The sequence below is a fragment of the Vigna angularis genome, chromosome 9, assembly GCF_016808095.1.
Source record: "Vigna angularis cultivar LongXiaoDou No.4 chromosome 9, ASM1680809v1, whole genome shotgun sequence".
In the NCBI taxonomy this organism is placed as follows: Eukaryota; Viridiplantae; Streptophyta; class Magnoliopsida; order Fabales; family Fabaceae; genus Vigna; species Vigna angularis.
In genome coordinates this window covers 22310785-22382873 of record NC_068978.1, presented here as the reverse complement: position 1 = coordinate 22382873, position 72089 = coordinate 22310785, and the positions used below count along the sequence as shown (strand labels likewise).

The window sequence follows — 72089 nt, the reverse complement described above, 5'->3', positions numbered from 1 at the left end:
AAACTTCATTAAACTTATTTTGTCTTGATCCGAAAAATTTATAAAAAAACTATGTAAACAACCCAAATCTTTTTCAAAATCGATAAAGCAAACTGGTGAAATAAAACAACTTTAATATGTATTTCAAGAAATCATTGATTTATTGGAAACTTCAAATAAATTCTCTTGAGAAATAAAAATGAACATTTCTTATAACATAGAATATATGTATATATATATATATATATACATATATATATATATATATATATATACTAGTGCAGAATTGGCTTTTAACGTCCCTCGTCCGTCCACAGAAGCCCCAACGTATATAATTGACCGGTGGCATATTCGTAAATAAGTGAAACTCGAGACGTTCGTCCTTGGTCGAGCCAGACGTTTATAATATTATAGACGTCCGTGGGAGAGGGATGGACGTCTAATAGGCTGAACAAACTGAACGTTTCAAGTTCCATGTCAGCCCTTAAACGTTCGTCCATGGTCGAGATGGACGTCTATAATATTATGAATGTCTGTGTGAGGGGACGGACGTCTACTAGGCTGAACAACTGAACGTTTCAAATCCCCATGTCAGCCCTTAAACGTTCGTCCTTGGACGAGACAGACGTTTATAATATTATGAACGTCCGTGTGAGGGGGACGAACGTCTACTAGGCTGAACAACTGAACGTTTCAAGTCCCATGTCAGCCCTTAAACGTCCGTCCTTTGTCGAGACGGACGTTTATAATATTATGAACGTCCGTGTGAGGGGGACGGACGTCTAGTAGGCTGAACAACTGAACGTTTCAAGTCCCATGTCAGCCCTTAAACGTCCGTCCTTTGTCGAGATGGACGTTTATAATATTATGAACGTCCGTGTGAGGGGGACGGACGTCTAGTAGGCTGAACAACTGAACGTTTCAAGTCCCATGTCAACCCTTAAACGTCTGTCCATGGTCAAGACGAACGTCTATAATATTATGAACGTCTGTGTGAGGGGGACAAACGTCTAATAGGCTGAACAACTGAACGCTCCCCATGTCAGCCCTTAAACGTCCGTCCTAGGGCGAGACAGACGCTTATAATATTATGAACGTCTGTGTGAGGGGGACAGACGTCTACTAGGCTGAACTACTGAACGTTTAGTCCCCATGTCAGCCCTTAAATGTCCATCCTGGGATGAGACGGACGTTTATAATATTATGAACGTCCGTGTGAGGGGAACGAACGTCTAATAGGCTGAACAACTGAACGCTCCTCATGTCAGCCCTTAAACGTCCGTCTTGGGGCGAGAAGAACGTTTATAATATTATGAACGTCTGTGTGAGGGGGACGGACGTCTACTAGGCTGAACTATTGAACGTTTCAAGTCCCCATGTCAGCCTTAAACGTCCGTCCTGGGAGGGCTCGGACGTCTATAATATTATAAACGTCCAGTCCCCCATATCGGACGTTTTAAGGTGCTGATAGGGTGGTTGGAGATTTAATTGTCTTCAGCCCCTTAAACGTCTAATATGGGGGGACGGACGTTTATAATATTATAGATGTCCGAGCCCTCCCCAGGACAGACGTTTAAGGGCTGACATGGGGAATTGAAACGTTCAGTTGTTCAGCCTAGTAGACGTCCGTCCCCCTAACACGGACGTTTATAATGTTATTAGACGTCCGGCTCGACTTAGGACGGACGTCTAAAACCACCCGCGAATATCATTTTTAAATCCCCAAAGATGTCTTATTAGTGATGAACTGGACGTCTATAATATTATAGACGTCCGTGCCCCAGAGTACCGGACGTCTAACTGTATTAATATTGCATACGCGAATCCGTGACCAGTTAAAATTGGAAACGCGAAACATTGTTCATCGTCTTCTCGCGAACGCTGCTGCGCCATTGATTTTGCATGTGCGTTTTCTCTCTTTTGGACCGTTTAAATTGACTTTCAATCCGATTACATTGCTTTGTGATGAAATACCTTTGATTTGAATCGATTAAAAATCGTTTTCGGTACGTTTTTTTGCAGTCTCTTGCGTGTTCTTGGGCGGCTTCTTCGACTATTTTTGGGCTGCATTTTAGGCCGTTCCCTCCTCGATTTCCCTCCCTATTGTTCGGTTTTCACCTCGACTTCGACTAAGTTCTCTTCCTCCAAATATTGCTCTTCCAACGCCTCTTCCAATAACGCGTCTCCTTCTGCTCACATCCACACGGATGATCATTGCAAAGACAAGGACGAACGTACAAACGAGGCAACATAAGGAAAAACACAGGGTAAGCTTATGTAATTTAATTCAAGTAATAACATACATTTTCATATGCAAGCACATTCAAATATATCCAAGAAACAATGCAATCAAACCCTGATACTAGACCGACTGTCCGGACTGTATGAAATCTGTGTAGCTACGACGTTCGTGCACCCAGGTGATGTAGTAACTGGAATTCTCATCAGCTGCCACCCAAGGTTAGTCCTATCTGTCCAAAGTACCCCTAGGACTAGGACCTCCTGCCGTTCCCACACATTACGTACCCCCTCTACGTGAGGACGAGTACTCACGGAACATCAGGATGAATCGTCAGCCTAGCATTGCCACAGTCATACTTTACGATATCAATATTCATCCAAGAGTCATTCCTCCATGGAACGCTCGTTCAACTTCACATCATTTCATTCATATCACATTCTCTTATTATTTCATTCATAATCATTCTCAATTCCATCTTTCATTATCACTATTCTCAAATTCATCTTTATTACCAATAAGTTAAATTTCATCTTTGTTCAAAAGTTTATGACGACACCAAATACCGAACGTTCAATCCTTACTCAAAACGAGGACGAACGCTTGGAACGAGACAGGAAGGTCTCCAGTTCCAAAATAGAGTAAGACCGATTACACTAATATACCCTATATGACGAACGTTATTTACCACGTGAATCAGTTGAATGAACTGACTCTCGTGAGTTCAAACCCACACTAAAAGAATAGAGTAAGTACGTAGGCTCTAGGCCGGATCCAATTGAATATAGATACATCAAGACGTTAAAGAATCATATTTATAATAATTCAATTACAGAAACCTAATGCCCGTCAATGACCGAAAACGGTAAAAGGATTTACTGAATTTGCACGAACGCTATTTTTCATCAATATAGATTATATAAGAATCGAATAGGAGCGCTTGGTGTAAGACCGAGCACTACTCAGTACGAGCACTTGGTATAAGACCGAGCACTACTTAGTACGAGCGCTTGGTATAAGACCGAGCACTACTCAATACGAGCGCTAGGTGTAAGACCGAGCACTACTAATCTTAAAGTACAAGATTTGATATATTACTTTATCAAGGGATATACATATACAACTATGCTTGGCCGAACGCTCGAACATAGTATTACCACACGAGGATGCTCGTTCTCAACTAGAGTTCTCTCCAAATGAAAGAATCCCATTTTTACTGTTTACCAAGAAAACTGAACGGTCAATGATCGTTCAGTAACGAACGTATTTTTTTTCATATAAGACTTTCATACCAGTATTATTTCTTTCCAACAATCATTTCTTAATATATATACTTTCATAACTTTATACATTCCTATCAGATTCAACTTTCATACTTCATACAATTCATATCACATAAATCTCATATAACTCATACATCATACATAACTCAACCATCATGTCAGTATTCATACTTGATACATACATTCACTCATTCAGCAACATGCATTCATTTTCAACAAGCGTACAACAACATACAATTAAATTAGATAAGGTTCCCTTACCTGGATACGTGATTGAACGGTCTAAAAGTGGGTTTTTGGTTCATCCAACTACAACTTCTACTCTTAACGATCAACAATTCTCCAAAATAAATCGAACAACATAAAGAACCAAAAATAACTTAGACTATATCCCTGCATGTAACCAGAACTTGGTTTGCATGTAACAAAAGAACGAACGACTAAAGGGAGAAAACTTACCAGCTCAAACTTGAAGCTTGTTCGGTTCAAGATGAAGCTTGGGTCGCCGGGAACACTTCTACGGTTTCTGAATGATGATTAGAGAAGAGAAGAGTAAGTTACAGTAGAGAGAAGGGAGGGTTTTCTAGAGAGATGAAGGAGGAAAATAAAAGATCAGATTTTGGAAAGAGGGTGCATGCAGAGGAGAGTGAGTAGGATTTCCAGGAAAATCATTTTTGTTTACCCTACGCCCAAACGGTCATACACTCTCCTGTCAACACCTGCCATCCACTAACTGATTTTCGAAACTTCCATTCTTGACACCTGGCGTTAGCGCATCAGAGTTTGAGTGCGTTTTTAATGAGTCTGAGCAGGGGTTTTGGGTTCGTTTTCCGAGGTCTGACATAAGGGTTTTGGGTGCATATTTATGAGGTCTGACAGGAGGTGAAGGTCTGCTCTCTTTAAATTGGCTGCAGATCAGGAGTGTCGGTAGCTGTGGTTGGAGGATGAGGAATGTCGGTAGCTATGGTTGGAGGATGAGGAATGTCGGCAGCTTTGATTGGAGGATGCAGAAATCATTGGGTTGGTGGAAGATTGTGGGAATAATTTGTTAAGGTAGGGAATAATTAAGACTTAGTGGTAGGCCCCTTTTAAAAAAAACTCAATATCTGTTTGGACGAACGCCATCAAGACCAAACACGCCTAGCCAGCACCGAACATGACGAACGACCGTTTTAAAACAAATTAAAATTTGGACGAGCGGTAGATGAGGAAGAGTGTCCTTAGACCATTTTAAAACAGAGCACTGCCTATGACGAACAACCGTAATCACAACTTACTGTTTGGACGAGCGCCTCAATACGCCTAGGAACATCATCTAGAACGGCCGTTCACTTTGAACGATAACATATCGAGACCGAACATTCAATTTGAGAATAAACATCCGAACGTTCAACTGAGAAATCACATAACCAAGACCGCACGTTAACATAATATGACTGAACGCTATTTGCTGAACACGGTTTGTTGATCAAACCATACTAGGCCGAACGCTTAAAATCGAACGCTGGACGAATTTAAGCACAATTAGTACGAACGAACGTTCAAATGAAATAACGTCACCAAGACCGAACGTTCAAATGAAGACCGAACGTTCATTAAAACAATATGACTGAACGCTAACAATTTATAAAGAACGAACGGTAAACCTGCGAGGCCGAACGGTCGAACGCATGAACACTTGGGCCAAGGATGACCAAACGGTGAGGTCGAATGACCGAACGGTTGAGCACGAGCGGCCGAGCAGATAAAAGAAGCGAATGATCTGCGACATTGCAATAGAGGACGAACGGTTTCATCCAGGGGAATGAGCCGAACGCGCTCGGTGGAGGACTAACGTTTTTTTTTTCGTTTTATTACTTTTTTTATTTTTTTTTATCTTTTATTTTACACTCATGATGAAAATAAAACAAATCTATTAGTCAATCCGGACGAAATTGGGTGTTGACAGCTGCCCCTCTTTACTTAGATATTACTAGATAATACGAAAATTTGAGATTTTTGTATTATTGGAGTAAAAGCTAAGGAAAGAAAGAAACACCAATTTCGTTTGGATTTCAAAATAAACAAGGAAGAAACGGAGAATAAAAAAAATACAAAACTTTAAAAAACATGTAATGATGTAAATATCGGTATGGGTACTTGTGCGATCGTACGCATCAGCCTAGTACTTATTACCCAAAATATAAAATAAACAAAAAGAACCGTATGAGTACTTGTGCGATCGTATGCATCAGCCTAGTGCTCATTACGCAAAAAATAAAAAAATAAGAAAAAAGCCGTGTGAGTGCTCGTGCGATCGTACGCATCAGCCTAGTGCTCATTTCGCAAAATCTAAATATTACATCAAAATACCAAAAAAATATAAAATATTAACAAAAAACTAAAAATATAAATTTCTCTTTCAAACAACAAACAATTTATCAGCCAGAACTACGTGATCCTTGATTCTCCATCAAAAGTGGAGATACGTAGGAGCAAGGCTAGTCCTTGTTAGGTTCATTTCCCCAAAAATCCAAATTTATCCATAACAAATTTCTCGAACAATTCTTCAAACAAATTTTTCAAGCAGTTCTAAAAGAACTACGTACCCCTGATTTCTCACATGAGAATACGTGGGAGTAAGGTCAATCCTTGTCGGGCTTCTTAAAAAAGAAAAAAATATATCTTTTTCTTTGCATTGTCTTGTAATCTTATTTTCGGGGAATAATAATCATTTTGAAAAGGTACTGCCTTCAGGCAGGCGTTGTAGGGTGCTGATACCTTCCCTACGCGTAACCGACTCCCGAACCAAGAATCTCATTTTCGCAGACCATACCTTATCATTTTATGGTTTTTCCGTAGTTTTCCAGAATAAACTATGGTGGCGACTCCAAATCTCTTTTTTCGACTCGCGTTTTTTTTGGATCGTCGTCCCGTTGTGATTCCGGTTGCGACAATAGTGTTAAAGGTCATTTTGCATGTCCCATATATGAAGAAAACACTAGTTACCTTCAGTTGAAGCATGGTCAGAAGACGATATATACAAGACATCGAAAATTTCTTCCTCGTAATCATCCTTATCGTAGATTAAAAAAAGCATTTAATGGAAGTGCTGAGGATGATGTTGTGTGTAGACCCCGGAATGGTGAAGAGGTGTACAACGAAGTCAAAAACATTGACATTGTGTTTGGAAAACATCATAAAAGTACCTTGCAAAGAACATTTGGAAGAAACGATCGATATTTTTTAAGCTTCCATATTGGTGTGAACTTAATGTTAGGCATTGTATTGATGTGATGCACGTTGAAAAAAATGTTTGTGACAGTGTCATCGGAACTTTATTAAATGTCAAAGGGAAGAGCAAAGACGGAATAAAAGCAAGACAAGATTTGGTTGACATGGGAATCCGATCTGAGTTACATCCACAGATAATAGGAAGACGCACCTATCTGCCCCTAGCCTGTCACACACTTTCCAAAAAAGAAAAACAAAGTTTTTATAACTGTTTAAGAAGTGTGAAGGTTCCGCAAAGTTATTCTTCAAATATCAGTAACCTTGTGTCTATGCAAGACTTAAAGCTAGTTGGTTTAAAGTCTCACGATTGTCTTGTATTGATGCAACAATTGTTACTTGTTGTTATTCGAGGCATATTACCTCATTCTGTTAGGGGTATTCTGACACATCTGAGTTTTTTCTTTAATGTCATTTGCAAGAAAGTTGTTGACCCTCGAGGTTTAGATGAATTGGAAAATGAGGGAATAAGACTACTATGTCAATTGGAGATGTATTTTCCACCTTCCTTTTTTGACATCATGGTACATTTGATTGTTCATCTAGTTAGAGAAATTCGAATATGTGGCCCGGTCTTCTTAAGGTGGATGTACCCAGTTGAAAGATACATGAAGATCTTAAAGGGATATGTTAAGAATTAGTATAGACCAGAAGCTTCAATCATAGAGCGATACGTTGCAGAAGAAGCCATTGAATTTTGTTCAAGTTATATGCCATCTTGTGAACCCGTCGGTCTTCCCAAGAGCAGACATGAAGGAAAATGTGAAGGTAAGGGTGTTCGAGGTGTGAGAATTCAAAGTGTTAGCAGAAAAGAAATTGACCAAGCTCATTTGTACGTCTTAAACAACACTGTTGATGTCATTCCTTACATTTCTGACCACGTTAATGAAATAAAGGCAACAAACCCAAAAATGAGTGAAAAAAGGCATCTTAATGAACATGTGAAAACCTTCTTGCAATGGTTTAAGAAAAAAATTTATGCGACTCCACATGTTTCTGAAACTTTATTGAGGTTATCTCGTGGCCCGAACACAGATGTCATTACATATGGTGGGTACTATATAAACAATATTTCTTTTCAGACAAAGGTAGAAGATGACAAAAGTAGAGTTCAAAATAGTGGTGTCACACTACAAGCTGAGGCTGTGTACGGATTTAACGGAAGGAATTTCATTGATGCAAATTTTATTAAGTGAGGACGTAATTGACGCATTTTTTAAAGGATGGACTAATTTGACATTTGCGAGCGAAACTGGAGACAAAATAGGGTATTAAGCCTTTGGAATAATAAAAGAAATATGGGAAGTTGATTACGTCACTTTTAGAGTCCCAGTTTTCAAGTGTAAATGGGTTGATATAAATTCTGGTGTCATGATGGATAACCTTGGTTTCACATTGGTTGACTTGAACAAGATGAATTACACTGATGAACCATTTATCATGGCTAGTCAAGCAAGACAAATATTCTATGTAAATGATCCAGCGAATAACAAATGGTCAGTGGTTTTAGAAGGAAAAAACATGCATGGACATGATGATGACGATTCTCTTGATATACTTGAGACAACATCTGTTGCATGTAGACCCACTGAGGACTCAGTTGATGACGTTGCCGATGTCATGAAGGCAATTCGTAGTGATCACAACGAAGGCATTTGGGAAAAAATAATTAATTAATAGGTTGATATTTTCACTTTTATTGACTTTATATGTATGTTCATCATAATTGAATTATTACTAACGTTGTTTAATTTTTCAGGTATGTCGGCCTCAGACTTAGGATCGGGAAAGAGCAGACGTGGACGAGGCGTCACCCGAGTGGCAGATGTGACCTATGGACGTGTGGATGGTCAGAGGAGGCATGTTGACATCGACCCCAGATCAGGTCATCCATCAGGGCCAAATGCTGATAGGTTTAGGAGTTATCTGGGTAAGTTAGCAAAAAGTCATGTCTATATCCTTCATGCATGTTGGGATGACGTCCCAGAGGTCGACAAGAACCTCTTATGGCAAGATATTCAGGTATGTTTATACTTCATGCAATTTGTGATACACTTATCTTTTATGTTTTCTTATGGAATAACAAGTTTTTTGTTTTAAACAACAACATTTTGATATTCCAAACACAATGCAAATTAGAAAGAAAGTGTTATCGCATAGAGCGATAAGATGGAGGGATTTCAAGACAAGACTGACACGACTATATGTCTTTGGAGACAGGTGATGAGTCAATATTTTCTCAATTTCACTTAGCTTATTGTACTGAATTTAATCAGGGAATTATGCTAAAATGTCCGATATTTTCCCATTTTTACTAATTGCGCTTAAATTGACAAGTAATTCTAATTTTAATTAATTTGAATTGTTTGAGACTAATTATTTGCATTAGTAATTGCAGAGAAAATTTTGGAAATACAATTTGGGACATTTGAAGATTAAATGACAAATGACAATTGAGCCCGATGCATCTCAGCCATTTCAATTTTCGCACAGTGCTGCGTGAATTTTGTGTCAACTTGAATTGATAATTGAATGGTGCTAAGACCTCCCAACACTCTTAAGCAAGGCATCCAGCAGCTTGGGAGGCACTCACGGCCTAGGGGAAATTGAATTTGGAAGGCTACTGCCACACGTTTAACGGCTTGGCTGGAAGGATCACACAATGTTACACCAATTGGCAGCAAGCACATCTTATTTTTCTATCTTTGAAAGCATGCTCCACTAAGGACTGCTGCCACACACATGGAAAGGAAACTACACGGCACATGGATGAGATTCACGTTGCATTCTTAATGAAATAAAGAACATGAAAGTGGCTGCCACATTTTGGAAGCAACTGGAAATAATTTGCATTTTGCATTTTGTAGAGTAAATGGCTCATGGACCGTCCATTCATGCCACATCCACATAGAAAAGACTTTTAAAACATTTTGGTTGGAAGCAAAACAGCAGCACGGTGCAGCCCATGATGACACAAGTTTTATTTTAGTTCACAATTTGCATTAAGGTGCTTATCATAGCTGGAAGCATGAAGGATATTATTGTTTTTTGGTTCAATTGGTGACCCACGGCCTGCACACATTGACGTTCAAGCACATCCAGCATTGAGGAAGGAAGGCCTTTTTAAGTCTAGCTGCAGTTGTTGAAGAGTTTTGTTCGTCCAGGAAGCAGCACACGGACGCAGAGGTGGAGAGATGGATCACGGCTGAATGGAGAGCTTACATCCAGCTGCCAAGTCTGTACACGTTGACACTCAACTACATCCAGCGTTTGGTAGAGGAGAAAACCGGGAAGTCTAGCCGCCACACTCTTTTGCTTGATTTTTTTTTTAACATTTCGAGATATGGGATGAATGAGAGGAAGACACGTTCTGCTGGAAGAGAGCTCCAAGAGGTTCCTTTTCATTGTTTTCTTACTTGAACCGATAAAACGTTTATATTTTCTTCATATTGGGATGCACACAGTTACTCATTAATTTATTTTCACCGTTCATCGCTCGTTCATCTTGTTCACTGTTCATCGTCACCTTCCTGCATTTCTGGTTTGCGATTCTACTGTTCACGTTGCATTTCCAATGCTGTTTGATTCTCAGTTTGCGTTGGATGGTGCCTTTACTGTTGCAAAATATTTTAATCCCATTCGGTATATTTTCATTAATGTTTAGAATAGTTTTCGGCTTATCTGTGCATTTCGAAGTTAAAGTTTAGTTTCTGTTGCGCAGCGTTCAAAGTTTGATGAATTTTGCTGCATTTCATACTGATAGGTAACCTCTTCAGACCGTTCGGTTATGTAAGTGTTTGTCCATTTACTACCGTTCGGTTGATTCTTTATTTTGTGGTTTAGTTTTGGTCTTGGTTCCTTTAGCTTGATGATTGAATATTCTTGTACCGTTCGGTCGAAGTTCTTATTCTAGACCATTCGGTTTGTTCTGGTCATTGTTGATGCATGCGTTCAGCTGCCTTCTTTGTTGCTTAGTTTCAATTGGTTGCTTATTTCCCGTTCGGTTATTCTTGAAGTTTTAACTTGTTTCCATTTTACTGCTTAATTACCGTTTAGCTGTTTTCTGTATGCGTTCGTTTCTTTTGTTAATAGTATCGTTCGGCTTATGCGTGTTGGTTTTCCCACTTCATTTTATTAGTTTGCTTTGAACCATTCGGTGCTCACCCTTTATTCTTATTACGGCTCGGTCAAGAACGTTTGGTTTACAATTTTCCTATGCTTTTCCGCTGTTGCACTGTTCAGCTTTAAATACTGCATGTCGCTCGGTTTTACCTTTACACTGTTCGGTCTCTAACATGCTTCATTGTTAGAGACCGTTCGATTTTTTTGGGTTTAGTTTTCAATATCATTTTCCATTGCCTGTTGTCTTCATACTGTTCGGTCACCTAATACCGTTCGTCCTTTTCTTATCTGTTTAAGTTGCTTTTACCGTTCGGTTTCCAAATTTCCTGCATTTCCATTTCCTTTCTTTAGGGACCGTTCGGTCTCAACTTTACAACCGTTTGATCTCACTAAAAGAACCGTTCGGCCTTTCTGTTTTCCACAATTTCATCTGCTATTTTCTTAACGTTCGGCCTAGGTGCACAACCGTTCGGTCTCTAACTTCACTGTTAGAGATCGTTCATTTCTTTGTTGTGCTTTTTATTATCGTTGCTCTGTGACGTTCGGCTTGGCTTGTTCCTTGTTAGGACGCTCAGTCTTTAGCGACCGTTCGTTCATTTCCTTTTTCGGAGACCGTTCGGTCTCAATGTTAATACCGTATGGTTTTTACTTCTGTGCAATTTATAGTGCACCGTTCGGTCAGTGCTTTAGACCGTTCGGTCTTTTATATCACCGTTCGGTTTTAACACTTATTGTTATTACCTTTCGGTTTTCTGCTTTCAAGCTTTTAATTTTGTTAGTTGTCTTTAACTTTCATTTTTTTATTTAATTTAATTTTCCTTGCAAAAACTTTCACAAAACCCCCCCACTATGTGTGTGATCTGAGACTGAACCCCAATATTGGTCCTTCTGAGACGACCTAGGAGTCACTTCCTACTCTATACTGCATTCTTTTATGCTCAACTTTTATGGGAGGTGCGACTCGCTCAACAACAGGCAACATGAAAATTCCTGTCAGCAATATACATTCACAGAGGAGGATTGGATGCAGTTTCGTGCATCTAGAGAGTCTGATGAATGGAAGGTATGTTTCTTAACATCGTCTTTCATTGAGTTTTTATGATTTTACACTTATTTATATAAATGGTTTCACAGGATAAAAGGTTAGCCGCCCAAGAAAGACAAAGGCTAAACGACGCACCCCACTTGTTATCACGAGGTGGATATGCAAAACTAGAGAAGAAACTGAGAAAGTCTAGAGCGGATGCCTTGGGACTTGAGTCGCCGGACCTAGCACCTGCACCTGTGAAAGGCTGCTCGGACTAAATCTGATGGGAACATGACATCTTCCTCAGCTGCCTTGATCTCACAAAGAATTGTAAGTTCAAATTATAAGCAGTTCTTTGATTGTGTATCTATCACAGCATGTCTTCTAAGTAACTTGGTTTTCTTATGTGCAGGATGAGTTGGTTGAGCAGCAGACTCAGGGCACATTTGCTGGCCAAGGTAGGGACGACATTCTAACAACGGCCATTGGAAGGCCCGAGCACCCAGGACGTGTACGTGGAGTTCCTGGGGCGATTGGATCTTCGTGACTACTTTGGCCCTACATAGAAAACCCCCCAATCAATGAGTCAGGAGACACTGAGGCAGATGGATCTTCAATGGGATGAAAGACTCAACCAAAGCATGAGATCAATGGAGCAACGATTCATGGAGCAGCTACAAGAACAAAAACAAATACAAAGAGCGCTTGAAGAAAAGCTGCATTCCATGACGCAAGGCAACATGGGGGCCGATGACACTCTCACACCACCTTGTGTCAGCACTAAAGGATCATGCTCTGCTATAGACCCCACTCAGTATAGCGGTCAATATGAGCTGTTGGTTGATGGGGATCCCCCACGCATTGTGGCTGTCGGACGAGTGCTTGAGGGAGGGGAGACCATTCATGGTGTTGCCATATTACCCCAACACGTGTGTGTGACCATTGACGAGGTTCGAGATCCCCAGGCTCATGTGCCTGTACCCACTCCAGAAATTAACTTTGTGGGGGAGGCCATAGGATCATTTATTGTCTGGCCTAGAGCATTGATCATGTCCCACATCGCTACTCCACAGGTATAATTAACTTAGTATTTCTATGTTTATTCTACAAATAATTGTTGATAACGCTTTCACATAAATTCTTATCTTCAGTTCACACGTCCTCAAAAGCAGCCAATTCATGATACAGTCATACATGAAGATGATGACATGGCTGAAGCAGAGGATGATCCTCTATCAAAGCTAATGACAAAATTACCGAGGTTGAAGAAAGCCCCATTAGAACTATACTGGGATTTGAGAGTATTTGGTCTTCCCCCACATGTGCCAGTTTATATCACATTATCTGATGCATTGGAGATGATTGAGGGAGACCAGATGTTGAATATTTCCATCATTCAGCTGTGGTGCATGTAAGATAGTCAATTTGGTCTTTCATATTACTTTTATTTACATTGTTATAGTTTCTAACAACTTAACTTTGTTGTTTTAGGTACATGGACACAATCGTTGTAGACCAAGGTCGGTCTTCCATGTACGGATTTGTTGAACCTCAGACCATTCAACCGTCTGGTAACACACTTCAAAACAAACAACATTATTTGCAAACATGGATGGATGAGTCAAAAAGAGACGTATACCTTGTGCCATACATTGAGGGGTAGGTGTTGTTATATGTGGTCAGTTTATTATTATAGTTTCCTTAATTAGTTGAATAACTATTTGTCCTTCGTGATAGGTCGCACTGGCAGCTGATGGTCATCATTCCCAAACAATGTAAAATTATATGGTTTTGTTCGTTGCACAGGAGGATGACAAATGACTTGAGAACCATGCTTCAAGGGTAAGTGTTTCTCCAAAAATGACTTTGAATTTGATGTTCACCTTCAACTTTTATGATAAATATAGTCATATTAATTATACTTTGTGTTTTCAATCTGTACAGAGTTATTGGTAAATCTCGTGGTCAACTGGTTCAAATTTTGTATCCAAAGGTTGTAAGTCATTTATAGTTTCTAATTCATTTTTTATGTTATTGAATGATCTAAATTCTTAACTATTTAGTTTGTGATTTTAGTGTAACCAGCAGCTAGATTCATGGGAATGTGGCTTCTATGTGATGTGTTGGATTAAGACCAACATTCGAGCTGTCATTATAGATGACTGGAATGAGGTAATGATGTATACCTTCAATACATTACAAATCAAATTCATCTTCAACATATATGAAACCATAATGAATCTTTCTTGAATTTTGCAGCGCTTCAAGAGTACATCGCCTATTCCAGAGGACACAATTAAACAGATAAGGCAGGAGTGGACCGCTTATATTCTGCAAAGATGGAGTTAGGAATAGTTTTATTTCTTGTTGAACATTGTTTAGTTTTAGTTTAAGTTTTATGTTGATAGTTTTGGTAGTGGATTGAACTCCACATTAAGTAGAACTTTATTTATATGAAACGCATATTTATATTATTGCAAAATTGTTCTGGGACATTTTTCTGCTTTTCAGGTGTGGTTTTATTGAAAAAATAAATCAATTTTTAAATAAAAAACACCCAGTAAATGTCCGTTAGTGCACAGTCGGACGTCTATAGACGTCCGGCAGTGCACAAACGGACGTCCAACCCCCCCAACTCCTACCGCTAACAATTCAGCCAAGTAGACGTCCGGGGCGAGGCGTTGGACGTCTATATGGACGTCCGAGGGTTCACAGCGGACGTCTATATAGACGTCCGGCCTGACATAGCGGACGTTTATATAGACGTCCGGCCTGACATAGCGGACGTCTATATAGACGTCCGACCAGACACAACGGACGTCTATATAAACGTCCGGCCAGACACAACGGACGTCTACAAAGACGTCACCCGCAAAGACGTTGGGGGAACGTCGGACGTCAAAAGGCACAAAGAACGGACGTCTAAAGCCCTTTCTGCACTAGTGATATAATCATAACATTATTACTTTTTTCGATTAATTTTTATAATGTTATAATTATATAATAGAAGTAGTTCTAATTTGTTATAATTACATTAATATAATATATGTATATATTTTTGTAAACCATTTTAATTTTTATCAATTATTCCAATTAAATAATAAATATACTTTTAACTTTAAGCACCACATATTTCAAAGACTGACAGAAAGAAAAGTTAGTTAAAAAAGGAAATACATAGGATAACAAATTATTTACACCATAAAAAAAAAACAATTGTCAAATCCAATTTTGATATGGTTATAGATTATAGATTAAAGGCTTAATAGCATTGATGATCTCAATTTTTGTCAGGTTTATTTGAAATGGTCCTAATTTTTTTAAACTGTTCAATATAGTTCTAAAGATTACAATTTGTATTCAATTTAGTCTTTTTTGCAAACATCATTTAAATTGTTAATGGCCAACTGTCCACCTATGCAATCAGTGAATGAGATGTGATTTATTAGCTGACGTGGACACTTTAAGGCAGAGTGAGGTGAATTTATGGTATTTGAAAATGTATTTTTATATTTAATGAAACTCATCACTCTCCCTCTCTTCCCTATACTCACCAAACCCCAATCCTCCGATCTCTTCCACACTCTAAAACTTGCCGCTTCAGCTTCTCTAACTCGGGCCCCCTACCCTAAACCTCCCTCTTCGTTCTCGACACAAGAAGTAGCCTCGTCTGGATCCTGTTACCAATGAGGAGCATTGGTGTCTTGAAGATAATAATTTTGAAGATGTTACAAAGTGAAGAATATGAAGACCCTTGTTGCATTAAGTTTAAAAGCATTTCTGTATAATAGAAGATACCAGGACCGAGCAGTTAGGACCGAGCGATCAAGACCGAGCAGTCGTAGGCAATGACCGAGACCAAGTGAGGTATGACCAAGACCGAGCAGTGGAAGGCATGACCGAGACCAAGCGAGACATAAATATGACCGAGCGGTTGGACGGTGAAGCAATGGTAGGAAGGATTGAGTCTTGGCAACTGAGTAGAGGCATGACCGAGACCGAACGATGGAAAGCTGTAAGGAGTCGAGGCCGAACGGTGAAAGCTGCAAGGGCTAAAGCCGAACACAGAAGAAGATGAGGGCTCGAACTGAACGGTGGAAGGAGGTGAAGAACTGGACCCGACCGTTTGAAGAGTTAATTCCCTAACCGTTCCAAGTCTCGTAGATAATCGATTATCACTTACAATAATCGATTATCACTGGTAGTTGTAATATGGCTTTTCATTTTCTAACACTTCACGAACCTGGGCTTATAAATAGAGGTATTCACAGCTCTTAGAATTTAACTTTTCATTTTGAGAGTATTAGAGTTGTGTGCCTAAGGGAAGCTCTCTGAGAGTGAAAAAGGATCTATGTCATTTGAGAATACAGTGCGTCTGAGGAAGTTGTCAAGTGATAGTTCTTACTCTTGTGAAGTCTTGTGAATAGGAGAAGCTCGCGCTTTGTGTGTCAAAAGTCGAATTTGTTCTTTTCAAGTTGGCTGAGTGTTCCTGCTTCCAGTTCGTTTGTCGAAGGAAGCTACTTCCGGTTCGTTTGTCGAAGGAAGATTGTTCCATTCATTTGTCAAACGAAAGGTGTTCTCGTTTCTTAATCTTCATTCACTATCTTATAATCTGTACAAACTGTGAAACTGTTCTTAGTGAAAAAGGTTAATCACTATTCATAATGATCAACGACTGGACGTAAAATCTTTTAATTCGAACCCAGATAAAAATCATTTGTGTGATTTTTCTACTTCCTATACTCTTTACATTTTTTGCACATAAACTCTTTGATAAAACGTTTATAAGAAAATTAAAGAAATCATTTTTTAAATTAACTGAACACATTGTACGCTATTTTATTCCGTCACGCGACTCGACGATACTAGTTATTTTAACCAATAGATTCCCTGCACTCACCGTTGCATCTGCTCCCACCATATCTTCCCAAACATTGACCCCACCAAATCCACACTTTCATTCCCAAAAATCTGCTCCCACCGTCTCTGTTAAATTCATCACTGTCTATCCTAGTTTATTTTCATAATATTGCGTGGTTTGGTTTCATCAACAAGCAAAATTTTCACAATTTTGCAGCTATCAAGTGAGTAATATTTTAGGTTTGTTTGTTTGTTTTAACGTTTTAAAAAGTATAAAAATTAATTAAAAATACTTAATGTCAGACCTCAGAAAAACGCACCAAAACCCCACATGTCTAATCTCATTAAAACGCACCCAAACTTTGATGCGCTAACGTTAGGTGTCAAGCGGAGGGGATCCGAAAATCAGTTAATGGATGACAGGTGTCGACAAGAGAGTGTACGTCCGTTGGACGTGGGGTAAACAAAAATGATTTTTCTGAAAACCCTGCCCACTCTCCTCTGCATGCACCCTCTTTCCAAAATCTGATATTTCATTTTCCTCCTCATTCTCTCTAGAAAACCCTCCCTTCTCTCTACTGTAACTTACCCTTCTCTACTCCGATCACCGTTCAGGCACTGATGAATCATTATTTTATTCACTTCATTTAGTTTATTGTGCTAGAATTAATCAGGGAATTGTGCTTAATTGTCCAGTATTTTCCCATTTTACTGAATTGAGCCTAATCCGATCAGAAATTCTTATTTTAATTAATTTGAATTATCTGAAACGAATGATTTACATTTTTGAGTGCATGAAAAATTTTGGAAAATATTTTTGGACATTTAGACTTTCTGTACAAATTCCCAATTCCTCTCGGGTAATCGTTTACAGGGGCAGAAGTGCCTAAAAGTCAGTTTTTTTGCCAATGGTGACCTGTGTTCACCTGACTGAGTACCTGTGTTGGACTTTCTGTACAAATTTGCAATTCCTCTCGGGTAATCGTTTACAGGATTGCTGTAAACGATTACCAGTGCTGCGTGAATTTTGTGTCAACTTGTTTGTCCTCGTTTGAGTTCAATTCTTATCCGTTTTCCATGCAATTTTTTTTCATAGTTTCGTTTAGATGTCTATTTTCACGTATAGTTTTTCGTTTGTTCAAATTCGTTCTGTGCTGTTCCCAGTATTTGTTTTACTCTCCTATGTCAGTCTAGTGTTTACTGTTTGAGTGATTTCTAATCTCTTTACATTTTTGATTGTTGTTTGGTATTTGTGGTTGCTGGAATTGATCATTGAACGATTCTAAAACCTCCTAACACTCTTAAGCAAGTTCTTCATTTATTAAATTTTAAGAATGGCTTGGAACAACACATCACACGGCCCTTAAAAAAAACTCTCATGCTGAAATTGCAAATTGGAAATTGAATTGGTGTCATGCATGTGCCGTGGAAGCAAAGAGTGAGAAGTAGAGTTGCATGTGGGAGCTGCTATGTTGACATGGAAGAGCACCAAAATATAATTGATAATGGAATGAAAAGGTGGACAACACCTTGCTTTCTTTTCATTATTGTGTGGCATGGAGTGCATGACTCTCACGTAGGATGCAACAACATTCAAAGAATTTCTCACGGCTGAAATAACAAAAGTGGAGGGCCCCCTTTACTTGATTTTTATTGAAGGAAGTTTTAGAAGAAAGCATGGGAACAACACACTTCACACAACCTTGTTCTTGGTCCACAAGAGGTGCTCACGGTCTTGCTACACATGAGAGAGGAGAAACAGTCCAGCCACCTTAAGAGCAGTTGCAGCAGCACGTTAAAGAGAAGCCACCAGCTGAACTTTGATTGTTCACACTGATTTCACTTTGGAGTAGAAGCTGAAGCGGTCATTTCAGAGGGAGAATAGCAGCATACTGATCCAGCAGCTTCACGTCCAAGCAGTCCAGCACGTTGGGGAGAAGGTGTCTCGGTTTTCCACTTCCAGCACTCTCACACGTCCACCATGGCAGCAAAGAATGAAGGTGCAGTAGCCACCTAGAGAAGTGAAGCTCAAGGAAGCTCATGGCTTGATGATGAATGAGAAGAAGAAAGCTAGAGGTTGTCACGACCAAAGCAGCAAGTGATTTCATTTTGGTATTTTGTGTGCATGAAGAAGAAAGGTGTTGATTCAATTTGATGTCCAGCAAAGTGACTGCCATGGGGGATTCTCGGTTGGAAAGAAGCAAGCAAGGAGGCAGTCACCATTGGAGAGTTGCTGGAAATGGAAACAGCAGCAGTAGTGAAGTCACGGTCCAGCATGGAGAGAAAGAAACACACTTCCTGGTACTAGAACACGGTGATTGATGATGAAGAATGGAGGTGCAGCTGCAACGTGTGAGGCAAGAAGAGTGACTGCCATGGGGGATTCTCGGTTGGAAAGAAGCAAGCAAGAGTTGAAGCAGCTAGAATGAAAGGCACTCATCACGGTCCAGCAGCTCCAGCTAGCATTACCATCCAACCTTAGGTGTGCACATATGAAGCATCCAGCGTCTAGGAGGTTGCTTGGAGAATGCGATTGCAGCAAGAAACTAAGGGAAGTAGCTGGAGGTGGCACACATTAAAGGAAGCTCACGTTGGCAGCAGAGATGCATGTCCAGTAGAGCTCACTCATTGCTGGAAATGAAGAAAGAAGCATGAAAGAGAGAAGAAAAGAGGAGTCTTCACGTTCCCAGCCACGTCCAGGAGCATCACGGGTCCAGCAATTCAACAAAGAGAAGACTAGGTGGAGTGGCAATGTTCTCAGTCTCGGTGCAGAGCATGCAGAAGTTAAAAAATGGAAGGCCCCACCTTATTTTATTCTTCACATAATGGATAATGCAAGAAATGAATATAATAGAAGTTAATGGGAGACCAAGGTGGAACTGACAGAGGGAGATACACTCACTTCCAGCCTGCATTTGCACTTCCAGCCATGGGAGAAAAGACCTCCAAGAATAAAAGGAGGAGTCCCGGTTCTGACGGTCTGGGGGAGTCTTTCCCTCGTAGAAAAACATAATAGTATGGAATGTAGAGTGATGTAAGGAGTTTGGTAGAGAGAGCCGTGTGGGAGACCATTGGAAGAAGAAGCTGGACCTGTCTAGCAGAGGAGGACACGGCAGAAGCTGGCTGCAACAGCTACTGGAACAATTGCGGAAGGCTACTGTTGATGCACAATAACTGATTTTGGTGTACACGCTCCTAGGTTCCAATTTTATGTTTTTAGTTGTAATGAATTTACATTCAATGCAAAATGTGATTTAATTTCCTGTTACTCAAATGTCAATTCCATTTTACTGTCTCTGTTTTATTTGTTGCTGTACTTTTAATTATGTAGCAATTTAATTCCTGTGTTGTTTACCTGTCGTCTAATTTTTACCGTTGTTTGCACTGCGTTGTTGAATATTGCACGTTAAATTATTAGCTGTAGTTTGGATTTAAATGTTTTGCCGCCGTAATGTTGATGTTGTTTTCAGATTTGAATTTTACTGTTTTATGTTTTTACTTTTTACTGTATTTTCATTTTTACTATTTTCTGTTTTTACTATTTTCTATATTTTATGTTTTCTGTATTTTGTTTTTACTGTTTTACTGATTTTGAATTTCTGTATTTATTATTTTTACTGTTATTATTTACTGCTGTAATTTCTTTTTCTGTTTTTACTGTTTTCTATTTTTACTGTTTTCTGTAATTTTCTATTTTACTGTATTTTCGTTTTTACTGTTCAGATTTATTTTTTACTGTTTCATGTTACTGTATTTTCGTTTTTTTTACTGTTTTCTAAAATTTACTGTTTTAGTGTTTTTACTGTTTTTACTGTTTTCTGTATTTATTGTTTACTGTATTTTCATTTTCTGTATTTTAGTTTTCTGTTCCAGAATTAATTTTAATGTTTTATTTTACTGTAATTTCGTTTTTTTACTGTAGCAGTTTAATTTTTACTATTTAAATTTTGTTTTACTGTTTTAGTTTAATTTTCACCGTAATTTAATTTTCATCGCAAAAACAACCATTTCAAACCCCCCCACTTCGTGTGTGATCTGAGACTGAACCACAATATTGGTCCTTGAGAGACGACCTAGGAGTCACTTCCTAGCTATACTGCATTATTTTCGTGCATCGAATTTGTACGCGGTGCGACCCGCGTACCAAATTTTGGCGCCGCTGCCGGGGATCGAATAGTGGTTTAGTCTTGGATTTTTTGTTGTGTGTTTGTATTTGTTATGTTTCGTGTTTTGTCTCGTGTTGTGATGTAATGTTCTGTTTTCTGTACGCATGTCATATGTATTTTGATTGTTAAAAAAAAAAATAAAAAAATAAAAAAATGTTTTGTGTTTTATTTGTTTCGTAAATTTCAGTATTTTTATTTTTCCATGTCTACCAATTTTGATTATGTGAATTATGCTTATTCTGCCAATGTCTGTGATTATGATTCTCCTTCTGCTTGGTACTCTGATTGTAATTCTGCTGAATTCCACGATGAGAATTATATGCCTCGTCCTAAATTTCCTGAGACCGCTCCTCGTGAGCCGGTTCCACCTACTGAGGATGGTGATCATTTAGTGATCACGACTGGACTGATAAATTTGCTGCCCCATTTTCATGGAGTTGCGAATGAATGCCCACAGGCGCATTTGGAGAAGTTCTATGGAATTTGCTGTTATATGAAACCTCCAAATATCCCAGATGATCACATTTTCTTGAGGGCATTTCCGCATTCATTACAAGGAGCAGCTAAGGATTGGCTGTATTATCTTCCTCCAGGACTCATTACCAGATGGGAAGATCTTGAGCAAAAATTTTTGAGCAAATTTTCCCCTGTGCATGATGGAAACAACAACAATCCTGGATGGAATGACCCTACCTTGGGATGGTACAGTGCTCTACAGCATCAATATCAAGAACCACCATTCCAGAGTACTTTCATGCCTCCATCAGTCCGGCAAGAACAGCAGATGCAATTCCATGATGTTACTGCCGAAATAGCTCCTCAGCTTTTCACTTCTGAACCCGCATTGAAGGAGGTATTGGAGCAGAAAACCATGCAGAGCATTCAGTTTAAGCGAGAAATCATGGAGCTTCAACAAAAGACACAAGCTCTCATTCAGAGTACGAATAATCAGATATGGCAGTTGACTACTCAACATACTGAAGAACAGTCTCAAGATTCGGAGAGACCCTTCCAGACTATTCAGAGTCCAGATGATGACTGCAGTGCCATCAACATAGGGGATGAGGAACAGAGTTATGATCTTACCATTGAGCAACCTACTTTCCCATCGTCCTATGTCCCTATTCTTGCACCTGAGGAGACTGACGAATATCTTGAGGATGAGGCCAGAATAAGCAGTACTTTTGAGCCAGGTAGACCACCTTCATCTTCCCACACTTTAGCAATCTTCAAGGAAGTGGAGGTAAGCATACCGCAAATTGATTATTTTGTTGATTGTGATGATGATCGGTATGCTGATGACTATATTGTTGCTGAGTCTGATTTTAATTTTTCCTCTGTGCATGATGAGGACCGCTTTTTACTATCACACTCGAATGATTATTCTCCATGCATTGAACCTGAATCTGAGTCTGCGGTTAACATAGTTTCTAATTTTGAAATTGATTCATGTTCTGAGGATGTATTTGAGGTTCAGCCTGTTACACTGGATTTGGGTGTCATACCCCTGCATGAAATTTCTGTAGTGCCACATTGCACTAACCCTATTGCAGGAGGTACACATGAATTTGATCAACAAACACCGACAGTGGACAACAAAGGTGCTGACATTGGCAGTTCGAAGATCAACAGGCATCTGTTGAATCCGCTCAGTAACACTATTTGCTGCTTAGATCCGGCGATGGTGGATATTTCCCTGCTTGATCAGATATGGAGGATGAAGCAGTTTTTCCTATTAACTTTCGTGCTGGATACTGAAGCGAAAAACATCTCCCTGCTCGTCCAAGTTTGGCAACTGCCACCATAACCAGGGAAGTTTTCCTGTTCTTCTTCCCTTAATTTTCTTGGTTTGTGAATTAGGGGAGAATTCTGATTTTCTTAGTTTTCGATTTGTTACTTTTATTTAAAAAAAAAAAAAAAATTTTTTTTGTGTTCTGTTTTTGGTCTGTTATTTTGTTAATGTATGTTTTGTAAATATGTGTTTTGTTTGCTGTTTTTGAAATATGTGTTTTATCTGCTTTGATATCTTGTGTTTGGTATTAGGTATTTTGTTTTGTTAATACGTCTTCTGTTTTATTTATTTATTTAGTTTTCGTTTTTGTTTAAAAAAAAAAAAAAAGAGCAAAATTGCATTAATAGGGCAGAGAGGTGAGTTTTGAGCAAAGATTTTATCTGAGTGCATTTATTGAAAATAACCTAATTCACCGAAAACATTCTGTCTTACACTGCTGATAATAAAATAAAATACATAAAAACATAAAATAAAGATGTTCAGGGTTCGATCATTTCTGATCGTTAAATATTACAGACCATAGAAAAACATAAAAAAACATAAAAACATAAAAAAAAAATTAAGTGTTCAGATTACATGCCTTGTTCAAATTCTGGCCACACTCGGCCAGCTAAAACATAAAAAAAAAAAAAAAAAAAAAAAAAAACATAAAACATTAAAATTTCAGCGAAAGAATTCTCGAGCTGGTTGTGGAGGTCTAAGGGAGAGCTCCGTTGAGGGAGCTCTGGTTCGGAATGTGAGAAGCATGGGTGGAGGGATTTGTCGTACGTCCCTATCGTCGTCGATGATGATCGGAACGGGAAACAGATTCAGCAGCCTCGGTGCCCTCATAATCACCCAGTCATAATCTTTCGGCAAAAAAAAAAAAAAAACAAAACAAAAACAAAAAAAAAAAAAAAAAAAAAAACAAAAAAAAAAATTGTGTGTTAATAATAGAAGAGGAAAGGAAAAAAATCAATAAAAGTGAGTTTTGATCAGAGTCTTACCGTACATATATAGCGGCAGTTGTGAAAACTGAGTGCCAGTAGGGTCTATCTCCGCTTGCCAGCGCCTGACCCGATTGCCGTGATTGTTGAACCAGCAGTGCACGTTGTATTCGCTGGCATCTCCGAAGATCCTTAGTCGAGACGTGATCTCGACAACTTGCGCTCTACTTGGGTGTGTGACCCCAAAGTTGTAGATTCTGGTCATCATCTGGGTCTGATCTTCGGTAGGACGCCACCGCTGACTGGTGTATCTCTCTGCTTCCATCTCGCTCATTCTTCCTCTCGCTGTATTCTAAAAAAAAAAAAAAAAAAAAACAAAGCATAACTCATAAAAATGCATAATTTAAAAAAAAAAAAAAAAAAAACAATTTCTTAGTTCTGTGTTTTCTTTATTTGTTCTTGTTTCCTTTTAGATTTATTTTGTCCTGTCTGTCTTTGTTGTTTTTGTGTCTGGTCTCAGATCTGTTTCACGGTCCTTGCAAAAGGGTCCTAAACGGATCTACGTCTTGTTGTCTTGTTGTCCTTGTCCGTGTTGTTCTTGTTTTAATTTATGTTTCTGTGTTTTTAGTTTTTAGTGGGGTACGTGGCGTTGTTCTACCCGATTGTCTCTGCCATACCTTCAAACGAAGGGAGATTAACGTCTGGTTTCCAGCCGATATACCCCTTATGTTTTAAGACTGTTGTGTTTTTAGTGTTTTTAGTTTTAAAAAAATTGAAAAGGAGAAGAAAGAAGATGGAGCGGAAAGAAAAAATAAAGAGGAGTGCAAAGAAGAAAAATACGGGAAAGCAGGAAAGGAAATACAGAAAGAAGATGGAAAGCAGTAAAGGGAAAGCAGTAAAGGGAGAGCAGCACAGAGGAAAGAAAAGGAAAATAGAAGAAGAAAAGAGAAGGCAGAAAGAAGGAAATGTAAAAGCAAGCAGAAAGAAAGGGAGATCCAGGTGAAGAAGGACTTACCTGGAGAAGTGGGCTTGCAGAGGCTCCTCGAAATTCTCAGACTCTTCAGAAGGCGCGGTGGCAGAGGCTCCGCGCAGCTCCAGACGCTCAGAGAGGAGTAGAGAGAGGGAAGAGAAGAGAGAGAGGGAAGAGAGGAATAGAGAGAGAGTATGGCAGTCAGAAATGTCGCTCAGGCGCTGAAGTTGGCCTATTTATAGCCAAATTGTTTTCACTGTAGCAATAGTTCCGGTCATTCCCACCGAAACTATTGTCACAGTACCGGTCTTTTCCTTTTTCAAAACAAAATAAAAAAATAAAAAATAAAAAAAATAAAAATTAATTAAGTTAAAAAAAAATTATTTTAGCATCTACTGATGGGTGCTAGGTGATTTGGACATCTGCTGATGGATGTCAATGATAACATCTACTGATGGATGTTACTGAAAATTTCTTCCCATTTCCCTACCTTTTATTGCACTTGTCCATAATATGTTTCCTGATTGCTGATGTATGCTTAGAACACATTGAGGACAATGTGTAGTTTAAGTGTGGTCTATAGGGAGAGATTCTGATTGTTATCTGTGTTATGTGTTAAATTTTTTGTTTTTGAGTGTTAAATTTTTTTTCTGTTTTAGATTGTTTTTAGTGTGTTTTTGTGTGCAATTTTACATTTTTTTTTCTCTATTTTCTGGACTCTGTTAAAGTTGTAGACTCGTCTTTCATTTCACTTGATTGATACTCATGGCATGAAATCTTTGCTTTTCTCTGCTTGGAAAATGATTATGATGTTTAAGAGGTTGATTTGATTGTGACAAATACCCTGTGTGAGAATTTGAGCCACTTTATTTCTTTCTTGCGTGTGACATGTCTCTTGATTGCTTGCACATGTGCCTTGGCTTGATTCTTGTTGATAATTCCTGATGGATATGCATGTTTAGAAATGATAAAGGCATTTTTGTTCTTGAGCCTCATTAGCCAAATAAGCCTACCCTGTTATTATCATTTGATAACCCCTTTGAGCATATACTGTATCCATTTCTTTGTTTTAAAGCTCATACAATAGCCCTAAGTGAAAAACCATGATTACCTTAACCTTAGGAAAATTTGGAGCTTTGGAAGTGTTTTGGGAATAAGTGTGGTCTCCGTGGGGATTCTTATATATTGGCTAGTTGGTTCCTCATCTTGTTTTATTTTTGGAAATATGATCTTGTTGAGTGAAAAAAAAAAATTGAAAAAAAAAAAGAAAAAAAAATTTGAAAAATGAAAAAAAAAAACAATTTTGTGAATAATGGAGTCAAGAAGAGGATTGAATTAGAGGTTTGGTTGTGATTTGACTGTGTTTACACTTGTTCCCCATTGCTCCTCTATTTCTTGTGGTTTGTAGCTACTTATCCATATATATCCTCCCTTGTCCTTGGCCCCATTACAGCCATAAAAGACCTTTTGATTTAAACATGCATATACTTCTGAGTGTTGATTTTAGAGGCTTGCCAAGTCTGTTTGTGTTTGCTTTCTTGAGTGCATCGAGCTGATATTATTATTTACCCTAGACACTTGAGAGAAACACTGATAGTGCATCTGTGAGGTTTTGGTACTTTTAATTCACCTCTTGAACTGATTAATTGTTTTACCATGTTTTGAATTGCTTGGATGATTTCTGCGAGTATCTGTTTTCTATGATTTTGTGTCAGATATTGTCTACATCTTTTCGTTGTCCAGATTTCTTGAGAACAGTGTAAATTTTCTTTCTTTCTTGTGAGTTTTTATTTTCTGTGTGCTGAGTTTTTGGTCGTACACCTAATGTCCATTGAATTATTCCCTGATTTGCGTCTTAATTTTGCCCAGGAGTGCAAAAGACTAAGTGTGGTCTATTTTGATGAATCATTATTTTATTCACTTCATTTAGTTTATTGTGCTAGAATTAATCAGGGAATTGTGCTTAATTGTCCAGTATTTTCCCATTTTACTGAATTGAGCCTAATCCGATCAGAAATTCTTATTTTAATTAATTTGAATTATCTGAAACGAATGATTTACATTTTTGAGTGCATGAAAAATTTTGGAAAATATTTTTGGACATTTAGACTTTCTGTACAAATTCCCAATTCCTCTCGGGTAATCGTTTACAGGGGCAGAAGTGCCTAAAAGTCAGTTTTTTTGCCAATGGTGACCTGTGTTCACCTGACTGAGTACCTGTGTTGGACTTTCTGTACAAATTTGCAATTCCTCTCGGGTAATCGTTTACAGGATTGCTGTAAACGATTACCAGTGCTGCGTGAATTTTGTGTCAACTTGTTTGTCCTCGTTTGAGTTCAATTCTTATCCGTTTTCCATGCAATTTTTTTTCATAGTTTCGTTTAGATGTCTATTTTCACGTATAGTTTTTCGTTTGTTCAAATTCGTTCTGTGCTGTTCCCAGTATTTGTTTTACTCTCCTATGTCAGTCTAGTGTTTACTGTTTGAGTGATTTCTAATCTCTTTACATTTTTGATTGTTGTTTGGTATTTGTGGTTGCTGGAATTGATCATTGAACGATTCTAAAACCTCCTAACACTCTTAAGCAAGTTCTTCATTTATTAAATTTTAAGAATGGCTTGGAACAACACATCACACGGCCCTTAAAAAAAACTCTCATGCTGAAATTGCAAATTGGAAATTGAATTGGTGTCATGCATGTGCCGTGGAAGCAAAGAGTGAGAAGTAGAGTTGCATGTGGGAGCTGCTATGTTGACATGGAAGAGCACCAAAATATAATTGATAATGGAATGAAAAGGTGGACAACACCTTGCTTTCTTTTCATTATTGTGTGGCATGGAGTGCATGACTCTCACGTAGGATGCAACAACATTCAAAGAATTTCTCACGGCTGAAATAACAAAAGTGGAGGGCCCCCTTTACTTGATTTTTATTGAAGGAAGTTTTAGAAGAAAGCATGGGAACAACACACTTCACACAACCTTGTTCTTGGTCCACAAGAGGTGCTCACGGTCTTGCTACACATGAGAGAGGAGAAACAGTCCAGCCACCTTAAGAGCAGTTGCAGCAGCACGTTAAAGAGAAGCCACCAGCTGAACTTTGATTGTTCACACTGATTTCACTTTGGAGTAGAAGCTGAAGCGGTCATTTCAGAGGGAGAATAGCAGCATACTGATCCAGCAGCTTCACGTCCAAGCAGTCCAGCACGTTGGGGAGAAGGTGTCTCGGTTTTCCACTTCCAGCACTCTCACACGTCCACCATGGCAGCAAAGAATGAAGGTGCAGTAGCCACCTAGAGAAGTGAAGCTCAAGGAAGCTCATGGCTTGATGATGAATGAGAAGAAGAAAGCTAGAGGTTGTCACGACCAAAGCAGCAAGTGATTTCATTTTGGTATTTTGTGTGCATGAAGAAGAAAGGTGTTGATTCAATTTGATGTCCAGCAAAGTGACTGCCATGGGGGATTCTCGGTTGGAAAGAAGCAAGCAAGGAGGCAGTCACCATTGGAGAGTTGCTGGAAATGGAAACAGCAGCAGTAGTGAAGTCACGGTCCAGCATGGAGAGAAAGAAACACACTTCCTGGTACTAGAACACGGTGATTGATGATGAAGAATGGAGGTGCAGCTGCAACGTGTGAGGCAAGAAGAGTGACTGCCATGGGGGATTCTCGGTTGGAAAGAAGCAAGCAAGAGTTGAAGCAGCTAGAATGAAAGGCACTCATCACGGTCCAGCAGCTCCAGCTAGCATTACCATCCAACCTTAGGTGTGCACATATGAAGCATCCAGCGTCTAGGAGGTTGCTTGGAGAATGCGATTGCAGCAAGAAACTAAGGGAAGTAGCTGGAGGTGGCACACATTAAAGGAAGCTCACGTTGGCAGCAGAGATGCATGTCCAGTAGAGCTCACTCATTGCTGGAAATGAAGAAAGAAGCATGAAAGAGAGAAGAAAAGAGGAGTCTTCACGTTCCCAGCCACGTCCAGGAGCATCACGGGTCCAGCAATTCAACAAAGAGAAGACTAGGTGGAGTGGCAATGTTCTCAGTCTCGGTGCAGAGCATGCAGAAGTTAAAAAATGGAAGGCCCCACCTTATTTTATTCTTCACATAATGGATAATGCAAGAAATGAATATAATAGAAGTTAATGGGAGACCAAGGTGGAACTGACAGAGGGAGATACACTCACTTCCAGCCTGCATTTGCACTTCCAGCCATGGGAGAAAAGACCTCCAAGAATAAAAGGAGGAGTCCCGGTTCTGACGGTCTGGGGGAGTCTTTCCCTCGTAGAAAAACATAATAGTATGGAATGTAGAGTGATGTAAGGAGTTTGGTAGAGAGAGCCGTGTGGGAGACCATTGGAAGAAGAAGCTGGACCTGTCTAGCAGAGGAGGACACGGCAGAAGCTGGCTGCAACAGCTACTGGAACAATTGCGGAAGGCTACTGTTGATGCACAATAACTGATTTTGGTGTACACGCTCCTAGGTTCCAATTTTATGTTTTTAGTTGTAATGAATTTACATTCAATGCAAAATGTGATTTAATTTCCTGTTACTCAAATGTCAATTCCATTTTACTGTCTCTGTTTTATTTGTTGCTGTACTTTTAATTATGTAGCAATTTAATTCCTGTGTTGTTTACCTGTCGTCTAATTTTTACCGTTGTTTGCACTGCGTTGTTGAATATTGCACGTTAAATTATTAGCTGTAGTTTGGATTTAAATGTTTTGCCGCCGTAATGTTGATGTTGTTTTCAGATTTGAATTTTACTGTTTTATGTTTTTACTTTTTACTGTATTTTCATTTTTACTATTTTCTGTTTTTACTATTTTCTATATTTTATGTTTTCTGTATTTTGTTTTTACTGTTTTACTGATTTTGAATTTCTGTATTTATTATTTTTACTGTTATTATTTACTGCTGTAATTTCTTTTTCTGTTTTTACTGTTTTCTATTTTTACTGTTTTCTGTAATTTTCTATTTTACTGTATTTTCGTTTTTACTGTTCAGATTTATTTTTTACTGTTTCATGTTACTGTATTTTCGTTTTTTTACTGTTTTCTAAAATTTACTGTTTTAGTGTTTTTACTGTTTTTACTGTTTTCTGTATTTATTGTTTACTGTATTTTCATTTTCTGTATTTTAGTTTTCTGTTCCAGAATTAATTTTAATGTTTTATTTTACTGTAATTTCGTTTTTTTACTGTAGCAGTTTAATTTTTACTATTTAAATTTTGTTTTACTGGTTTAGTTTAATTTTCACCGTAATTTAATTTTCATCGCAAAAACAACCATTTCAAACCCCCCCACTTCGTGTGTGATCTGAGACTGAACCACAATATTGGTCCTTGAGAGACGACCTAGGAGTCACTTCCTAGCTATACTGCATTATTTTCGTGCATCGAATTTGTACGCGGTGCGACCCGCGTACCAGGCACCGTGGAAGCATTCCCGGCGTCCCAAGCTTCATCTTGAACCGATTGAGTTTCCAGTTTGAGCTGGTAAGTCTTCTCCCCTTAGTCGTTCGATCTTTTGTTACATGCAAACCACGTTTTGGTTTCATTCGAGGGTGTAGTCTAAGTTATCTTGGTTTCTTACTGTTTGGTTTAGTTTGGAAAAGTTTGGTTGAGCGTTGAGAGTAGAAGAAATCTTAATTCCGTGAAGTGAGATTTATTCCGAAGGACGTATGTTCACACTAGAGGTAAGGGAAGCTTATCTAATTTAATTGTATGTTGTTGTACGCTTGTTGAAAATGAATGCATGTTGCTGAATGGGTGAATGTATATATATCAAGTATGAATACTGACATGATGGTTGATATGAATGGATTTCATGAACGTTCGTTTATTTAATGAGTGGAAATGAAATATGGTTGAGTTATGTATGATGTATGAGTTATATGAGATTTATGTGATATGAATTGTTTGAAGTATGAAAGTTGAATCTGATAGGAATGTATAAAGTTATGAAAGTATATATATTAATAAATGATTGTTGGAAAGAAATAATTCTAGTATGAAAGTCTCATATGAAAAAGTACGTTCGTCACTGAACGGTCATTGACCGTTCGGTTTTCCTGGTAAACATAGTAAAAATAGGATTCTTTCATTTGGAGAGAACCCTAGTTGAGGACGAGCGTCCTCGTGTGGTAATACTATGTTTGAGCGTTCGACCAAGCATAGTTGTATCCGAATATCCCTTGATAAAGTAATATATATATATATATATATATATATATATATAATTGTATAATTTCGTCGTTCGTAAGTGCTCGGTCTTATACCAAGCGCTCGTATTGAACAGTGCTCGATCTTACACTTAGCGCTCGTACTAAGTAGTGCTCGGTCTTACACCTAGCGCTCGTACTAAGTAGTGCTCAGTCTTACACCAAGCGCTCGTACTCATTTCTTGTATAATCTCTTTTGATGAAAGAAATAGCACTCACCTAACTTAATGGAATTTTCTTATCGACCGTGCTCGGTCATTGACTGGCATTCGGATTTCTTGATGTAAATTCAAATAAGCTAAATATTCCTAAATGTTCGGTTTCTTCATGTAAATGCTTCTAAGTATTATTATTGGAATGTCATAAAGTGTCTGTATCAATTGGTTCCAGCATAGAGTCGTAGCCTTTGGCGAGATCTTTTCAGCGTTCGGTTAGAGTCAGTTCACATAAATGAATTCTCACTACAAGAAATGTTCAGTTCATTCGTTCCCTGCTATATCTAGTACGTTCGGTTTTTCCCTCAAAACGATAGTAAACCTCTCGGTCTCATTCTATTCTGGAACTGGAGATCTCTATGTCTCGTTCCATGCGTTCGTCCTCGTTTTGAGTGAGGATAGAACGTTCGGTATTTGGTGTCTTTATAAACCTTTGAACAGAGATGATATTTAACTTATCGACAATAAAGATGAATTTGAGAAAAGTGATAATGAGAGATGGAATTGAGAATGATTATGAATGAAATAAGAAGAAAATGTGATATTAATGAAATGATGTGAAGTTGAACGAGCGTTCCAAGGAGGAACGATTCATGTATGAATATTGGAATTGGTAAAGTATGACTGTGGGCATGCTAATGTTGACTGTTCATCCTAATGTTTCGTGGGTACTCGTCCTCACGTAGAGGAAGGTAGGTCATGTGTGGAAACGGCAGGAGGTCCCGTCCTTAGGGGTAGTTTGGATGAATAGGACTAACCTCGGGTGGCAGCTGATGAGAGTATTCTAGTTACTACATCACCCGGGTGCACGAACGCTTGTAGTTACGCAGATTTCATACAGTCCGGACAGTCAGTCTAGTATCAGGAATTGATTGAATTGTATATTGGAATATATTTGATATGTTTGATATGTTGAGAAATGCATGTTATTACTTGAATTAAATTAAATAAGCTTACCCTGCGTTTTTCATTGTGTTGTCCTGTATCTGTACGTCCGTCTTGTCTTTGCAATGATCATCCGTGTGGATGTGAGCAGATGGTGATGCGTTACTGGAGGAGACGCTGGAAGAAGGAATTTTAGAGGAAGAGAACCTCGTTGATGTAGAAGTGAAGGCCGAACAGTAGTCCGTTCGGTTAATTGTTTAGTTTAGTTATTTTAGCGAGTGGTCTTAGAACGACCACTTTCCTTTTTTCTTGATTTAACCGTTCGGTATTTTTTGTTTTGTAAACCGTTCGATCAAGTTAGCTTATTGTACATCTCGTTATTTTGTAACTCGCTTCTTGTAAGGCCGTTCGGCCACGAGCGTACTTTAGCTTTAGTGTAAGACTGAATTGATATGTTAATTAATGTGATTATTCTATTTGTATGGTTTATTACTGTATTTATGGGATGTTACACTTAAATTTATTATAATTTAAAATTTAATTAAATAAAGAATTAATTATGTTATATATATATATATATATATATATATATATATATATATATATATATATATATATATATATATATATAAAATGTTGTTTAGCATTTGCTTAATTAAAAGAAAAAGAACCTTAACTTTTATGTTGTTTAGCGTCAGCTTAAAAGAAAAAGAATTTTGGAAAGGGAAACCAAAAGACTATGTCAACATACATTAGCGCCATTTTCGTCAGGTTAAAAGATTTTGATACCTGCAAAATTCTTACTGCTAAATTTTCACAGTAAAAAAATATTGGTGACATTATTTTGAGAAATAAATAATTAAATTGAGGGTTGGTTCAGATGTTAATTTGATGTGTGAACTTCAGGTTGGTAAGCATGCGGTTTTGTCAATCCTTCTTGCTACATTTGCCGGGCTTGGTGTTGTGATGAGTGGAAGGTCAATTGTTTTGGAAATTAGTAGATGGAGAAGAAGATGGCAAACTTTATCACAGCAGCAACGTGGTTCTTCAGCAATGACACAACATGTCAATTACTTCGGTGTACATGTGCACAGAACTCTGACGCCAATTCCCAAACAAAGTAGGAGCGTTCCAAGAACCTCTGGAAGAGGTTGCTCTGAGCCGCATAGAACTGGAATTTTCTTCCCTCACCACCTTCAAAGGTTTTTCCAAAGCCTTCAGAATATATCTTATTGTGATTATTTTTTTTTTAAATAATCATTCTTTTAATTTGATGGTGTCTCCTTTTTTTTTTTTCAAAAATGATTTTTTTTTTCATTCTTTATAGCTTGGCAGTAGCGTTGAAAAACTCTAATATAGAAATACATTTTCAAAAAACATAAATCCATAATTGCACAGGTGTGGATAATTGACGATTTAAGCGATTGTATTAAAAAAAACTAAATTAAACATAAATTATAATATTTAGAATTATATTTTTTAGAACGACCACTGAACAGTTTAAAAAAACTAGAATTAAAATTATTAATGCTATTAAGCCTAGATTAAATAAACAACCTACCCATAAAAAATAAATTCACCCTAATAATTTTGAAATTAATAGTTGAGTTGTTTGTCTTGAAAGTAATAATTTTTTATTGATTTTATAAAAAAACTCCTGGTCTTTTAGATTGCATATTGCGTTGGGCATGATTTAAAAGAAAGACGAGCACCCAAATTGGTTCTGTAATCAAAATCCAGATTGAAGGAGAGGCTAGAAGAATGGGCGATTACCATTTCGTGTACAAGGACGTAGAAGGAGCCTCTACTCAATGGGACGATATCCAGAGAAAGCTTGGAAATTTGCCCGAAAAGCCACCCGCTTTCAAGCCCCCACCTTTCACCCCTTCATCTGATGACCAACCCAAAGACAAAACCTGGATCGATTCCAAAACCTCCGAAGAACTCGAAGACCTCGAAGACGACCTCGACGATGATCGATTCCTCCAAGAATATAGGTTCTCCTTCACCTTTTTGGTTTTTTCAAGGTTTTTCTTTCGTGGGTTGGTTTTGTTTTTCTCCAAGCAGGTCGAGATTGAACAAAATTTGAAGCTTATAAGGATTTTGTTGATGGAACTCTTTGTATTGTTTGCTTGAGAACAACTGTATGAGACTTGTATTTGTGTGTTTATTTTATTTGTTGATGAGTACAACTTGGTTGGGAATTGTTGTGGATTTAATGTTTTAGAGCAAATTAATGTTTAGGAGTCTGTTTAATTACCCTTTTGTTCCATATTTTCTATGTTATCAATACAATTTTGTTAGGTATTGTTTTCTGGATTAACATTTTATGGTGAATTAAAGCTTAAGAGCCTATTTTCGCTTTTGTTTATGGCTTTTCTGCGCTGAACTTACTTGAAAAGTAGGAATAAATGAGATTATGAGAAAGCAAAATTTGGTTTACTTGCGTGTGTGTGTTTATTCTACTTGTTCTTAATTGAATCATTTTGCTGTGACAGGAAGAAGAGGTTGGCTGAGATTCAAGAGACAGCTAAAGTACTTAGGTTTGGATCTGTGATTCCTATTTCAGGATCTGATTTTGTTCGAGAGGTGTCACAGGCTCCATCTGATGTTTGGGTGGTTGTCATCCTTTACAAGGATGGGTATGATTTGATTTTGGAATTTCTTTGATTCTATAATCTATAGCTTTTCAGGGTCATGTTTCTTATGGTGACTGTTTGTGTTTTTGACAGGATTCCTGAATGTGGCTTGTTGATGCAAAGCATTGAAGAATTGGCAAGAAAATATTCTGCAACAAAATTTGTTAAGATAATATCTACAGATTGTATCCCAAACTATCCAGATCGAAATGTTCCGACTTTATTGGTTTATAACAATGGGGCAGTTAAAGGAAATTACGTGGGTCTGCATAGTTTCGGGCAAAGATGTACTCCTGAAGGTATTTATGTCTAAAACTGCCAGCCTCGTAGTTTTATGTTCTTTTATTTTGATGGAATTAAAGGCCAAGCTTTCAGAGGAGTTTCTAACCATAAGTGATGCAAGTTTTATGATATACTAGAACTAGTTTAAAGGTTTTTGCTTCTAGTGTGAATGTAATCCTCATCAATTTTGTTAAATAATTGTTATAGTGCTGCCATAAGACTATAAGGAAGTGTTCTTCAACCCCTCTGCCACAGGAAATTTGTGAAGGGAGGCCAACTATCAGTACCATGGACCACAATGGTCTTTTTTTTATGGTGAAATGTTGGCCTTCATCTGCCACTGATGACCGATGACCTTGATCCTGATAACTATGTGCCTAAATAGTCAAATTTTGTTTTGGTCTACATCATTTTGATAACATTATTACATTTAGGTAGTGTTTGGTTAGCTGCTCTGTGGCTTTTCTTCTCCTTAAAAGGAGGAGGAGCTGACACTCTTTTCATAAAAGCTCTTCAAAATTGAAGTAGCTTATTGTTTTAAAGGAGCTTAAGATCTGCTTTTGCGGATCTTTTTTGGCAAGACTACAATTCGAATCCAATCTTCATCTCTTTTCGGTTTTCTTTTCTCGAAACAATTTGGAAACCTAATCTTCTTGACCACTTGACTCTTGCTGCACAGAAAATTTCCTCCCAGTTATTGCAGTTCTCTTGCGTTACACTGTTATTGTTGTAGTGTTTAGACCTAAGGTACTGAGATTTTCATGTTGTTTGTTGGTTTAATTTACTGACATTGGATTCCTTGTTCTTGGTTTTGTACTCTGTTCTCTGTTTTGTCATTGTTGTACTCTTTGATGGGAATGTAGGAAGTTAATAATGAGAAAGCCACGTGGCAGCCACTTAGAGCGAATGAGTTTAATTCTGTTATGATTTTCTTTATTGCATTGTTAGTTGGTGCAATGCACTTCTATAAGTAAGCAACTTCTAAAGAGAGCTGAGGCATTCTGAATTTTCAATCAAACACTTTTTGTAATCTTTCCTCAAATCAATATATTTCTTTGGATTCTATTCATTCATTGGAATCCCTAAAGTTCTGTAGTTCTTCAAATAGTTCCTATTCCTAGTTCTACCTTCACCAAATGGTATTTCTCTTTAATTTTTGAATTGTGACTCTTTTTCTCTCAGTCTCTACCCTTTAGTTTTGGTAGTCATGCCAATGTCATTGGCACTCCATTGTCTCACACTCCACACCTCATTCTTTGTAGACAAATTTTGTGTCAATCCACTTGATTGACTAAGTAGGTTATTTTTTTCTACCGAATAACTTTTACCTTAAATGAAATTTTAGGTTTGTAAAAGTGTTAAGATTTAATTACAAGGTATGACTTAAGAATTCCACACTAAATTAAGGGATTCTACAATGCATGTTCTAAAGCTTTGGGCTCTCCAACTAAAAGAGCTAGCTTTTGTGGTATTGTTCCTCTAAGGTTCTTTAATAAAAGAATATATAAAGCAAAGTAGCAAACAAACAACTATTTATTTATTTTTTTGAAGTTGTTATTTTTCCTTTTAATTTAAAGGAGCTGCAATATTTAAAAAGAAGAAAAGATAGAGCAAACATCAATGTTGTATTTTGTTTTCTTTCTTGCTCATCTATATATAGTCTCCTTGCCACTTGAGATGTAAATTAGTAAACATGTAACCATGTCATTACTACCCTACTAATTTGTAAGATTAGCAGTGCAGACATTGTTGTTTTTACCTTATTTAGTACCCCATCATTAGATTTGTTGTTTTTACCTTAGTTAGTGCCCCATGATTAGATTTGTTGTTGTTTTTACCTTATTTAATGTTCCTTCTAGGTATGACAAATAAACCGACAACCCGTGGGTATTGACTGAATACAAGTATGAGTATAGTAATATCTTCTTCAATTGGGTATGAGAATGCGGATGGATATTCGTGCGTCCCGTTTATAACACACACACATATATATATATATATATATAAAAGATTTTCTATTTACATACGTATGTATATATACATATGTATACACCTCTAGGATACTTTTCTTCTTTTCACAACTTTTGTACAATTATGTTCAAATGTATGTCAATTAAATATTTTTATGTCTCATATTTGAATATTTATAATTTTTTAATATTTTTATTTAATGTGTACTTTTTGACATGAAAATATTTAACTCTCAATATAAAAAAATTATCTTTATTATTTTATTATTAATTTTTATTTTATTTGAATAACTTTTTTTGCTAAAATTAATTATCACTATCTCTCAACAATTTAAATAGGTTAATATTTGAAAAGTTTTATTAGATCTTTAAGGTATTTTTAATTTTATCATACTCTTAATTATAAATACTTATTTTTTGTGTAATTTCTAACTCATTATTATAAGTGTAATTTTATCATTATAATTGTATAAATAAATTATAATATAATAATTTAATGTAACTATTATGAATATTTTTTATCATTGAATATATATTGAAGTTTAAAAAATAAAAAATCTGTTAAATTTCAATTATTATTAGTTTAATCATTGTTTTTTGGTATGATTTTGATGTGTTGTATTATAATTTTTATTAGTGTATAAAAGAAAAATTTCATTAGAATTCAACAAATTGAAATAAAGAGACATTTAAAATAACTTTTAATTCAAAAATTTGTTTTCCTTTCATATTTTTTAAATATTTTTAAAATATATCAACTAATTAACGTTTTCAAAATTAATAAATGTTTTGGTTTTCGTAAATATGTTACTTGGTGAGGAGGGGATGATACAAAATTTAATTTGGATAAATTCTTTCTTTGGAGATAGATATTGGATAATGAAATCTGGCCTTGCTTACTTTGTCCCTAAATCCTTCTCTTACCTTGCTTACATTCTTTAAAAGTTGTGTAGTGATAACACATTGAATTCTTTGCATTGTGGAATATCAGGTGTTGCATTAGTGTTGTGCCAATCGAATCCTGTTCTTAATGATGGTCATAGTAGAAATGAAGCAGTCATTGAAGGAGTCCGCAAACAGTTTATAGAGAAAATTGTTGCTGATCATGAAGAAGAAGGTGATGATTACTCAAGTGATTAACATTTCTTTTCTCTTTCTTGTGTTCTTTTCTTTGGAGGTGGCTGTGTTTCCAACTTTGTTTTGCTCTCACTTTTAAAATTTTTCCTAAAAAAACACTAGTGCTAATGTTTAAGCATGTGTTGTATAGTAATGAGATGATTTTGTCAGCTACTATGTGTATCAAAGTGATTTACTTTTTGTAAACTTATGAAGTCATGGACGATTCAATGAATGAAACACCTTTCAATTAAACATGAAATCCTCGATATTGGTTTGGCTTTCAACAATGATATATAAAACAAATTAATGTGCAATAAGATTAAATAATTTTAGAATTAAGTATGTTTTTTATCTTTAAATTATTTTAAAATATTGTATTTTTTCTAAACCAAATTATATATTTATTTTATTCTTTTTTTTTTCTGAAAATGATGTAAATATCGTTTTTAATTGGTGATAAATTTTTTATCTTGGATTATAAAATAACTTTTACATGTTTATTAGAGAGAATTTGTATTAGATTTATAATTCGGGTGAAATATAATTTTTAAAAATAATTTGGAATAGAAAATATATTTGACCAATAAATTTAAATTATTTGGTAGTGAAATACTTGAGAGTTTTTGGTTGATAAAACAAATTTGGCAGAAAACCATATTTGTTAATGTGGGGTTAGTGTCGGACATTGAATTTTTGTTTTTTTTGGCTTTTTCGAGATTGTAAAACTATAATTTGGAAGATGATGCTAAATGAAATAGTAAGTATTACTTGATTGAATATATTTATTTATCTTCAGAAAGAATATTAGAAATTAAAAATAGAGATTAAATATTTTAGGGAAATAAAAATGAAAAGAAAAACATTTTACTAACTAAAATCAAAATTCATATGTTTTTTAAGAACTATAAGAAGAATGATTTTAAATTTCTTTAAGGATTAAAAATAAAAGTGTATGGGAACCAAAATAGTAAGCTGTTAATTTATAGGACCTGAAAATATATTTAAGTTTATATATAATTGTAAAAGGTAAAATGCTAGAATTTGTGTATGATATCTGTTGGGGGTAGAAGGAAATCTTAGTTCTTTTGCAAACCGAATCTGCAAACCGTAGGACGTCCGTTTACACTAGAGGTAAGGGAAGCAGTTTATTCAATTTAATTCTTATGTTTTTGACTATACTGCATGAACGTTCGTTGAGTTGTATGAAGCATGACTATGTGATGATTGATTATTTGATATGTGAAAATAACTGAGTTGATGTATGAGTATGTGAAATGGACTATAGTAGTAAGTATGAAATAATGAAGTATTATGCTGAGGAATGAATTTGAATATATGTGAATACTGAATAATAAATTCCCTATGATATTGAACGTTCGTCATTGAACGGTCCTTGACCGTTCGGTGTTTCTTATAAACTCTTTTGAGAGTGAATTCTTTCATTTGGAAAGAGTTCTAGTTGAGGACGAGCGCCTTCTTGTAATAGTACTATGTTTGAGCGTTCGGCCAAACATAGATTCACTTGTGTGTTACGTGAGAAAATGAAAATCTTGTAAACAGATATTTTGCATGTTTAGTTATTCTTCAACCATGTCCCCAATGTGTTTATCCCTATGATTATAAATTGTTCCTATTATAAATTATTGATATGTCTCAGCTCTCACTCCCATAATGAGTGGCGTTCAGTCTTACACCGAACGCTCATAAACCTTTTAATTTAGTTATCCTGATGAAACCGCGTTTGTCCAAACTCTGTAGAAATTTCGTTACTGTGTTCGGTTATTGACCGACACTTAGTCTTGGTATATATATATATATATATGTATATATATATATATATGAATTATTCTACGTCAATTCTTTAAAGGGCGTGGCACGTATACCTTCGCTGTCTCCAACCTAGAGTCTTCCGTACCTACTGTATTCTTCAAGTGTTGATTGTAGTTCACGAGAGTCAGTTCATTTAACTGATTCATGTTATAAGTAACGTTCGTTACATATTTTTATAGTTGTGCTCGATTTCTTCTTAAACTCTGAAAGTAACCCTTCAGTCTTATTTTATTCTGGAATGAGAGATTTCACGGTCTCGTTCATCTCGTTCGTCCTCATTCGGAAGAGGGCTGAACGTTTGTTATTTGACATTTTTGGAAAGTGTGATAAAAACGATATTAACGTGAGAAATTATGAAAGATGAAAAGTATATAATATGAATATAAGGTTGTGGATTTTGAACGAGCGTTCCGGGGAGGAACGACTTAGGATTGAATATTTGAAAGTGGTAAGGTATGACTGTGGTTATGCTAAGCTGTCGATTCATCCTGATGTTCCGTGAGTACTCGTCCTCACGTAGAGGAGAGTGGGTCATGTGTGGGAACGGCAGGAGGTCCTAGTCCTTAGGGTCACTTTGGACAGATAGGGCTAACCTCGGGTGGCAGCTGATGAGAATTTCAGTTACTACATCACCCGGGTGCATGAACGTCGTAGCTACACAGAATTCATACAGTCCGGACGATCAGTCTAGTAATAGGCCTTGTTTGTACAAGTATGTTGAAATGTATTTGATGTGTTTGAATTTGATAAACGTATGTTATTTCTTGAATTAAATTACATAAGTTTACCCTGTGTTTTCCTTGTGTTGTCTTGTTGTACATCCGTCTTGTTTTGCAATGATCATCCGTGTGGATGTGAGCAGATGAAGGGCGCTACTTGAAGAGGCGCTGGAAGAAGAAGTTTTGGAGGACGCGAACCTCGTAGATGTGGAAGTGAAGGCCGAACAGTAGGACATTCGGTTGTAGTTAGTAGTTTATTATGAAGTGACTGTTCGGTCACTTCCTTTCCCTTTTGTTATTTGACCGATCGATAATTGGACTTTTGTAAGCCGTTCGGTCATGTTTTCCTTTAATATTGTACAGTTTATTTTTGGCAACCCTATGTAAGGCCGTTCGGCCAAGATCGTTCGCTTGTTTAATATAAAATTGAATTGGTTTATCATTAAATATAATTAATTCTATTATATTGTTTTTACTGTATTTTTGGGATGTTACAAAAATTTAATAAAAATATTTTCCGTGAAAGTAAGATATAAAATAACTTTATCAGCAGTCTATTTTATTTTCAAACATTAACTACTTTTTATATTATATTTCTTTAATATCTTAATATTGATATAATTCGTTACTAAACAATATCACAATATAAAGAGTTCGTATAAATGCTTAACAACTATTATCTTTCTTTCATGTATTAAAAAGAAAGATAAAATAAAGAGACAATACAAAACAAATCAAATTAATTTGCAAAGCATCGGTAACATACAAATCCAAAAATTATTATAACATATTTTATTTGTGATAATTATATTACATATGAACAAATCTATTGTGGTTGAGTTACAAAGGCTTACTAGCTATCCACCTGCTGAACATGGCGTAACCTTCATCGGGCTTGTACTCAGGAGCTGTGTGTCCTGAACCCTGTAAGCAGAATAAATATTAATATATTTTACTTTTAATATAACAAAGAAACACAATCTTGATAAAAAAAATAGTTCTATTAATTTTATTTAAATTTCATCAAGTAATATTGTAATATAAGGAAAGAACAGTTAAAATATCTAAATTGGATGCTGATATCTTACCTTCACAGTTGCAAATGTCATTTGATTAGAGTATCTTCTTGTGTATCTGCGTGGAAGCCAAATTATTCACAAATATAAGACAGATCATTGTAAAGATTGATCTGCTATTTAGTTTTGCATATAAAATCAGTAAATATTTATCATATATGAATTAAAGCTAATGTTTGATTCTCACCCTGCAACTTGGTTTTCTAGAAGCCATGGCCTCCAATCTTCTACAATGGAGTAGTTCAGAGCTCTGATCCATGCTTGAGTCGACATGAAAGGAACAACTGCATCATGATCCCCACTGCCAACAAAACACCAAACATCCTTCACAATCTTCAAACACAAAAACATATGCAAACTAACTTTTCAAAACAAAACATATATAACTCTTCACCTATATATTAAAGAACGATATCCTTTCGCACTGAGATTTACATGAAAGGCGAAGCTACTAGAGATCTCATGCTCAAAATCACTAGTCCAACAACGTTCCCATTTACCCTTTGTTCCCTGCCATCAACATACAAAAACTTACCAACATTATTTATATATTTTAGCCTTTGATTTTTCAATTATTTCTAGTACTGTACTTATGTGGAAAAATATTTACAAGTAATTTATATTATCATAAAATAGTAATGATTTAGGAATATAAAAAAATATACGTTATGCATTAAAAAGTTATAAATTATTTGTTTTCAAAAATAGTTTTGGGGATAAATGATACAAAATGTATTTTAAAAACTCACTGAAAATTAATTTGTAAAACAATTTATATTATAGAGTCAAATAACCTATATATATAAAAATAAAATGTCAAACCTCTCGAATGTGCAGCGATTTGCGAACACTCTCATCATTGGCCCATTGAGTGGCAAGGAAAAAACCATATATCTACAACAATGTAAAATGGCGAAATCAAATTGAAACCATGGTGGACAAAAAGTTTTGAGAGTGCATTTAAGGTACGCAAGAATTACTTGGCATCTTGTGTCTAACTCTGTGAGACCAGAATTAAGAGAGGACTCAAACTTTTGAGTCAGAGATCTAATCCATGGACCTTCATGTTTCTTAGTAGAATCAGCTTTGCAATAGCGATCCAAAATGTTGAATGTATTGATTCCTGAAAGGCACTGAACATAAGAAACAATATTTATTATTATGGTGAATAAACTCATCAGGTATAAAAAAACAGAACACAGAATTAGGATGGTCATTACTTACCTCATCATAGTAGTTGAGATCTCTTAAACACAATTCATTTCTAAAATCTACATATATGTATTCTCCTTTACAATTTCTCTTCAGTGACTGTCCATACATGAGGTAAGAATCGATGTCATTTAAACAAGTTACTTTTGAATAAGTAGCATACTATTTTCGCATAATCAGCATACACTTTTAAACAAACAACGTATAATTTATGAATAAGCAACTTGATTTTATTAGTTATGAATTAGTCACTATATAAATTTTTGAAATAATATAAAGATCTACCACGATATCTCTGAAAATAGCATATCATGTATAACTGATGTTTTGTAATAACAAATTATTCCTATCATTTATGACTAATTAATATCATTCTCTTAATTTTTTTTAAAAGTAATTGTACATGAATGGTTGATTAGACTGTGCTTATCAATATAAAAAGGATGTCTAAATATTTTCACACACAATTTAAGTCAACACTTCAGCTTGGTGAGTTAAGAGAATAAGAGAGTTTGTGGGTTGAATTCCACTTAGCATGATATTAACAATAAAAAAAAAAGTCAACACTTCAGCAGTTGGGACAAACTTTACTCAAAATTACAATGCAAGTAGCATCCTTAAACAGAAGAAAAACACTTCCATTACCTCATAGAGTTCATCAGAAATAAGTCCCATTCCATGAGCAAATGGGATTTGGTCATTTTTTTCTTTTCCTGTTGTTATTGGGTTCCCTAACAGATATCCCTGAAAATATCTTAAGATCAATTTAGACTTCGGAGTGGTAACTGAAAAGCTATTGCTTGAATGACTTGGGGTTTTGAAAATTGAACTAAGTTGTTAAAAACTCATTCTCTGGAATTTTATTTTGTCTGTAGTAAATGTAGACAACCAACCTCTTTCTTGTGACAAAACTTGATTCACCTCTTGTTGATGTTTTCATACAATAAAGAATATAATGCAATTTATAAACTCAAATTTCATAAACGATATACTCAAAACCGACAAAAATAAGTAACTCGTTAACTACCTAAACTCCAAGGGATAATACATTCACTACGGCTAATTATCCATAACTGTTAATATATTTAAGTTTATAACAAACCCAACAGTAAAAGCACATACAGAGAAACTGATGGCAAACCTGGAGATTTATAGGTGGTTGAAGACCAATTTCATTTCCTGTTAATCAAAGAAATCGAAGAATAATTGCAAGATTTATTATATATGTGCATGCATGATAAGCTTTTTATGTGTTAGTTAAATGTAAAGTGAGATTTAGTTTGCATAACAATCTAGTACAATGGCAACAGAAAGAAGAAATAAAGAAGAACGTAGAAGACGACATTAAAACTATAGCGAAAAACTCACAAGATATAAGAAATTAGTAGAAAATATTAAAATATCAAGAAACCTTATAGTTAAACCAAGCCATTTTAAATTTCATACCCTTTGAAATTTCTTGAACAATGGCAGGGCCAGGTATGCCAGAATATGAATCAGCTCCCATGTAAAAGTCATTTGAAAGAAATTCGGGGTGATCAATCAGCCACTACAAAGATTACCATATATACGAAGATTGCAGTTTAATAAAAGAGTGATGAAAATTACTTGTTTTCAAAATGCTTAGGAAAGGGGAATCTAGTGATGAAACAAGCAAAACTCACGAAACATGATGAGAGTGACATTATAACATGCACAGTGAATGTACCTTCCTAAGAAATTGATGAGTATGATGAACTAACTTCCAGTCACTTCTATTAGCAGTGAGATTTTTTGCATACGAGAAGCCAGTTCCTAAAGGCAAATCTACAAAAATAATGCTACACACCTGTCAAAAGAAAACACAACAAAGAATTAGCAGCATGACATAACCTATTAAAATCAAGGATTAACAAGACCGTTCACAACTATGATTATTAATTTGTGGTTTAATTAAATTTTAATTTGACAGTAAAATTGGATATATTTAATTAAGGACGATATATTTAATTAAGTTCCTATTACTGAGTAATAAAAATTTTTACTATTTTTCAGCTTAGTCTTTATCAAGTCATCTTATTATCAAGTCATCTTACTCATTTCTCTTCACTAATTAATAAAAGTAAATTTTTTTAATTAATATAAAATGATATTACAATTAATTTAAAACAAAAATTGACTTATATTTATTTTTTCAAAAATAATAAAAATTACTTATGACTTCCAAAAATAACAACGTCATTTTATATTAACTATTAAACTTCACATTTATTAATATAGATTATATATAAGCAAAAAGAATGAAATAATGAATTAATTACTGAAAAATTTAAACAACAAAAAATCAGTTGAAAATAAACTTAATAAACTAAATTTTTTAATACCTACTCGTTTGAAAATATTCAAATCTACAAGTAAATTAAACCTTAATAAACCATAATTGTACGAAAATGAAATTAACTATGGGATGAAATCAAGGTCAAATGAGGAAGCATTATGAAATTTCTACCTTCGTCCAGGACTGTGGCCTCAAGACCAAATTTGGCACGTTCCCATCGTACTTATCTGTCTTGAATGCCAACGGACCTACACTACACATCCAATTGATTTAATATTTTGGTGAAGTTAATATTTGAATGCATTCATTGTCATAATTTTGAACTATCTGAAATGGAAATAAAGGTTAGGTAAAATAAATGCATTATAATATAGCAGTGATCGTCCCTTCAATTTCAATCCAACTCCAGTGTTTGTTATCAAAGAAATTAACTCAGAAAGTTTTCATCTCAGAATTACCTATTTGAAACTCAGAATTACCTATTTGAAAAGCAAGACCAGAAAACGAAGAGCAACCAGGACCTCCAGTTAGCCAAAGCATAAGAGGATCTTTTGCAGGGTCATTCTCTGACTTTATAAAGTAGTAAAACACTTGCATATCATCTTTTTCTCCCAATCCTATATACCTGTTCTTGCTTTATGTCTATCAAACCCAAATTCATTGAATCGTTGAAAATACGGTTCAAATCAGAAAAGGGAAAGTGCTGTTGCTTACCCTGTTTCCAGTTCAAATGGAAGAGGCCCTTCAAAACCGGGAAGCTCTTCTACCTTCGAACCAAGCTGAGATGATAAGCTTACGAAAAGTGGAAGAACAATCAGAAAAATAATGTTAAAATTGAAACAGATAACAGAAATCGTGTTCATCTTGGAAACTGTAGGTGATAACTTTAGGAAGCTGAAAAATGTTTGAATATCTAAATTATTTTCGTACAAGTTATCTAATAAATCTGAAATCAATAGAATATGGGATTCCCAAAAATCAAAATAGACAAAAACGACGTACCTACTTGTTATTGATTTGTTGTTGGAAGAAAGTCGTTATCTTTTATTTTTTTCGAGAGGCATCGGTTTTTCCATGAGGGAAACGATTTGATTATTAAATTATGGACCGCGATATTCCAACAACGCTTTCTTAACACAATTTTGACAACGCTACGTGTCGTCACCTGATTGGTTCGTTTAAAAATTTTTTTTTTTCAAAACCTATGACCGTAACTCTTATTTTGAGTGAAAATCCTAAAATACCCCTTTCCCTTTCTCTGTTCCATTTCAAACGAAGGTCCGTTCTCTTGAGAGAGGTCGAAGGTCACGTTTCGTGTCGCTTCGTTCCATTTGCATGGTGTTGTCTCCGGCCAGTTTCGTCTCCTGTTATCGTGAGGAATGGCAAGTTCCGGTGACGATTGTCCGCCGACGAAGGTAAGTGGTTTTCCATTCCATGTCGTAGCTTGGTTATTCTGTTTGGGCATCTCGTAGCATGCTTATTTGATTTCGGTTAATGTTTGGGGTTCGTATCGTTGTGTTGTGGTGGTTGGGTTATTGGGTTTCGTTGTTTTGATGATTTGATTTTGGTTTATGCAGTTGAGTGTTCGTCACTCTTTTTCGACAAAGTATATATGTACTTTGAACGAACGCTTGACAGACGAGAAAGGATGCTAAACCAAGAGGAAAGAAGAAACAAAAAAGAATTCGTAGAGAAACTTTTATGCGTGCCTTAGAGGAACAAGAATTTCTAATTGAAGAACTTAAAAGGAGGGTTGCAAATTTGGAGGCACAATTGGCTGAAGAGAAGGCAAGAAGGCAAAATAAAGATGACGTTGGACAAAGTGTGCCTCGTACAGAACCATCCGTGAACACTGGTTTTGTATCCCCTACTGACATTGACGGAAATGAACAACCTTTGAAGACGTATGTTAGGGTTGGATCACGAAGGCGTTACAAGGGAAGAGCACTTAGGACTCCATACACCGGAACCGTAGTGCTTAGAATAAAAAATGAGTGATCTGTGTATTTTAGTTGATGGAAAATGTTATTTGGAAAGTAATGATAACTGTAATCATTGTAAATAGATTAAGAAAACAAAGTTTAATGTATCCGATTTAGTGCAATGAAATAAAATTTGAGTTTTGGTTTGAATTGGTCTCATATTTTATTTATTCACTACCATTGTTATTATGAGTTGTGAGTTTGTGGATTTCAGAATGTGGTCATTTTTTTTGTCTCGTAAGTTGCAGGCTTGTTTGTAAGATGTTGGTGTTTGAGTGGTCATTTTGGATAACATGGTGACCAATGTCAAAACCAGTTAATTTGAAGGACAATTTCAGTGGTAAGAGAGGGTGGTTGGTGATGTGATGTGAGTCCAAGGAGTGTGGGGTGACCCCTGATCAGTTGGAGGAGCAAGCTCTGCAAGGGATGAGTGAGGGTGTTGAAAAAAGGGTCTGGTAATCGTTTACAGAATCCATGTAAACGATTACCCGAGAGAAAACTGGATTTTGTACAGAAAGTCCAACACAGGTACTCAGTCAGGTGAACTGGGGTCACCATTGGCCAAAAAGGTGAGTTTTAAGCACTTTTGCACTTTTCTTAGGCTGGTCCTGGTGTTTCAGTGGTGGGAAGTGATGTTTTGGCACCCCATGATGAAGGAAAAAAACAATGTTTATGAGATGAGCAACTTGGGTGAGATAACATGCTGTCAACTTTGACCTTTGCTGGCTATTTTACTGATAACTTTTCCCACCGACCTCCAAATGATGTGATTCTTTTTTTATTAGAAACTAGATTCAAAAATCTTTCCAATGACTACTAATTTGTATTTTTTGGACATCTGAGTTGGTACAGTTTATTCTTTCAAGTTAGCGTTTCATATATTTTTGCCAACTCTGACCTTTGCTTGTTCTTTTGCTCATAATTTTCTCCACCGAACTCCAAATGAGTTGATTCTTGTTTTGTTGGAATCTATACTCAAAGACCTTTCAACTTATGCCTTAGAAATCAAGTTTACACCTTTTTTGACACTGTAATCGATTACAAGGACACTGTAAACGATTACCCGAGAGAAAACTGGATTTTGTACAGAAAGTCCAACACAGGTACTCAGTCAGGTGAACTGGGGTCACCATTGGCCAAAAAGGTGAGTTTTAAGCACTTTTGCACTTTTCTTAGGCTGGTCCTGGTGTTCCAATGGTGGGAAGTGATGTTTTGGCACCCCATGATGGAGGAAAAAAACAATGTTTATGAGATGAGCAACTTGGGTGAGATAACATGCTGTCAACTTTGACCTTTGCTGGCTATTTTACTGATAACTTTTCCCACCGACCTCCAAATGATGTGATTCTTTTTTTATTAGAAATTAGACTCAAAAATCTTTCCAATGACTACTAATGTGTATTTTTTGGACATCTGAGTTGGTACATTTTATTCTTTCAAGTTAGCGTTTCATATATTTTTGCCAACTCTGACCTTTGCTTGTTCTTTTGCTCATAACTTTCTCCACCGAGCTCCAAATGAGTTGATTCTTGTTTTTTTGGAATCTATACTCAAAGACCTTTCAAATTATGCCTTAGAAATCAAGTTTACACCTTTTTTGACACTGTAATCGATTACAAGGATACTGTAAACGATTACCATAGTGTTTTTTCTGCAGATTGGGTCTGCACTTGTCCAACTTGGTCCCTTCAGTAAGAATGGCTTCTTTCCCACTTCTTGGGGTCACCTCCCATCACCTACCACCCTCTAATACCAGTCAAACATCAACACCAAGTAAATACAAGTGGACTTGTGCTTTAAAATAGCCAGCAAAGGTCAAAGTTGACAGCATGTTATCTCACCCAAGTTGCTCATCTCATAAACATTGTTTTTTTCCTTCATCATGGGGTGCCAAAACATCACTTCCCACCATTGAAACACCAGGACCAGCCTAAGAAAAGTGCAAAAGTGCTTAAAACTCACCTTTTTGGCCAATGGTGACCCCAGTTCACCTGACTGAGTACCTGTGTTGGACTTTCTGTACAAAATCCAGTTTTCTCTCGGGTAATCGTTTACAGGGATGCTGTAAACGATTACCAGACCCTTTTTTCAACACCCTCACTCATCCCTTGCAGAGGTTGCTCCTCCAACTGATGAGGGGTCACCCCACACTCCTTGGACACACATCACATCACCAACCACCCTCTCCCACCACTGAAACACCTAGACCAGCCTCAGACAGGTGCAGAACTGCATAAAAGTCACCTTTTTGTCCAATGGTGACCCATGTTCACCTGCCTGACTACCTGTGTTGGACTTTCTGTACAAAATCCAGTTTTGTCTCGGGTAATCGTTTACACGGATGCTGTAAACGATTACCAAACCCTTTTTTGAACACTCTAAGTCATCCCTTGCAGAGCTTGCTTCTCCAACTAATGAGGGGTCACCCCACACTCCTTGGACTCACATCACATCACCAACCACCTTCTCCCACCACTGAAACACCTGGACCAGCCTCAGACAGGTGCACAACTGCCTAAAACTGAGCTTTTTTTCCAATGGTGACCCTTGTTCACCTGGCTGACTACCTGTGTTGGACTTTATGTACAAAATCCAATTTTCTCTCGGGTAATCGTTTACCAGGATTCTTTAAACGATTACGAGACCATTTTTTCAACACTCTGACTCATCCCTTGCACTACTTCGTCCCCCTACTCATCACGGGTCACTCCACACTTCTTGCGTTTACATCAATGACCAACACCCATCTCCCCACTCAGAATTTGATCAACTCCTTCCCATTAATTACCATTAATTTTACTGAAAATGGTCTCGTACTCTTCAAATTCTTATTATAATGCTGCGTTCATTTTTCAATCACTACTTTTGTCATTATAAGTGAGATTAACACAAAGTAAAAATGATAGAGTGAGAGAGCGAGACAACGACAGCGAAGATGGAAGCTTCGAAGACGAACGACAGAGCGAGAGAGCGAGACACAATATGGAAGGGTTGAACGAACTTCTTTCCCACCCTAAACCGCCCAAACCCAATTCTTTAAATTTTACCCTGAAAATCCCAAAATACCCCTCACCCCGTAACCCTTTCTCTATTTTATTTTCAAATTATTTATCCAATGCAGAGCTGACACGTGGCGTTGTTAAATGTGTGTCAAAATTTCGTTGTCCAAATAACATTTTCCTTAAATTATAGGCTTAATTACAATTTTGTTCCGAATTTGATTGGTCGATTCAATTTTGTTTATTTTTTTTTAATTTAGTTTTCTTATTATAGTCTTTATTGATCTTGTGTAGAAATTTGAGTAAATGACTTGTACTTTCATGAGAACAAATCATACAAGAAAAGAAGTAATTTTTTGTACATGGAATAAATGTTTTAAACGTTGGTAATTTGTTTAGGCATATTGCGTGTTTAAAACATTTTGACATATCTCAACTCATTGATAGAAACATCATTTAGGAAGAAAAGTGTTTAATATATGATCTTTAGATGATATAACACGTTAAGCACTTATTTTATAAAATTGTTTGTAAGTTTCATTACATGGTTTAACAACTTTTCCTAAATGACTCTTTTCTTTAAATGCTTATTCGATCAACACTATTTAGATGTAAAAAATGAAGCTTCGGTGTTTGTTAATGGTACACTTAGAAGTTTCCTTTTTGTTAAAATAGAATGGCTTAGTTTCTCACACCAAAAGGGAGGGGTGTGAATTGGTGAAGTGTAAAAATATAAGGTTTCAAAATCTATTTCACAAAATAAGATGTTTTTACACTTTTCTTGAATCGCAAGTTAAAAGATATGCAATGTAGCAGTAAACTTAATCGAATATACTGATAGCTTAATCGACTTAATGAAAGAGTGTAGGGATCAGAAAATTCAAACGTTGATTTTTATACTAGTTCGATCAACCTGCCTACATCCAATGTCCTTCCAACCACAAGAACCAAATGCACTATAAAGATCAAAGTTTTTACAACAAGACCAGCAGCAAGAACACCCTATTTTGTTGTCTATCCTTTTTAGGTACCCTCAAAGTCAAGAACATCGTTCTTCTTCCTGCAAACACCACAAGAAATTCAAGCCAATCTTCAAAGATTGCAAATCCTGATTACGCAAAATACACCCAGTTGTGCAGATTGATCACACATTCAAATCAGCAAGCCTTGCTTCTCAAGAAACCTCGAATCGGTGATCACCATAGTTAATCTTGGTTCTTTGAGCTTTTCCTTTCTCTGTAAGATCACACAAATTTTTGTAAAAGATATGAAAGTGTCAAATGCACAAAAGTTCTTACAGAATTCAAATCAACGTCAATTTATAGTAATACACACATCAGACAAATTTTAATCGATTTAGCTACTAATGTAGTCGAATACATCTTGCAATTATAACAGACTAACATCAGTCAAGCTCATTAATTGAATGCACATTTAATACAGTTGACTTACAATAAATGCTTGGTCAATATATTTAAAAATATGACCATTAAGACAGTTATGTCAAACATTCAATCAGTTTTCAAAATAACAACCAACTTAGTCGAATACAAATTGCATGCAATCGATTAAGAAAAATCACTTAGCACATTTTTGAAAACTTTTCTCTTCAAAATAACTCACAACACACTTGATAAAAGTTTGTGCAAACACATGAGTTTTAATTGATTCATCCCATAATGTAATCGACTTAAAACTGTTGTTTTGCTACACATTAAAGTTCAACCAAAGTGCTTGTGGTTTTCCATTTCCAAAAACTTATGTCATGCATACACATATAAAATCACATATTAAACACAGTGATATACAATGAACAACACAATCATGTTCACAAATATGCTTATACAGATTTATCACAATAAACAAAAGCATATAACATGTAAGCATAGAACATGTAACACAAAATACTCATGTGTTATTAATTATGTGTTGTCATCATAAAAAACACAGATATCACTGAGATTGTGGGTTCAGCTAAATCAGTGCTTCCCCTATCAACAATCTCAACACTTTTGTGAAAAGTTTGTTGTTAAACATTGTCTCAAGATGATATATGCTAAAAATGTTGTTTTCACAAAACATTACTTAATAGACAATTTATTTTGATAAAATGCTTATTTCATTTAACATTGTTTGTTAAACTTCAAAACAAGAAATGTTGGACGGTCTCGTTTCTTTAGACGATCTTGTCTTAACATTTCGTACGTGTCACATGTCAATTGGTGTAGTTCTTAAATTTTATTTTTTTATTTATTTTTTAAAAAACAAAAGTTGTCATATGTTAGATCATGGTTGTGCCACGTGACAATGATAGTGTCATGTGCATTGTTACTGTCACATGAGAGAGTGTTTGTTTTTAATTTATTCTTCATATTTATAATTTTGATTCAATTTAGACTTCTTTTTTTAGTATAGCAATTTGGTCTCTCTCTAATTTAAGACGAAATTAATAATTAATCTTAATTACAAATTATATATACATGTTAAAATATTTTGTGATTATATATAATATCACTCCACCTAAATATTGAGTGTCGAGTGGAGATAGAGATTTGAGTGTCACTCTTCCTATTGTGCGAGGACTTAAGAGGGTTGGATGTCCTACCCAATGGTTTTGGCTTGTGCTGAGTATAGTGCATCGGTGCGAGTAGTATCGGTGATTTTACTCGTTAGTCCTTGAGAAATTGGTGAGATAGGTTTGAACTTGCAATGGAAGACAACTCGAATCGTTTGTTATTGTGAATAGGTTATGACGACAAAGTGCAAGGAAACGACATTGATTTATGAATGGTTGGTTGTGATGTTACGTCAGTGATGAAATATGACTCCATGGTTATTTTATTATGTGATTAATATGAATATATTATGTTATATGTTGTTATTTTTCTGGTTACTCACCCTTGCAAATTTATGGTTGTGGTTTCCATTTATAATGATCCTACTTGTACGGGAGTAAATGGTGTTCTTGATAAGACCGGTTTGAAATAGCTAACAGAGAGCTGGGAAGTTTAAGTTTGGGGTTTATTATTATTTTGTTACATTGCTTTAAAGTTTCTAGACTTGGTTTTTTTTTTATGTAAAAGTGACGTTTCAAGACTTTTACTTTTTTATGGACAACGTTTATAATTGTGGTTTTTGCTACCGCGATATACTTAATAAATTTTTTAAATAAAGAAAAGAATGCTTTACGAATTGTGATGAGAAAAAAAAATTATACTTGTGACATTCCGTCAGGGGTGATGATAGTGTCATGTGCATTGTTATTGTCACATGAGAGAGTGTTTGTTTTTAATTTATTCTTCATATTTATAATTTTGATTCAATTTAGACTTCTTTTTTTAGTATAGCAATTTGGTCTCTCTCTAATTTAAGACGAAATTAATAATTAATCTTAATTACAAATTATATATACATGTTAAAATATTTTGTGATTATATATAATATCACTCCACCTAAATATTGAGTGTCGAGTGGAGATAGAGATTTGAGTGTCACTCTTCCTATTGTGCGAGGACTTAAGAGGGTTGGATGTCCTACCCAATGGTTTTGGCTTGTGCTGAGTATAGTGCATCGGTGCAAGTAGTATCGGTGATTTTACTCGTTAGTCCTTGAGAAATTGGTGAGATAGGTTTGAACTTGCAATGGAAGACAACTCGAATCGTTTGTTATTGTGAATAGGTTGTGACGACAAAGTGCAAGGAAACGACATTGATTTATGAATGGTTGGTTGTGATGTTACGTCAGTGATGAAATATGACTCCATGGTTATTTTATTATGTGATTAATATGAATATATTATGTTATATGTTGTTATTTTTCTGGTTACTCACCCTTGCAAATTTATGGTTGTGGTTTCCATTTATAATGATCCTACTTGTACGGGAGTAAATGGTGTTCTTGATAAGACCGGTTTGAAATAGCTAACAGAGAGCTGGGAAGTTTAAGTTTGGGGTTTATTATTATTTTGTTACATTGCTTTAAAGTTTCTAGACTTGGTTTTTTTTTTATGTAAAAGTGACGTTTCAAGACTTTTACTTTTTTATGGACAACGTTTATAATTGTGGTTTTTGCTACCGCGATATACTTAATAAATTTTTTAAATAAAGAAAAGAATGCTTTACGAATTGTGATGAGAAAAAAAAATTATACTTGTGACATTCCGTCAGGGGTGATGATAGTGTCATGTGCATTGTTATTGTCACATGAGAGAGTGTTTGTTTTTAATTTATTCTTCATATTTATAATTTTGATTCAATTTAGACTTCTTTTTTTAGTATAGCAATTTGGTCTCTCTCTAATTTAAGACGAAATTAATAATTAATCTTAATTACAAATTATATATACATGTTAAAATATTTTGTGATTATATATAATATCACTCCACCTAAATATTGAGTGTCGAGTGGAGATAGAGATTTGAGTGTCACTCTTCCTATTGTGCGAGGACTTAAGAGGGTTGGATGTCCTACCCAATGGTTTTGGCTTGTGCTGAGTATAGTGCATCGGTGCAAGTAGTATCGGTGATTTTACTCGTTAGTCCTTGAGAAATTGGTGAGATAGGTTTGAACTTGCAATGGAAGACAACTCGAATCGTTTGTTATTGTGAATAGGTTGTGACGACAAAGTGCAAGGAAACGACATTGATTTATGAATGGTTGGTTGTGATGTTACGTCAGTGATGAAATATGACTCCATGGTTATTTTATTATGTGATTAATATGAATATATTATGTTATATGTTGTTATTTTTCTGGTTACTCACCCTTGCAAATTTATGGTTGTGGTTTCCATTTATAATGATCCTACTTGTACGGGAGTAAATGGTGTTCTTGATAAGACCGGTTTGAAATAGCTAACAGAGAGCTGGGAAGTTTAAGTTTGGGGTTTATTATTATTTTGTTACATTGCTTTAAAGTTTCTAGACTTGGTTTTTTTTTTATGTAAAAGTGACGTTTCAAGACTTTTACTTTTTTATGGACAACGTTTATAATTGTGGTTTTTGCTACCGCGATATACTTAATAAATTTTTTAAATAAAGAAAAGAATGCTTTACGAATTGTGATGAGAAAAAAAAATTATACTTGTGACATTCCGTCAGGGGTGATGATAGTGTCATGTGCATTGTTATTGTCACATGAGAGAGTGTTTGTTTTTAATTTATTCTTCATATTTATAATTTTGATTCAATTTAGACTTCTTTTTTTAGTATAGCAATTTGGTCTCTCTCTAATTTAAGACGAAATTAATAATTAATCTTAATTACAAATTATATATACATGTTAAAATATTTTGTGATTATATATAATATCACTCCACCTAAATATTGAGTGTCGAGTGGAGATAGAGATTTGAGTGTCACTCTTCCTATTGTGCGAGGACTTAAGAGGGTTGGATGTCCTACCCAATGGTTTTGGCTTGTGCTGAGTATAGTGCATCGGTGCAAGTAGTATCGGTGATTTTACTCGTTAGTCCTTGAGAAATTGGTGAGATAGGTTTGAACTTGCAATGGAAGACAACTCGAATCGTTTGTTATTGTGAATAGGTTGTGACGACAAAGTGCAAGGAAACGACATTGATTTATGAATGGTTGGTTGTGATGTTACGTCAGTGATGAAATATGACTCCATGGTTATTTTATTATGTGATTAATATGAATATATTATGTTATATGTTGTTATTTTTCTGGTTACTCACCCTTGCAAATTTATGGTTGTGGTTTCCATTTATAATGATCCTACTTGTACGGGAGTAAATGGTGTTCTTGATAAGACCGGTTTGAAATAGCTAACAGAGAGCTGGGAAGTTTAAGTTTGGGGTTTATTATTATTTTGTTACATTGCTTTAAAGTTTCTAGACTTGGTTTTTTTTTTATGTAAAAGTGACGTTTCAAGACTTTTACTTTTTTATGGACAACGTTTATAATTGTGGTTTTTGCTACCGCGATATACTTAATAAATTTTTTAAATAAAGAAAAGAATGCTTTACGAATTGTGATGAGAAAAAAAAATTATACTTGTGACATTCCGTCAGGGGTGATGATAGTGTCATGTGCATTGTTATTGTCACATGAGAGAGTGTTTGTTTTTAATTTATTCTTCATATTTATAATTTTGATTCAATTTAGACTTCTTTTTTTAGTATAGCAATTTGGTCTCTCTCTAATTTAAGACGAAATTAATAATTAATCTTAATTACAAATTATATATACATGTTAAAATATTTTTTGATTATATATAATATCACTCCACCTAAATATTGAGTGTCGAGTGGAGATAGAGATTTGAGTGTCACTCTTCCTATTGTGCGAGGACTCAAGATGGTTGGATGTCCTACCCAATGGTTTTGGCTTGTGCTGAGTATAGTGCATCGGTGCATGTAGTATCGGTGATTTTACTCGTTAGTCCTTGAGAAATTGGTGAGATAGGTCTGACCTTGCAATGGAAGACAACTCGAATCGTTTGTTATTGTGAATAGGTTGTGATGACAAAGTGCAAGGAAACGACATTGACTTATGAATGGTTGGTTGTGATGTTACGTCAGTGATGAAATATGACTCCATGGTTATTTTATTATGTGATTAATATGAATATATTATGTTATATGTTGTTATTTTTCTGGTTACTCACCCTTGCAAATTTATGGTTGTGGTTTCCATTTACAATGATCCTACTTGTACGGGAGTAAATGGTGTTCTTGATAAGACCGGTTCGAAATAGCTGACGAGAGCTGGGAAGTTTAAGTTTGGGGTTTATTATTATTTTGTTACATTGCTTTAAAGTTTCTAGACTTGGTTTTTTTTTATGTAAAAGTGACGTTTCAAGACTTTTACTTTTTTATGGACAACGTTTATAATTGTGGTTTTTGCTACCGCGATATACTTAATAAAGTTTTTAAATAAAGAAAAGAATGTTTTACGAATTGTGATGAGTAAAAAAAATTATACTCGTGACATTCCGTCAGGGGTGTTACACAGATGACTTCAAGGGAAACATTCTCAAAATGTTCTTCTTCTCTCACAACGTCTTTTTCTTTGGTGGAGTGAATATGATAATATATTTCTACTTTATTAATCTACACGAATATCAAGAAATAAAGTATATAAAATGAAGTATTTTATCGTACTACATTAAATGTTTTGAACATTGATAAGCATTATACAATGTAGCATGTTCAAGACATTTTATCATTTGTCATTTCATTCATAAATGCATTGTTTAGTAAGATATACAACATGTATAATCATGAGATGGTATCAAAATAAGATGCTTTTTCAAGGGCTATAGTGTTTAATGATCGTTCATCATACTATGTTTTCCTTAAAATGTTTTGCTTGAGATAACATTGTATTGAATAAAAACTTCTTTTAGCCTTAATGTTATACAAGAGATAAACCTTTATTTTCATGAGATGCTAGCTTATTTTGCTCATATAGTCTATTAGATGATTTCAAAAAGGAATACTTTCTTTCAGATGTTGCTTATGATTTTCTAATTCATTTAGACAACTTGATCTAGAATACGTTATCTATAAACTTAGCTTTAAACGTTATAAAGTATTTCTTCTTTAGACGTTATTGCTTTAAACCGTTTTTCATACAGAACAATATTTCGTTTAATGTTTTTTGTTAAACTTCAAAATCTGAGTTGCTAGAGAGTCTCTTCTCTAGAAAATCTTGTGTTAACATGTGTAAGATAAGGTGCATTCCTAAAGTAAATAACATGTTAGCGTCAATGCAAAAGGTGCACATATGTTGACATCATTAAGTATTTACTTAGTATGAGATGTAACACCTCGATTTTCGAGATGTCATGGTGTAATATCTATGATTTGAATGGCAATAAAGAGGTGCCCAACCATTAAGCATCTAAGTTAGGAAACAAGATAAAAATGGGTTTTTCACAGTTGACTATACAATGCCCAAGACGGCCATCCACAAAAGAGAACTTTGTTTTAACCCTCCTTGGCTTAAGCGGGTCCAACTTCACGTAACCCATGAAGAATTCTACAGGATATTCTAAAAGACCAAAGCTCTCTCTCTTCTAAACTAAAGAAATAAAACTTGCACCAAAAGAGAATAAAGAACATGCAAAATATCAAAACTTAATTTCTCTCTTTTTTGAAGCAAAGGATAAACAAACAAGGAAACTCACTAAAACATAATAATAAATAAAACAAGTCCCCTGAATCTAGCACCCAACCCTTAAAAAAGAGCAAAGAAGGGTTTTCTCTCTCTTAAATGCATTTCATGGAGAAGAGAATTGAGTCTCAACTTATATTAGTTGCCAACCACCACCAGGCCCACACCTTAATCCAAGGAAATAAAAGCCTTTTAAAGGGAGCAGAAGCTCGAATCTGGTCTCCAACCTTAATATATAATCCTTTCTTTAGACAATTTTTTCGAAATTCAAAATAAAAATAATCATTAATAACTTTCCAATACAACTCGTAAACACTTATATCACCCAATATCATACCATAAATAAATATTTAATACCACAAAAATATAATAATAAAATAAAATATATCTTTATTTTATACGGATCTTACATGAGAGAAGAGATGAAGATATATTTCTCACTTATTCGTGAATTGTGTAGTAGGTGGGAGGCACGAAAAATGGGTTTAAGATAAGAAATATTTTAGTATTCTTTAGGCGATTATTTGTGTACTTGATATTGTGGTTACCTATCCTAGGAGAGAAAATGTGTTTTGAGAAAGATGTGGAGTGTGAGACTGGAAAATTGTTTGGGTGAAAAATGTATGTTTAGATTATATTGTACATAAACTATAAGAAATTGGTCTTGAGGAGAAAGTCGATGAATTTTTTCAATTATATGTTCCTGGATTGACTGAATTTTATTTTGCAAACACAAATGGTGTTGTGTCTTTAGGTCACTATAAGATTTTAGATGGCATTGATGGTGTGGGGAAATATAAGGTTATGGTGTTTACGATTTTTTGGTTCAATGTTTGTGGGAGGCCATTTATTGGGAGAATCAATAAACCTATATACGTGAATGAAGGAAGTTCTTTGAAATAAGGTTGGAAGTGTTGTAACACATAACATATCAACCAAAGAGAAGATGTAAAAGATTAAATGTGAATTATAAGTTGTGGTTACGACATTGAAGTTTATTATAAAAGTTAGAAGTAGTGAAATTTAAGTTGCAGTAGAAGTTTAGTTTACTATATTATACTATAGAAGTTGTAGAGGGTTAATTTTGTAAGTTAACGTACTGCATGCAAGTGTCAACTCTTAAATATGTTTGTGACCTATATGAAGTGGGTAACTTTTATAAATCAGTGGTGAGCTCTTTGTGTAAATATAAGACAAGACACAAAACTTGAGCTAAGATTTTAATTTTTGTGGTGTTGAATGAGGAATTTCGTGTACTTAATACTTTTTTAAATAGTTGTTGCGTTAGACTAGAATATGAATAAGTTGTGAGATTTCTCTTAAAAACGAAACACTGTATTGGATAAGTTGTAAGATAAATTTAGTTAGAGCTTATACTATTTTCATTTGGTTATGTCTAGAATGTTGATCACTAAATCATAATTTGTGTAAGAACCTTTCACTTAAATATGAAAGTTTTTAACATTATGTATATTTGGTTATATAATGTCAAATTGATGGTTATCATAATTAAAAGTTTGGTCAAATTAATTTTCACATAACCTTGGAGATTGTGGAAAGATTTGTTTCTTATGAGAAGTAATTGACAAAAGGTTACATGCATTACAAACTTGGTTAATAGTTAGATAACTTTGGACATTGTTTATAGAGGTTTGTTATCTATAGGTCTTGAATGGTGATAAATTAATCATGATTTCTATAAAGAGACTTAAGTTAAAAATGAAAACATTGCACAGAAAAATTACTTTATTATATATGGTCAAATACATGGTTATATGAAATAGATATTCTTTAATCTTTAGTAATTTCCATTTATTTGATTTTGTAATTGAAGTATCGCAATCTCTTAATAACTAATTTTATTAAGATATCTTTAGTCTTGAGTGATTTTCACTTATTTGTATTTTCACAAGAATCAAATATTTATATTTTCTAATTTATTAAATAAAAATCTTAATTATCTAAATATTAATATTAAATATACTAAATAAACAAAATAAAAAACAATGAAAATGTTAATTATCATGTTTCATTTACATAACCCTTCTATTTTCATAAGTTTATACCAATTTATTCATGGTTTATGTCACAAGTATATGACATCATTCACCCAAAAAAATTAAGTTGGTTCAATCTTTTGAACAAGTTGATTATATAGCTAACACATTTGGTTAACTTCTTTACAGGTTGTGTTAAATGCTTACACAACCTTGCGTAAAAATTTTTTAGGTTTTATTTGTTATTGTTGTATTGTTGATTGCAAATCCCTATGTTTATAACTAGCCTATATATCTATATGAAAACATTCAACAAAAATAACCAGTTGGTTACCAATTCATAATGCTAGTAATATAGGTCTCAAAATTAGTTATATTGCAACAAAACCTTGAAATCTTTGTATAAATGTTTCATTTATATAAACTTTTTATTTTAACAAGTTTGTCTAAATTTCTTCATGGTTGATCTCACATGTATATGATACCATTCACCTAAAAAATTAAGTTAGTTAAATATCTTCAGCAACTTGCACAATTTGTTTTTAGGCTTCATTTGTTATTATTGTATTATTCATTGTTGAATCCTTATGTTTGTTACAAGTCTTCAATTGTATGTGAATACATTCAACAAAAAAAATAGTTAGTTCATTTCATAATGTCAGCTATATAGGCCAAAAAAATGATTATATCCCAACAAAACATCTAGACCTCTATATAAGGTTTTATTTAAATAAAAATTCTTATAAGTTTAATTCAAATTTCTTTGTGGATGTTGTTGTCATATATATATATATATATATATATATATATATATATATATATATATATATATATATATATATATATATATATATATATATATATATATATATCACCATTCACCTAGAAAATCAAGTTGGTTAAATTTCTTTAATAAGTTTGTTATATAGATAACACATTTAATTAAATCCGCTACAAGTTATGTTCAATGCTCACACAATCTTGTACAAACTTGTTTTTAGGTTTCATTTGTTATTACTGCATTGTTGATTACAAGATCCTACATTTGTAATAAACATTTTAACTTTATACGAAAACATTAAACCACAAAAAGCATTTTGTTATACAATTTTGTGATGCTGGTTATATAAGTCACAAAATTGGTTTAATTTGTTATCAATGAATTGCTGATCGTAGAATCCCTATTTTTGTAACAAATACTTCAACTCTATATGAAAACATTCAACCAAAAAAAGTAATTGGTTATACTAGTTCGTGAAGTTGGTTATATAAGTCACAAAATTGGTTAAATTCCACATAACCTCCAACTCTCTGTATAAAAGTTTCATTTACATAACCCTTCAATTTTCATAACATTATCCTAATTTCTTTGTTGTTGAAGTCACATGTATATGACACAATTCACCCAAAAAATCAAGATGGTTAAACCTCTTCAACATATTAATTATATAGCTAACACATTTGGTTAAATTCGTTATAATGTATGTTCAATGGTCACACAACATTGCAAATATTTATTTTAATGTTTATTACTACATTACTATTTGCAACATGTTTGTAACAACTCTTTAACTTTGTATGAAAACATTCAACAAAAACGTAGTGGGTTATATAATGTTAGTTATATATGTTACAAAATTAGTGAAACTCCAACAAAACCTCCAAACTTTTATATAAAGGTTTCATTTACATAACTTTTAATTCCAATATTTTAATCTTAATTTCTTCATAGTTGATGTCTGATGAATTAATATTTTCTCTCATTCACTTAATTTCTTGTATTAGATTTAATTCGGGAATTGTGCTTAAATATTCAATATTTCATCTATTTTACTATTTATGCTTAATTTGGCTAGTAATTTATATTTTAATTAATTTGGATTAGGTTTAATACCCTCTTTTGTCCTCAGTTTTGTTCGAAAATGTCAAATTAGTCTATCCTTTAAAAAGTGCGTCAGTTACGTCCTTACTTAATAAAATTTATATCAATGAAATCCCTTCCGTTAAATTCGTACAAACGGCGTTAATTATTTTTTACTTTTTCTACCTTTTCTGTGCAACACAACAGCTTTTTTTCTCTCTTCTACTATTCTTCTTCTCTCTCTTCTACCAATTATACTTTATCTCTACATTCACAAATAACAAACAAACAAACTTTTATTCTGTACAACTTCTCAATTTCCATATTTGTACAACTTCTCAACTGTCTTCCTGTATTCTGTACAACACATCACAACACAAACAAACTTTTATTAGAGACATGCAAAATCCTGAAAAGTTAAAAGTTTTCAAATATAGATATCAATGTTGTTGTCACCTTCTTGATTGTCCTTCAAATGGGCACGTGTGAGCTGGTTAAAACCAGAGGTGAATAGAGAGCTAGAAGTGTATTGATCATCCGCTCTTCGAGAACTCAACCTCTCTAGAGAAATCTCCATAGGCTGGTTATCAGGCGTTGGAGGAATGTGAACCGTGTAGGTAGCAAGGCTAACACTTCCATTCTCACCCTCCTAATCCAAATCGTTGCTCAGCTGCGTGATATTCCGAACCATGGAGGATCCATGCTTGAATTTAGAAGCCATGGCAATTAACAACACTACAACACCTGTAATTCAACACCCCACACACTACTTCATTTTATATAAAAGATGAAACTTTAGAAATATTCAAAAATAACAACAAATTCAAACACGAAAAAAATTAATAAAGAATCAAATCCCAGTGAGAAACTCTGTGTATGTCAAGTGGCGAGAGGGAACACAAGAATTATAAAGAATTGCAATGCGAAAGAAAGTTTCTTTTAAATGTCTTACCAACTCAAAGACAATAACAACCAAGAGCATGTTTGACGCCGTCAAGTGTCAACCTCTCTCAACAGAAGGAGCAAACAGGACTGAGTCCAATACAGATAAGGATTTTAACCTACTAAACAACGAATGTCACAAAACCAATCCAATTAGTAATTCCAACACAGAGAGACAGAGCATAACAGATCAAATCGTCGTCCACATTTAAATTAAATAAACCAATGTCAGCCGGCAACCTTAAATTGTACTTGAACTCCAAATTTCAGAGTTGGTTCTGGAAGTTTGGTGAGGAAACAATAAAAGGGTGTTTGGTAGAAGAGAAAGAATAAGAGAGAGAAGAAGAATAGTAGAAGAGAGAAAAAAAGCTGCTACGTTTCAGAAAAAGTAGAAAAAGTAGAAATAATTAACGTCGTTTATACGGATTTAACGGAAGGAATTTCGTTGATATAAATTTTATTAAGTAAGGACGTAATTGACATACTTTTTAAAGGATGGACTAATTTGACATTTTCGAACGAAATTGGAGACAAAATAGGATATTAAACCTTTAGATTATCTGAGCTTAATTATTTTCATTCTTGGGTAAACTTTGGAATCATATTTTGGAACATAAAGAGAGTCACCACATCATCCTTTATTCTCCACATCAGCATTTTAGTTTAAACTCAATTATAATTTTGTTTTATGACTTTTAGGCCAGACTTGGAAACATTGAGCATAATTGTGGGTTTAACCTAGGTTTTGGTGCCCATGCAGTAGCCACCCTTAGGACATTTTACATTCATTCTATTTTCGTTTTTGAAGCTCATGGACGTCAACATGCTCCCCTGGGTTTTATCTTTCATTTTCGTTTCCTTTTTCTTTGTATTGAATTCGAATTATAATTTACATTACAATTTTATAGTTGTTTCTGTTTTTTGCACGGTTTCTCTTCAATGTTCGTTTTTCTTTTGTGCTATTAAAATTTTCGTTTGTGTTTTGTATGCTTTGCTAGGTTGTTATTTCTAATTTCGTTCCAGTTCTAATTGCATTTTCATTTTAGATTCCTCATTCCAATTTTGTTTCTGCATTCATTTCCATTTTCTAGTTCTATCTCGTTTTATAGGTTCCAATTCATTTTTCATTTGCTGTACTAATTTCATTTTCCATTTTTTGCATTGATTTATGTTTTTCCATTCATTTCAATTTCATTTTGTTCTCTAATGTTTTCCTCTACTATGTTGGTGTTCTATTGTTTTTTGTTGCTGTGTTGAATTCATTTTCATAACACATTAAGGATGTTACATTGTTTCATGAGATTATTGTGCTTAATTGTGATTCTTTTCTTAATTGACATGTCACACATATGCAATATGTTTTGTGTAGTTGAATTTGGTCCATGCTTAATGGTCTAATTTGTACATGATATTCTTCCTTAGTTGTTTAATGTGTTTGCGTAGAACTGAATGAATATGTGAGTGTGTTTGCTTAATGTTCATTTTATGAAAATCATTTTAGACTTCACTTAGTCGTTTTATTTATGTTGGATTAAGGGTAAGAAGAGCAGGTAATTATTGCTAATCAAGGATTGGAATAATTGTAATTGATCTAGTGACCAGCTTGTTTTAATTAATGTCTTTAAATCGTGCCTTATATTTGTAATTTTGTTCACACAAACCTCTCTCCCCTTACTAGACCTATTTCTTGAATCATATTTGGTCTTTGAGAGACAACCTAGGAGTCACTTCCTAGTATACTACACTTAATTACATATTAATTTGATTCGAGTACGACCTTAATCAATGTCACAGATATATTACATCACTCAACCAAAAAATCAAGTTAGTTAAATGCATTCAACAAATTGATTATATAGCTACACATTTAGCTAAATTCGTAAAAAGGTTAAGTTTAAAAGTCACAGAACCTTGCACAAAATTGTTTTTAGGTTGCATTGTTGATTTAAAAGATTCATTACGAGTTGTGTGTTATCTAGATCTTTTTAGCAGGATTGTAATGTTTGGATGATATAGCGAAAATGAATTCAATCTTACCAAAAATTCAACAATGTTTATAGGATATCTTAACTCACATGCTCACTACATTTTGAAGCATGATAGATTACATTATAAAATATGTTTGATGTTGTCTACTACATCAGATTAAATTACCAAAATACTCTTAAAAGTATCATATGACAAGGACACATTCAATAATTTTTTGCACCTACAATAATCTTGATATTGGATTTGTATGAAGAAAACATCATATAGTTTATGGCAAGGTGTCTCGTTTGCCAGGAACATTAATATTTCACTTCTTTGTTGGAAATTCAAATATGAGTCTAACTCCCACATTGGATAAAATAAGAAAGTAAAGTACTATATAAATATCAAAAACCTATTAACTCATTGTCTTAAGGTTTTAGGTAGAAAATGATATAAATTCTTTATATGATTGGACTCCGATGAAAATGGTGTTTGTGTCTTCCTAGTGAACCTCCTCCTTGGTAGACCCAACAGTGGTATCAAAGTCGATGATTTGTCTTGGTAACCGGTTCAGACGAGTATAAAAATCCATATACCAAAAGTCTTTCTGATAAAGGGTGTTCAGGTAAGTTAAGATCAACGATAATTGGAAATAGCTCTTCATGGTTGTAGTTGGTTGGAAATGCTTCCGCTAGAGGAAGTATACCTATGTGAAAGTGACTCACAGTTAAAGGAGAGATACTTGGAATTCAAGTATGAGTCTAAGTTTCACATTGGATAGAAATGAAAAAGTAAAGCACTACATAAAGATGAAAAACCCATTAACCATTAACTCATTACCTTGAGGTTTTTGGTAAAAGGTGATATCAATCTCTTATATAGTTAGACTTATATCTCATTGGTGTTTTTGTCTCCTCTGTGCTCAGAACAACCTAAATCTTGGATACTTTTCAAGAACAACTAGGTGTAAACCCTTTAGGGTTGTTGTATGGAAGATCCCCACTTTGACCATATTCATACAAGGTGAGACGGCTGCTAATCTTGGATAGTTTTCAAGAACAACTAAGTGTAAACCATTTAGGGTTGTTGTATGAAAGATCCCACCTTGGCCATATTCATACAAGGTGAGAATGGCCCAAGATTTGCCAACCACCATAGAGAACCATCGTAGATCGAAGTTGAAGATTTGGTCTACCTAAAAATCCGTGCCCATAGAGAGACATCTATGCTTGCTCGTATACATCCAAAATTGTCAGCACGATATTGCAGTCCTTTCATTGTCCTCGAAAATTGGAACAATGGCTTTTCTATACTCACGGAAGAGGCTCACATCCATCTGATTTTTCATATTTCTCAATTAAAGTTGGCTGTTGGGAATCATCCTATTGAGAAAGAGCTTCAAAAGAACCTACAGGGTCATGTTTCGGTTTGCTTTCCAAATCAGATTTTGGACAAAAGAACTACAGGACTAATAGTGACAAGGAGGAGGAAATGAGACAAACACTTGAAAAAATATTTCTACCATTAAGAAGCAGTTTCCAGATTTCAACCTTGAAGTCCGAGGATAATGATAGGCTTGGAAATAATTGGAAATAATGAGGAAATGGACGGTGTATTATTGAATGAAGTCTAAATATAAGACATAGTTAGCGGGTAGTCGGTAGTTAGGTTAGAGGAAGTTTGTATATAATAGCAAGTGTGGTGAGAGGAAAGGTTTTTATGATTTTAGAAATCTAAGAAAGTAAACAGAGTTAAGCCTGAACTTTGACAAACTCTCAAATAGCCTTGGAACTAAAAATATCAACTGCAACAGTATTAAACAGGGTTCATCACTGAAATCACGCATTAAGAACCCACAATGAAAGCTAGTTATAGTCACATCATAACATTATCACATCATAGATATTCAACGGAAGACCAATCCGAGGTGAGAAAGGTAGGACCAAAAAGAAACATAGTCTGTTGAAGAAAGAAATTACTATTGTGTGTTAAAGATATATAGAAAGCATGGGATAAAAATCCAGAACAAACACATTTAAGAGTTCATTTCATCATCTAGCATCTGTCCGTGACCTAGCATCTGCTTCTCTATTGGAACTAACTGGATTGTTGCTGTCTGCAGATGAAGGACCTGACCCTAGAAGCAAAGGGGTCTCTCTCTTTCCCTTTTTAGAGTCATTATTGGAAGATGGGTTCACAGTTGAAGATCGAAGAGGAGACTCAAAATATTTGCTTGCAACATCTGGAGGGGGGTTGTCTTCCCCAGGAAGCACAAGCAGACCTTTCTCTCGAAGAGAAGATGGCTCGTTGAAGCAAGAGGTCCACAGGGAATCCACAAGCTGTCTCTCCTCCCTCACTACACCAAGGTCCTCAGCTGACATTAAACTGATATTGTTTATTCTTTCTTGAAGAAGTTGCTTCATTTTCTCACTGTCTTCCTCACTGCGGTCTTTTGTAATACGAGCAAGCTCAAGAAGACTCCTAAGGGCAGCTTCTCTGACATCTGAATCTTCACTTGAGGCAAGGTGCATGAACATTCTAGGAAATCCAAGCTCGTTCACAATGTTGCAGTCTGAATTGTTTTCATGCAACAGGTAATGGATCAAGTTTAGAGCTTTCCTGGAAGATAGTTAGAATTCAGCCACAAAAATTAAACTGTAACAGATGTTTAATAGTATATTTTAAAAGGCTATTTAATCAATAAGTAAAGGTAAAAACAAATTAAAAAATAAACATAAGGTAAAATATTCTTCACGACAAGTTTATAATTTAGTTCACAGACTACAGAATTTTTTATAATAGTTTGAGACGAAAAACATATTTAATAGAGCATCAATAATAATGACAAAGGGAATGACAAAGCAACAATTGTAAACCTCTCAGAAAATATTTTGTTACCTTTGAAATCGCACATTTTCAGAGGTTAGTGCATCTTTCAAGGCCGCATAACCATTTGCCAAGCGAAACGCAGTGATACCAGGTTTGTTGTGCCGAATTAGTGCTGTCATGTTGTTGCAAAAACAGAAATATCAGTATCATTCCATTCCAAGGAAACAAAATATCATGATCCAAAGCATAGTAGCACATACAAGATATTGCACCCAGCGCTTTAGTTCTAACAGTCACATCAGGATCTGAACTGAAATTATAAATAAGAGGTTCAAAGCCATTTGCTTCCATAACAAGTTGTTGACTTCGAGGATTATTCTGGACTATTGTGGTCACCACATCAGCAGCCTTTGCTCGAATATTAGCATTAGAATTCTTTAAGTAACCAAGAAGAGGAACCAACCCACCAATTGAATGGAGATCTGGGAAACATATAATAGCAGGAAATAGGTGAGACATACAGGAGTTGAATCAAAAGAAACACAACCACTAAACAACCCATTATCATAAATAACATACGCTAAAAAAAGTGCTAACAGGTAAAATGTACATTAATAGTAGAAAATCATGTTGCAACAATGCCAACTATTTCCATGATCAAATGGTAAATAAGAGAATGGACACAACTAGACTAATGAGGGAAGTTATGATTGAACAATTCTCAAAAATCATTCCAATTAAAAACGTTTTGACCACTGGAAAGCAGAACAAATACACCTAATACATAACAATTCAAAACAAGTGATTAATATTCATCTAACTCTTAGGATATAAGGAAGATATATCAGTTAAAATAGTTAGCATATCAATGAATTAATTACTAACTCGAGGTTCATTTTTAGATTGAGCATAGCTCTTTGTGAAATGAAAAATTCTTTGTAAAGGGGAAAACATTTGGAGGACATAGTGCTCTACTATTTTATTTCATTCTTCTAGTCAATCAAATTCTCTTTTCTCCCTGTTTTCAATTCTTGGTTCCTAATACAAACATTGACAGCTGCTGCCCAAATTTTGGGAAACTTCATCATCTAGCAAATATTGCAGACAGAGCTACCAAAAGCCCATGTGACGAATTGAATCATGATATACATAAAAAGTGGCGATTCACCTAGGAAGCCTAAATAAACAAGCTTTAGCATGAGAACTAAGTACTTTCATAACCACTCAAAACCTTAAAACTTACCATTGGCCATGTCAATCGACTCAACATGCTCTTGCAACTCTTCCAAAATGTCTGCAAGAAATCAAGTTAGATGCCACTGAGTTAGCATGATAATATCTTCTAAGCCAATCGTTAACTAAAAATGAAAAACAACTCATTTGTAATTAGTCTTGCACTTTGGTAAAAGTTAAATACCTTCAATGTCTGAAGCGGTGACTCCTTGATCTTTCAATACTTCTTCTGGAGTTTGCATCACAAGTGTGATCTCTTTCATACGTTTTACAACATCAATGGTCTGTGCTTGCATTGCTTCCATAAACCATTTCCGATCCTCCTCACTACAGAATCATAAAAATCACAAAATCAAAACCAAGTCGACTAATGTTAGCGATATTCATAAATAAGCATTTAAAAAAATCTCACTTTCTCCCAAATGGATGCAACTTTGCAACAAAAAATACAAAGAAAATAAAAAGTCTGTATATTGCTTAGCTACACAATTACAAAATTAAAAAAGTCAAATCACGGTCTACTGAATATTATGGTCTACTGAATATTATGAACACTCCTGTCTCTGCAATACACTATTTGATTTCCAATCACATTACAATTTCGCTAATCACTAGATATTTCACTGTCTACAACCCCAAAGAAAAGAAACTATTACTGCATAAATCATATATGTACAGAATCAGAACGCAATAACACCAATTCAAATTCAACCACACGAATAAAATATTTCATAAAAAATTATGAAACAAATTAGAGAATCACACCCCTGGTCCACTAATTAGAAACCCCACCCTCCTTACTCGTAATTGATTGTTTAAAAACCATATTTTCAGGGAAAAATTAAATTTTGAAACGTGGGTATGCGTGTTCCAGCAACTAAAACTAACAAATATAAAAATCCAACAGTTCTAGTTCTATCAACCCGAACCAACGTAAAGAGGACTAACACAACCTCCACACAGGAAAAAAGAAGAATGGAAAACTGAATTCGGACCTCAAATTGCTAGTGGGGGCAGTTCCGTCGGAGTTTGCAATGCTCCATTTGAGTAACCCATCCCAGTTGGGTCCTTCTTTAGCCATTTGAACGATTAGAGAGAAACAAGAAACCAAGCAACCTTGTAGAATTATAGTAAGAAATTTAATGAACAGGGAATGTAGGAAGGATTCAGATATATAGTTTCAGTAACGCGTGTGTGAAGGATTCGAGAAGCGTCTCCACAATTCTGGAAGTTATGGAAACGAAGGAAAAGAAAAATTGAAATGTCACAAATGGGTTCTATGTTTTTTTGCTAGGATTTGTTCGCTGTCATGATGGCCTAGTACATTGTGATAACTTTCAAAAGGTTGGTCTTTCTTTTTGCACCTCTTTTTTCTTGCTGCACCTCTTTCTTCTTTCTGCACCTCTTTTTCCTTTCTGCACTCCCATGACAGTTGTATTCCTACGTATTCTTACTTTTTATATTTTTCGGATTGACTATTCCGGAATATATTTATAGATTCGAAAAATACCTTCCAAAACATTCAATCTAAAATGTAAAAATACATATTTCAAAATAAATGTTCTGGAAGTTAGTTTTGGATTCGGAAATGCATTTAGAAGCATTCAGTCTAAAACATAAAAAGAATTTTTGAAATAAATGTTTTAGAAGTTATTTACAGATTCGGAAATAAATTTCAAAATACTTTGGAAAATCATTTTTGTATTTTGGATTGAATGGCACGGAAAATATTTTCGGATTTGAAAATACATTTCAAAATAGTCAATCCGAAATTAAAAAAAAAATTAAACAAGTGTTCTAGAGTATATTTCTGAATCTAAAATTGACTTCCAAAACATCCTTTTGCTTCTTTCGTATTTCGGATGTATTTTTGAGTTCGAAATACATTCTAGGATTTGAAAATATTCACCCGATAGTCAATCCTAAATAAAAAAAATATTCCAAACATATATTTCTAAATCTGAAAATACATTTGGTGTTGCATAATAAATAGATAGATTAGCATGATGTAGGAGTAGATTTTGCGTGGTCCATCCGACAAAGGAGAGTGTATGAGTAATGTAAGAGAGTTTGGTTGGAGTTTATCCTAACGAGATCTATGAAAACAAACTGTTTCACCCATTGTCGGCGGACCATCCATTAATTTTATTATCACGCTCGAGATCTCTATACCTCAGCGTGAAAGAGGTGTGTTGAAAGTCTCACATTGACTAGAGATAAGGCCAAATTATAATATATAAGTGGGTGTAAATCTCACACTAAAAGTCGGTTTTGTAAACTTGAGTTAGGCTTAAAATTACTTTCTAATATGGTATCAAAGCCATGGTTGGTACCATATCCTAACGAGATTTATGTGGGCATTTTGTTCCACCCGTTGTCAAGCCACTATCGGACCACCCAATAATTATACTCTCACGCTCGAGATGTCTATACTTGGTGTGAAGGGGGTGTGTTGGAAGTCTCCTATCGACTAGAGATAAGACCAAATTATAATATATAAGTGGGTGCAAACCTCACATTTCAAGCCGGTTTTGTGAGGTTAAGTTTGGCTTAAAAAACTACTTTCTAATATGGTATCAAAGCCATAGTTGGAGCCTATCCTAGCGAGATCTATGTGGGCATTCTGTTCCACCCGTTGTCGGGCCACTATCTAACTACCCATTAATTCTACTCTCTCGAGATGTTTATACCTCGGCGTGAAGGGCCTGTGTTGGAAGTCTCACATCGACTAGAAATAAGGCCAAATTATAATATATATATATATATATATATATATATATATATATATATATATATATATATATATATATATATATATATATATATATATATATATATAAGTGGTTACAAGCCGGTTTTGTGGGGTTGAGTTAATCTTAAAACCACTTTCTAATACAAACATTAGAACATTCAAAAATAATTTATGCAACTAAAAATCACTTTTTAAGTCACTTTTATTACACAAACTCAATAAGTCAAATTATCACAAATCCTACTTAAATCAATCTTTTAAGCACAAAAAT

The 72089-nt window shown here is 35.1% G+C and overlaps 3 protein-coding genes across 9 annotated transcripts; 1 reads left to right on the top strand and 2 right to left on the bottom strand.

Moving 5' to 3' along the window:
- Window positions 1-33621: 33621 nt before the first annotated feature.
- On the top strand, window positions 33622-38213 carry LOC108346355 (uncharacterized). The gene is made up of 4 exons (XM_017585427.2): window positions 33622-33948; window positions 34450-34593; window positions 34684-34889; window positions 37834-38213. Exons 1-4 carry the CDS (start codon window positions 33713-33715, stop codon window positions 37980-37982), a joined length of 735 nt encoding a protein of 244 aa, XP_017440916.2. The 5' UTR covers window positions 33622-33712; the 3' UTR covers window positions 37983-38213.
- A 3009-nt stretch (window positions 38214-41222) lies between these two features.
- Window positions 41223-46202, bottom strand: LOC108346660 (serine carboxypeptidase-like 11). Of its 7 annotated transcripts, none has more exons than XM_052868778.1 (15): window positions 46118-46202; window positions 45830-45907; window positions 45595-45757; window positions 45287-45363; window positions 44507-44626; window positions 44245-44347; window positions 43940-43977; window positions 43444-43542; window positions 42811-42897; window positions 42567-42719; window positions 42409-42480; window positions 41981-42096; window positions 41774-41887; window positions 41599-41644; window positions 41223-41434 (listed from the first exon to the last, which is right to left on the bottom strand). In XM_052868778.1, exons 3-15 carry the CDS (start codon window positions 45710-45712, stop codon window positions 41351-41353), a joined length of 1227 nt encoding a protein of 408 aa, XP_052724738.1. In that variant the 5' UTR covers window positions 45713-45757; window positions 45830-45907; window positions 46118-46202; the 3' UTR covers window positions 41223-41350. The 7 variants fall into 7 exon arrangements, with proteins under 7 accessions (XP_052724738.1, XP_052724735.1, XP_052724736.1 ...); XM_052868775.1 differs by having other exon boundaries at window positions 45595-45740; XM_052868776.1 differs by having other exon boundaries at window positions 45595-45740; window positions 46122-46170.
- A 20762-nt stretch (window positions 46203-66964) lies between these two features.
- LOC108346847 (hsp70 nucleotide exchange factor FES1) lies at window positions 66965-70321 on the bottom strand. Its single transcript, XM_017585896.2, has 6 exons — window positions 70062-70321; window positions 69251-69393; window positions 69077-69127; window positions 68094-68315; window positions 67903-68005; window positions 66965-67623 (listed from the first exon to the last, which is right to left on the bottom strand). The coding sequence occupies exons 1-6, from the start codon at window positions 70145-70147 to the stop codon at window positions 67056-67058; spliced, it is 1173 nt and encodes a 390-aa protein (XP_017441385.2). The 5' UTR covers window positions 70148-70321; the 3' UTR covers window positions 66965-67055.
- Window positions 70322-72089: the final 1768 nt, after the last annotated feature.

What these genes read in the sequence shown, in the direction of transcription:
- LOC108346355 (XM_017585427.2), top strand. Translation starts at nt 33,713, where the DNA reads ATGGGCGATTACCATTTCGTGTACAAGGACGTAGAAGGAGCCTCTACT. An exon ending in CGATTCCTCCAAGAATATAG is followed by an intron (nt 33,949 to 34,449) that starts GTTCTCCTTCAC and finishes TTGCTGTGACAG; the next exon opens with GAAGAAGAGGTTGGCTGAGA. An exon ending in GCAAAGATGTACTCCTGAAG is followed by an intron (nt 34,890 to 37,833) that starts GTATTTATGTCT and finishes GTGGAATATCAG; the next exon opens with GTGTTGCATTAGTGTTGTGC.
- LOC108346660 (XM_052868773.1), bottom strand. Translation starts at nt 45,978, where the DNA reads ATGAACACGATTTCTGTTATCTGTTTCAATTTTAACATTATTTTTCTG. An exon ending in CCATTTGAACTGGAAACAGG is followed by an intron (nt 45,741 to 45,829) that starts GTAAGCAACAGC and finishes AAGCAAGAACAG; the next exon opens with GTATATAGGATTGGGAGAAA. An exon ending in ATCTCAACTACTATGATGAG is followed by an intron (nt 42,720 to 42,810) that starts GTAAGTAATGAC and finishes TCTTATGTTCAG; the next exon opens with TGCCTTTCAGGAATCAATAC.
- LOC108346847 (XM_017585896.2), bottom strand. Translation starts at nt 70,147, where the DNA reads ATGGCTAAAGAAGGACCCAACTGGGATGGGTTACTCAAATGGAGCATT. An exon ending in GCCCCCACTAGCAATTTGAG is followed by an intron (nt 69,394 to 70,061) that starts GTCCGAATTCAG and finishes ATGATTCTGTAG; the next exon opens with TGAGGAGGATCGGAAATGGT. An exon ending in GTCGATTGACATGGCCAATG is followed by an intron (nt 68,316 to 69,076) that starts GTAAGTTTTAAG and finishes TATGTTTCCCAG; the next exon opens with ATCTCCATTCAATTGGTGGG.